The sequence below is a fragment of the Apium graveolens genome, chromosome 5 (assembly GCF_009905375.1).
Source record: "Apium graveolens cultivar Ventura chromosome 5, ASM990537v1, whole genome shotgun sequence".
Classification (NCBI taxonomy): Eukaryota; Viridiplantae; Streptophyta; class Magnoliopsida; order Apiales; family Apiaceae; genus Apium; species Apium graveolens.
The window spans coordinates 302,240,897-302,312,985 of NC_133651.1; the positions used below are offsets into that span (position 1 = coordinate 302,240,897).

General features: G+C 38.8%; 2 protein-coding genes and 1 non-coding gene across 3 annotated transcripts; all 3 read right to left on the bottom strand.

Moving 5' to 3' along the window:
* Nucleotides 1–14,070: 14,070 nt before the first annotated feature.
* LOC141661119 (uncharacterized) lies at nucleotides 14,071–15,693 on the bottom strand. The gene is made up of 2 exons (XM_074468103.1): nucleotides 15,438–15,693; nucleotides 14,071–15,254 (listed from the first exon to the last, which is right to left on the bottom strand). Exons 1-2 carry the CDS (start codon nucleotides 15,691–15,693, stop codon nucleotides 14,071–14,073), a joined length of 1,440 nt encoding a protein of 479 aa, XP_074324204.1.
* Nucleotides 15,694–30,323: 14,630 nt separating this feature from the next.
* On the bottom strand, nucleotides 30,324–33,628 carry LOC141659271 (calcium-transporting ATPase 12, plasma membrane-type-like). The gene has a single exon (XM_074466068.1). It carries the CDS (start codon nucleotides 33,515–33,517, stop codon nucleotides 30,452–30,454), a length of 3,066 nt encoding a protein of 1,021 aa, XP_074322169.1. The 5' UTR covers nucleotides 33,518–33,628; the 3' UTR covers nucleotides 30,324–30,451.
* Nucleotides 33,629–60,068: 26,440 nt separating this feature from the next.
* LOC141662320 (small nucleolar RNA R71) lies at nucleotides 60,069–60,175 on the bottom strand. The gene has a single exon (XR_012550441.1). It is a non-coding gene; the product is annotated as a small nucleolar RNA R71 (small nucleolar RNA).
* Between the last annotated feature and the right edge of the window lie 11,914 nt (nucleotides 60,176–72,089).

Consider the following 72,089-nt stretch of genomic DNA (forward strand, 5'->3'; position numbering starts at 1 on the left):
ACGAACACGAAAAAAACGAATTCTTAACGGTTCGGGTTTGGGTTAGACATTCATGACATGAAACACGAAAGTACACCAAACAAACGAATTGCCAGCTCCAAAACCGACTCCCAATAAAATTTTCACTGTTTTTACTTTAATATAATAATATATAACTAATTGTCGGAACATGGGTGATTGTGTCGGTCTTCGAGGGTATTTTGTTTAATTTTTATCAAGATTTTATTTATATTAAACTATATATAATTGTTTTTTATTTCATATATAATACAGGCGATCAAACCGACTACCAACCAAATTTTCATTGTTTCGTCTTTAATATAATAGTAAAAATTGTTATTTTTATGCATGTTTACGAAATATAACTATTTTTAATTAAAACGATAATTTGTATCCCGGGTCAATAGTATACGATCATATTTAATTTGATTTTAATTTTATTTTATCCAGACACACTATACTATACTGACCAAATCCAACTAATTATATTTACTTTGATTTTAATTTTGGTGAAAATCGGACGAATATTATACTTTTGTTTAACTTAGATAAAAAGTATATTATTTCATTTTAACTGGTCGAATTTTATTTTGATGATTTTAATTTTGTTTTACCGTGGATCAACTCTATACTTTTTTAGCTTAAATGAATAAAATATATTATTTTTTAACCCGACGCTGTTGACGGAGGAATCTGGTAACAACAAAGTTTGAGGTTTTCTCGCCGGAATTAAGATCTATGACGGTGGTTCTTTGCCGGAAAATCAAGCGGTGTATGGTGGTTGTACGTTAATTGATGGCTGAGATTGATTAGGGCAAGTGGTGGCTCCTTTTCAGCTCTCAACTTCTTACCCCTCTCAATGTGCCTACATACCTTTTATATAGGGATCAAGCCTGATGTAGTTCTTGGGGAACAAGAAATCTAATGGGTTTAGACTTCTTATCCCTAGGTCCGATAGAAACCCATCCAAAATCCATCTTCCGCTAGCTTTAGGAATGTCCAACTATGAGGCCCAACCGCGAAGGCCCAAGGCTCGTCCGTAATCGTAGGACTTTACGAATAATGCATCTCCCTGCGCAAGGATAACACTCCGCTACAACTATCTCCCTTGATTTACAGACGCAGGTATAGACACGGTTCACCCGAAATGCCAGACACGTCCCTGTCCCCCGAATGAGGATAACCCACCAGATAACAGGATAGGTGATCCCAAGCTTTTGGGTGCAAAGTGCAAGATGACTCCAAAGTTCTCCAAACGAGGACACCCGTTGAATATAAGAACAGAGTTCCCAAAGCACACACCAAAGTTAACCCCGCATCCCCAACGAGGACACCCGTTGAATACAGGAGGAGGCCTTCAATCATCAGGTATACCCCAGGAGGCCTTCAAGCTTTTCACGGACATCCCCCTCCTTGACCGTCTCAAGGAGGGAATTCTTCCAAGATTACCTACAACAAATATGTTAGTAAAAAACAACCTATATTCTCCTTTCCATGATTGCCTTGTCCTCTAGATATCCCTGTTTATCTTGTCCTAAACGAGGACATCTCCAACCATCCAAAAGAAAGCATCCCCACGGGCAGGACGCGTCCTCTATGTGTGGAATGCACACAATTCCCTTGCATTGCAACCTTAACATGTGGATAACCCATTTTGTCCATTTTACTCAAACAAGACGCGCCCTGGACCTTAAACACGTCCTAGTTCCCTTGTCAGGGCAACCTTGACTTTAATCAATTCATCTCACATAATTTACTAGAAGTTGGACGCGTCCTATATGATGAGGGCGCGTCCTCTATTAGTACATTGCAGTCCATAACCTTATTCTCCATCCTTTTGCTCCAATTCAGTTCCAGTTGACCCGTTCTTTACCCGAAATGATCCATGACCAAATTTTGGGTATAACAACTACCCCCCAAATTCCATACGCAGTTGAAAACAAAGTTGGAATTTCAACCCTTACAAATGCTAACGAAATTTGGTTTTCAATATTTCAAACTTCAGGACGCGTCAAAGGGTGAGGACGTGCCAATCATCACACAAACGTTACTAAACCTCAATTGTTTTATAGCCGTTGCGTAACAGCTGTTGCTTACGTCATCAATATTCCTTCTCTATAAATACCCCCTAATAATTAGCAACCATTTTTTCTTTCCTCTCTCTCCTGAAAACCTCCATCCCTACCGCTGCAAGAAGTTTTGCTCAAAAATTCTGGCAATTTAACCGGCCATTCTATGATTTCTTACATTAATCAAACCCTCAAGTCCCAAGGTAAGTAAATGTTCTTATATCTCTTCATTTCATTTGGTAAATCGATCATAATAAGTAAAAGACTATTCTCCTTCTTCATTTTTTTTTCTCATGTTCTTCATTGTCAGTTGTATATATATGTGTATATATCTGCAAATATGCTATATTTTTCCTCCTTTAATCTTCAATTACATTTTTTTGGGGTTTAAACAAATTTTCCACAAATTAACCACAAACGATTAAAATTTCCAGATGCTTTGATAGTTCAGGACGCGTCTAGCATGTAGGGCGCGTCCTACTGCCCGTTTATTACATAGAGTAGCCGTCATAGGTTAATTTAAAAAAGGACACACAATAACATTAGGACGCCTCACATATTTTAGTTAACTTCTCGTGGTAGACATTCATAACGCATCTTTACATAAAATTCCATCCTTTCGCTTTCTTTCTTCTTTTCGTTACCATTTTGTTTCCTTTAAGTCATAGACGTGTCCCCAACATCATTTTCTTTTCTTTTTTCAGCTGGAGGATGCGTCTTCATCTTCTCCCTTCCATCCTTTCAAGGTCCTCAACAAACGTCTTGAGATTTATTCCCCACCTTCCATTTCTTTCAATCCCGAACCTCCTGAACATCATAGGACATAATCTTTCCTTGAAGCTGAATCCTGTGTATTTGAATCTCTAAAATTAAAAAATTCAATAATGGCAAGCTCAAGCTCTGAATCCATGGACAACGTTCCCCTTAGTGCAAGACCTTGAAAGAAAAATCTAAAATGCAAGATAACTTCCCAAACTGCACGCAGCTTGGCGATTGAAGATTGGACGGATGATGAGATCATCCTTTCTTCTAGTAAATCTCAACACAAAACCGCCTCTGATAAAGGCGCGTCACCTTCCGCTGAGGACGCGTCTCCACCTCATGACACGTCTCCTCGTCTAGACGCATCTCCTCACAGTGAGAGTGAGTTCGAGAAGAGGGTTCCTGACCCTGCAAAATATCCCGTCTCTCCACAAAAATCTGATCCCCCCTCGAACATTGGGAGCCATCTGATGCTGAATTGGATTTTGACCGGAAAGAACTGGATCACCTCCCTGAAGCAGAGAAAAATGTTTGGAGAAAGAAAGAAAATAAGTTAGCCTGTGTTGGTCTTAATTCCATTGCAACAGTCTTGGAAATAGGGTGGAACATGAAATAGTATGAAATAGGAATTCTTTGGTTTCCTATGTTGAAGATATGGTTCATGTTCATACTATGTTGAAAATAAGTTAGCCTGTGTTGGTCTTAATTCCATTGCAACAGTCTTGGAAATAGGGTGGAACATGAAATAGTATGACATGGAGGGCGTTTGGGCACGCCCTCTGCGCAAAATGAGGCCACATATCTTCAACATAGGAAACCAAAGAATTCCCAGGATGGTGCTTACTCCCAAGCTTGTTTCTCTAGTGTGGGTGCGTCCTTGCATCCTTATATCAAGAAGATCTTGAGGTGGTATGATGTAGCCCCAGTCCAACTATCTCCAAATTCGTACAAACTTGCATGGGCCCTGTACATCATATACCATGACCTCGAGCTGGGCGCACCCTTTATGAAGGAATTCAGTTATTTTTTCAGCATCAGGAAATCCATCCCAGGATATCACTTCTTTGTTGTCAATAAATGGTTGAATAACAAAGGTTTCAATGAAGGCAAAATCAGCCATGAACGGGATTGAAAAGAACCTTTCTTTTATCTCTATAATGTGAAGAGAGCCTGCGTGCATTTTAACTTGGAACCGAGTAAGTAGAAATATTAAGGCGCTATCTTTGTTTCTCTTTTTAGATAAAAGAACTCAACGAGAGTTAACTGGAAAGAAAAAGAAGAAGGCAAATAAGGTGTTGAAATATGCTGAAAAGCATTTCAACCTCAAAGAAATGATCACATAATACAACCTCAAAAGGGTTGGTGCACTGTCTACAAGAGTGGGTTCTCTTTGCAAGTATCGTAATTTTCACAATGGTAAACCCATCCTTACAGCTTCCGAAAAAGCTAGGGGACTCAATGCCACAGAACTGGTCCAACTTGACATTAGCAGACAAGTGGACTTAGAACAGGGTAAGAATTATCATACATTGGACGTGTCATATATTTTTACATGCATAGTCCTTAGCCCAATGCATATATGTTTTCATTACCCATATACTTGCTATTGACGTGTCTTAATGTTAGGACACGTTTTATTATCCTTTATGCAGTTTTGATGTTTACGTAAGGCTGTTATATTCCATAGTTCACACATGATGCGTCATATCACACAGGGCGCGTCCAGTCTCATAATTCTTTTCAGTGTTTACAAAATCATTATATGCACACTTGTCATTTTAATATTGCTATGTCATATCATACAGGGCGCGTCCTGATATCTGGGCGCGCCCATGTCTAATGTTTTCCATGTTATGTCACAGATATGACCTCTCTTCCCAAAGGGTTTACTATTGGGGACACCAGAAAGATGAAAGCCAGGACCAAGCACACCCCTGTGAAACCTGATCCAAAAACCAAGGATCCTTCGCCTGCTGTGGCTCCTTCCCCACACCAAAAATCATCGATACCAATGTGGTGAACATCTCAGATAAGGAGGACGCGGCCTCAAAGCGTCAGAAGATAGTGCCTGGTGACCAATCTTTTGTCCTCAGATATCTGGGCGCGTCCTCATCTGGTACTTTTACTGAGGAAGAGGTTCGAGGCTGGACTTTTAGGACGGAGGAGCAGACTGAGCAGACCATGGTGAGGGCTGCAGCTGAACTCCATTTGCATGCAAGGCAGAGTGCTAACATGGCTGCTAGGCTGAGGGCGCGTCTTGCTACCACTGACACTGTAAAAAGCCAAGCTGAGAATAAAATCAAAGCTCTAGAGAAGAAAATCATCCAACTTGCCCAGTCAAAAGATGCAGAAATTCTTGAATTACAATTGGAGAAGGCGCGCCTTCATGGCCATATTACTTCCATGGAGAAAGCTGTTAATGAGGTTACTTCTATAAACTCCAAAATGCAACTGGACTTGGACCTCCTAAATGATGACAGGGTTCATGGTTGGAAGGAGGAGAAGAAGTCAGTGTACCAGAATATGTTTGTAGCTGGCTTTGAGGAATGGTGTTCTGGGTTCATAAAAAATGACCCTGAATACACCTTTTCCATATTTGATGAAGATACCAAAAAATGGGTGGCTGATTTCAAGGTTAGATCTGCAGATTCCATTAAGGACAAAAGGATCATCTTAGGCTTGGAAAAGGACGACGCGTCCCCTGCACCTTCTCCACTTCAAGCCCAGCTTCCATCTTCTTCTCCAATCAACGAGGACAAAACTCAAGACGCGCCTCCTGCTTAGGACGCGTCTTCCTTTTGATGAACTTTTTCTGAACTATTCCAAGGGTGCAGGTCCCTTTAAGCCTTGCAATTTGTAATCTTATGAAATGTTATTCCTGGATTTTATTTGCTAGTACCTTGAATTATTTTCATGTATATTTTGCTTTTCTGGTCATCTTATTTTCATAGGGTTTTTTAGCAAGTCATATAATGGGTGCGTCTTTAATCAAGACGCGTCTTCTTTTGCTTAAGATCACCTTTATGACATCCTCCCTAATGAGGACGTGTCCTCATTTATCTTGCATCTGATTTTTTTATTAATTTCCCTTACATAAATAAATCACGTTACTGTTATCCCCTTAATATTGTAGACCAGGGATTACATTGTGAGGGCGCATCCTGATTCCAGGTGGTATCTGCCTTACTAATTTATCCTGCGTTTTTGTTTAATATTTTTTCTTTCATTATCTTTTCAACAAGTCATGATAAGGGCGCGCCTTTGCATCAAGACGCATCTTCTTTACAATCGTGTCCAACTTCTTCTTAGTTTTTCCTTGTACACAAATCTTTCTTACTATTAAATCTTTAACATTGTAAGCTAAAAGATATACTGCAAGGGCACGTCCTTATATTAGGAGGCGTCTACCTCATTACTAATTTGATTCAAGCGCCATAGACTATCAACATCATGTGGGCGTGTCATGGTATTTTTCTTGCAAGCTGTCACCATATAATTCTTTGTAGGGCACGTCCTGCCTTGAGGACGCGTCAAGATATGTTATATTAGTCTTTGTATAATAGGATCAACTAACAACAATCATCAAGTCTTGAAATAAATTTTCAAGTTTTTATTAATAATGCGCTTCAGTGTCCAAAGTGCACCGGGCCCATGGCTACTATGCTCTGTGGGGAATTTATTTGAAAATACGATCCTTCAACTAGTTCTAAGATAGATAGTACATGCACTACCCCCCTGGGCTAGGAGGAATTTTATTGCTTCTAGTCTATGATTCGGGCATAGCCCTACGTATATAACTGCAAATGTAAACATAATATGTAAGGGGCCAAAGCTGCACCTTACTGATAATACTTTCGGAGATGCTCCGCATTCCATGCTCACGTAATCAACTTCCCTTCCAAGTATTCAAGGTGATAAGTCCCCTTTCACAAGATCACTTTTATCTTGTATGATCCTTCCCAATTAGCTCCAAATACTCCGTGATGGGGTTCCTTGTGTTTGGCATCACCTTCCTGAGCATCAGATCCCCTAACTTCAGCAGCTGTCCCTTTATTTTCTTGTTGTAGTATCTTGCAGCACGCTGTTGGTATGTCGCGAGCCTTAGCTGGGAGTTTTCCCTTGTTTCTTTCAAAAGGTCCAAGTGAAGCCTTTGGTTAACTTCTGCATCTTCCTCCGTGTAGCGATCTCTACGAAGCGATCTTGAGCCGACTCCCACATGAACCATAGCTTCGTACCCGTAAGTCAGCATAAACAGAGATTCTTCCATAGTAGATCTTGGAGTAGTATTGTAGGACCACAACACTTTTGGGAGTTCTTCAGGCCAATTCCCTTTGCGCTCCTCCAGTTTGGTCTTGAGGGTGTGCTTTATTATTTTATTGACAACCTCTGTTTGTCCATTACTCTGAGGATGATAAACCGCTGTAAATTCTTTTTTAATCTTCAAATCCTCACACAACTTTCGCAACTCCTTGCTAACAAACTGTTTTCCGTTGTCAGAAACAAGTTTGTAAGGGATTCCAAATCTGCACACAATGGAGTTGAAGACAAAGTCTTTGATTTTCTTTGCGGTGATAGTCGCCAGCGGCATGGCTTCTGCCCACTTAGTAAAGTAATCATTCACAACCACTGCATACTTGACATCTCCTTTAGCCTTAGATAATTCTCCAATAAGATCAATCCCCCACATGGCAAATGGCCATGGGCTCACCATAGGCGTCAAGAGCGTCGCTGGAATAGATGAGTAATTCGCAAAGCGTTGGCAGCGATCGCATGCTCTAACGAAATTCGCGGCATCCTCCTTCATCGTAGGCCAATAATAACCTTGGCGTAAAACTTTCATCGCCAACGAGTTACCCCCGAGTGATTACCACAAATTCTTTCATGTACCTCCCTTATGATGTAATTTCCCTTTTCTTCATCGACACATCTGAGTAGCGGTTGATTGAAGCCCCTTTTATACAAAACCTTATCATATACCACATACCTTGCAGCCTGGTAGCGGAGTCTCCGAGTCTTGAACTTATCCCCAGAAAGTGCTCCCTTGTGAATATAAGCAAGAATGGGCGTCATTCATGTTTCCTTGGGAGCCTCATCTACTTGCATCACCTCTACCTCTGGGATACTAGGAATCTCCTGGATTTCTAAGGGTATAGATCCCAACAACACAGCCTCCTGCTGGGACCCCACTTTTGCTAGAGCATCCACATTGCTGTTCTTTTCCCGCTGTACACATTCCAGCCTAACCTCTTTGAACTTTCCAATCAGGCGATGCGTGCACCTCAAGTACAATTCCGTTCGCGGTCCTCTAGCTTGAAACCTCCCATTTACCTGGTTTACCACCATCTCTGAGTCACTCTTTGCAATTAGGTTCCGCACTCCCATTTCTAAAGCAATCTTTAGGCCATTAATCAGTGCTTCATACTCCGCATCATTTTTCGTAGCGTAAAACTTAAAGTGAATTGCGCTCATCAGATGATGGCCTTCCGGAGACACAAGCACTATGCCTGCGCTTGCTCCCCCATTGTTAACAGCTCCGTCAACATGCAAAACCCACCATGGATGCGGAAACTGCTCTAAAACTTCTTCAGGAGTGGGCGGATGCACCGCCACCAAAGCTTTACCATCAATTTCAGAATCAAATTCTAGTACGAAATCAGCTAGGGATTGTCCTTTGATTGCTTTGCGAGGCATGTATTCCAAGTCAAACTGTCCCAGTTCCACAGCCCACTTCAACATCCTTCCCAATGACTCCAGTTTGTGAAGGATTTATCGCAGAGGATATGCCGTGCGGACTTCAATTCTATGAGCCTGGAAGTATAGGCGTAACTTCCTTGATGCAAGGATTAAAGCATACACCAACTTTTCCATGCCGGTGTAACGAGTCTCAGCATCGTGCAACCGCTTGCTTACATAGTATACTGGTGATTGTTGCGCTTCCTCTTCTCTCACCAGTACCGCGCTGATTGAATATTCTGAAATTGCCAAGTATTGAATCAGAGACTCTCCATCCAAAGGTTTTGACAACATGGGAGGGTTCCCCAGTTCTTCCTTGATCCTTTTGAAAGCTTCTTCACATTCTGACGTCCATACAAAGTCTTTTCCTGCCTCTTTGATCGCCTTAAAGAATTCCTTGCATCTGTCAGACGATTTTGACATAAACCGATTCAATGCAGAGATTCTTCCGGTCAAGCTTTGTACTTGCTTTATACTTGTAGGAGACTTCATTTTCAGTAGTGCCTTGATCTTGGCGGGGTTAGCTTCAATCCCCCTATAATTGATAATGAATCCAAGAAATTTGCCTGACTCAACGCCGAATACACACTTCTGTGGGTTTAATTTCATTCGAAACCTCCGAAGAATGTTAAATATCTCCATTAGGTGTTTGACATGGTCGTTTGCTTCCTTTGATTTGACCAGCATATCTTCAACATATACCTCCATTGTTCCCCAATCTGATTTTTGAACATCATATTTACCAACCACTGGTAAGTTGCACCTGCATTTATCTATCTAAACGGCATCCCTATGTAGCAGTATAACCCCCTATCAGTGATGAAGGACGTATGCATCTGATCAGGGCCGTACATGGGAATTTGATTATAACCAGAGTATGCATCCATAAAGCTTAACAAGGCATGCCCTGCCATTGCGTCGACCAACTGATCAATTCGTGGGAGTGGAAAACTGTCCTTTGGGCAAGCTTTGTTGAGATCTGTGAAATCTACACACGTCCTCCACTTCCCATTCGGTTTTTTACTAGCACCAGATTTACAAGCCACTCGGGGTAGAAAGATTCTTTAATCAAACCAACTTCCAACAGTCGATCTACTTCCTCCTTTAATGTTATCTCCATTTCTCCGCTCACCGGGCGACGCTTTTATCGTACGCCCGTGCAATTAGGGAAGATGTTCAATCGATGACACATTACCCTGGGTCGATTCCAACCATGTCTGAATGACTCCATGCAAACACGTCAAGATTTTTAATCAAAAAATGGGTGAGCCTTTCTCTCATCTCATAACTTAACTGAGATCCCACCTTCAAAATCTTTCTTGGGTCATCTTTATCGATTGGAACAGATATTGTGTCCTCAGCCGGCCTCGTTTTCTCAGCAGGCATAGGGATCCTAGGATCCAGATCAAAATCAAAGTCCCGGGGGTCTTCGACTTCCATTCTTGCATTTGAGGCTGCGTCCCTACATACGGGAGCATCCACCTCAGGACAAGGCATTGTTTAATATATTGCAGGTGCTGAAGACACGTCCTCAATTGAAGGAGCATTATTTTCTGCAAACACGGAGGGCGCGTCCTTCTTTCGAGGAGCATCAACCTCATGTTGATTTTTACTTTCCAGGGGCGCGTCCTGTCTTTGAGGAGCATCCACCTTGGGGTTACTTTTCAGGCTCTTTAAAATCTCACTCCTTCCTTCCAACTTTTCTCTATTAACTTCCTTCTGTACAATATCTTCTTCATGATTCACCATGACTTCCTCCACACTGCGAATCTTCGAGACATTCCCCAGTGTCAAAACAGGAGTCTTGGTTATATGAGTTTCTTCTTCCTCTGGATCTTCCACAAAATAATGGGCATGAACCTCACCATTCGGTTTCACCTGAATGTCCGCCGCGTCTTCAAAGGGAAGACCTTTTCCTTCATACCATCTCCTGCGAAATTCTTTAACAACCTTGTGATAGCAGTCGTGTAATATCCGAGATATATCGTGTAATTATTTTTGCTATTAAATAATTATTATATGTGTTCAGTATCTATTCTGTGAATTAATTGTTAAGTGTTATCTGTGTTTGTATATTTAAAAAATAATATTAATTGAGTATTTTAATTTTTATATGTCCAAAATAAAATATAGATAATTGTCATATCTTTCTAATTATTTTTATGTTGATTTATGAATTTATAGGAATCATATGGATTTTATAAAATCTTTTTCCGGGTATTTAAAATCTATTTTATAAAAACGGGAACCAACCGACGTCATCCGTTTTTACGTTTTTAGAACCCGAAACTCTTCCGAGAACTCCTTCCTAACCTAATTGCAATATTCCGAGCATTTTCCATGTTTTGACTTTTTCGATCCGGCGTACAGTTTGTCCTGCGCGGGTCCCGGCGCAACATTTTCGATACAATATTCGTTTCGGTAAATCAATAAAACTCGTATTTTCGGTAAACGAGAGCTTTTTATTAAACTATCACAATTATCACCTCGTAATACGTGTAACCAGGCGCTGAGACCAAGACCGCAGTACAAATTGTACTAATTTGGATAATTATCCCGAAAACCGATACCGTTTGGATCAGTTTTTACAAATAAACGTACTGTTTTATATCCGGAATGATCCAAAGGGATACTAATTTTCCGTAATTATAAATAGTCTTTTACCGTATTTTATTTTGTATCAAAATCATTTGTAGTCAGCTAAATACATAATTTTACAGAGAAAAACCTTATATTCATATAATCTTCCGAAAATCAAACCACAAATCGAAGGTGTTATTGATCTCTGTTTTCAAAGCTTGAGTAACCAAAACGAAGGATTTGAGGAGTACTATTAGATTCTGAGCTTCGTTTTACTGCAGAAATCAAGGTTATTTTTCTATATTTTTATTTAATTTCGAATTATTTTTATTAAAAATATGAATTTCTGTTCGGATGATTGTTTGTATGATTTGATGATTGCATGTTGTAGAGCTTGTTTTCCTGATGATTTTCATATGTCATACGTCTGATTTGGAGTCCAATAACATGCTCAAAAGTGTGCTTAATTCTCAAATTTTGAAATTAGGGTTTATAACCCGTATGAATGTTTTCAATTGAAATTTGGGGCTTTTTGATTTAGGAGTTATTAGCTGTTGATTTATAGTGGATTATGTTCCTGATGAAATTTGCAATCGATTGGTATATAGCTCGTTAACAGAGGATGTCTGAATCGAAGGGAGTTGTGTTTTGAAGATTTACGATGTTCGCCGGAAACCAGCGATGTTCTTGGCCAATTTCCGGCCAAGTCTGGGGTTATTGATGTGTTTTGATTGCATGTATAGATTCCTGGTGATATGTAGTTTAATTCTGGAGCTTGTGGTGGTGTGACTGTACCTGGATCGCCTTCTCCGGCGAGACAGGGTATTTTCCGGCGAAGTTCGATGGTGAACTTTGCAAAATTGCATTTCAGTCCCTGAGGTTTTGAAAACGAAACAGTTAGGTCCCTGAGGTTTCCAGAACTTGCAAATTTTGGATTCCTGTTTTAAAAATATTCAAAAATCATATTCCCTATTTATTTTTATTATAAAAATTCGATTTTAATTTCTGAAAATTCCAAAAATTATTATTTTAATTCCAAAAAATATTTTTAATTCAAAAATAAATCTGAATTAATTAGTTAATTAATTTCAGTTAAATTTTAATTGATTAATTGGTCAATTAATTCGAAAATTAATTGATTTAATTAATTATTAATTAATTTTAATTAATTATTTAATTAGATTTAATTACTTAAAAATGATTTAAAAATTTTGAAAAATAGTTTCGATCTTTAAAATATTATTTTAAATTGTTTTCAAGGCTCGATAATTATTATAAAATTGTTTTGAAGCCAGAATTGGCCAGCCGAACCCTGTTTATTACTCCAAAAAATTGATCCAACGACCTGTTTTAATTCCGAAAAATATTTTAAAAATCATTTCAAATACCCGAAAGCTTGTTTATGACCCGAGACTTCCTTATAAATGTTATATCATTGATTATGTGATGTGTTATGTGCTATATGTGACTTGTTGGTTAACTGTCGGTATATATTCGATGTTTACTTGTTTATTGCGTAAATTTCAATCCGTTAATCGGATTTGGGTGAAACGAAGGGTAGATAGAAGTATGTGTCGAATAGAATCGTATAAGTTGAATATTGATAGATGCTTATGATATGTTAGCAGAAGAGGCAAGGCGTAGGAAAGGGAAACAGGTAGTCGAGGAGTAAGACAGTCGTGACTAAAAGCGAGTGCAGTATAATAAGCTAGTACTAGGCAAGTGTTCTAAACTTTCTCGAGATATTGTAGTGATTGATATTCCTGTTTTATATTGCAAGTGCTTTGAAGCACTGAACCCTAAACCTTGATTCCAGTTATTGATCTTGAGCCGTAAACCTGATTATTTCTAGACCATTGATTGTTGTATACCCAAATACGAACCTCAAATATACGATACTACTCCACAAATACATACAAACTAAATATCAAACACTGAGCCAGATTGCTTACACACTTAAACCATTGTATCTTATGCTTTGAAAGGCCAAATCCTTGAAACCTTGAAATATTGTTTCCTTTGCTATCCAATTATTTCACTACTTAGCATCCATGCTTTGAAAATGCCATATTGATCCTTATACAGATTGAGACCATTTTCATTATTGAACGTCCAATGTTGTTAATGATTCTGTTTATTACTTATTACTGTTTATTCTGTTATTATGTTAGAATTGGATTGTTTTTATAAAATTTTGGACCAGATTCGTGGTCAGACCATATAATGGTCAAGTTAGGCCAATGTGTGCTTTGGATATAGTAGTTAGAGCAGTGCTGTGTGCTTTGCTCGGGGTTAGTGCGTGACTGATCAGCAGCCTAACCTTGGTTTTTAAAATAAAAATATAATATCCAATTCTAAATCATAATCTATTGTTCACTTGATATCATAACCATATTCACCTGATGATCATTATTCTCAGTTTTGTCATTGTGACTTGCTGAGCTAGTTAGCTCATTTGTGCGATATTGTTTATGTTCTTTTCCAGTTAAGATGGAACCGGTTGGTACCGAGGATCCCCAGTCCAGCGCGAGAGCTAGGGGTTCAGGTTGATTGAGTTGAGCTAATAGGCTTCTTTTGGAATAATTTAAGTTTGTAAAAGTTTGTAATAATGTTTAATACTCAGTTCTGAGTTGGAATAGTTGGGATTCGAATGTTTGTAATATAAGTAAGTATGTTTGGCTTGTGTGCATACTTTAACCTATTGCGGTCCGTGGTAGTTGGTAAGTAGGGTCACTGCATATTATTATTATTATCTTTGTTATTGTTATAAGCAGGTTATAAATAGTGTGTGTGTGTGTGTGGATCCCAAACTTCTGACCCAGGTTTGGAGGGCGCCACAAGTCGCGTGATTCGTATTACAACCCCCTCAGACTTCCCACTCCGTTAGGCGTTGGAAACTTTATCATTAGATGATGTATCGAGGTTATTACCCTGAATGCCCGCAACCAAGGCCTGCCCACAGCACATTGTGAACGGAATCCTGATCCAGCACTTTGAAGTCTATTATCTGGGTAACAGATAGAACTCCTTCCCCAAGTATGACGGGAAGTCTAATCAAACCCATAACCCTTACTGCTTCTCCAGTAAATCCGTAGACATGTGCATCTTCAAAATTCATGTCACTATCCGGGAACCCCAACTTCTTGTACGTGCTGTAATACAAGATGTTCGCAGAGCTTCCGTTGTCCAAAAAGATCCGATGCACGTTCATCATCCCGATAAGCATAGTTATTACCAATGCGTCATTATGAGGATGATGTACCCACCTTGACTCTCTTTCTCTGAACGTAATATCATCGGATTCCCCTTTGAATATTTTCGGCGGTCTATCCTCCAAGCTATGAATGTTGGTGAACGGTAGGTATCGTGCCTCTCTAGCATTTCTTTCCAGCGCCTGATTGTTATCTCCAACAAATGGATGTCCTCCGAAGATTGCCCTGATACTCCCAGCTCTTTGGAACTTAACCTCCGCTAGCTTCCCATCAACCTCTGCTTGTGGGAGATGCCTCTCATCTTTCTTGTTGTCTTCACCTCTGCGTCTCTTCACTTTATCAATCCACTCTCCCAGATATCTAGCCTTGATCAATTCTTCAATCTCATCTTTTAAATGACGACATTCGTGGGTATCGTGACCAGTGGACTCATGGTACTCACAATATTTTTTCTTGTCTCTACTCTGCCACGAGGTCAGGCGTTCTGGTTTCTTGAAGATTCCTCTGTCCTTGTTTACTTCAAAGATGTGATCAATGGACGCTGCCAGGGGAGTATAATTACTCACTCTCTTTTCATAATTCGATGGCGGACTCCACTCTCTCCGCACATTCACGACATTCACCCTATTAGGACTTCGAGCATTTTGCCGATATTTTGGACTTGCAGACCTATCTCTCCTCTTAGCTCGCCCCTTTGAGTTATGGGAATTATCATTCTTCTTTATCTCAGCAAGCGATTGCTCAATCGCCTTGAAGGACTCAGCCTGTACAAGTACATCAGCTAACGACACAGGGTCTTTTCCTTGAAAATATTTCCAGAAATCCGTTCCCACGCGCAGGCCAGCTATAAGAAGTATTTTCAGTGTTTCGTCAGTTGCGCCTCTCACCAAGGTAGATTCTGCATTCAACCTTTTGAAATATGAAGTCAAGCTTTCCCCTTCCTTTTATTTCACATTGGCCAGTGTGGTAACGGACGATGTATACTTCACCACAGCTTGGAACTGAGTAAAAAACAAGCTTTTCATTTGTTCCCAAGATGTGATAACTCCTGGGCCAAGTTTTTGAAACCACTGCTGAGCACCTTTTCTAAAGGTAGCCGTCAAAAGACGGCACCGTGTTAAATCAGATACCTGATATACATCCATCTTAATATTAAAATATCCCAAGAATTCTACGGGTTCGGAGTTTCCATGAAAGCGCAAGTCATTGGTTGTGTTCTTGTATCCCGTAGGTAGCTGCGCTTCCCTTACAACAGCAGAGAAAGGGGATGGAGCTTGCGCAGTTGCTGTTACCCTACCTCCTTCAAGATGGTTGAGAAACCTCTTAAGATCACTCATATTAAACGTTCCTACTCCAGGAATGGTTTGAACGTTGAGTTGTTGGGGTTGCTCCACAACTTGTTGCTGTTCCCCTTGGTTACCCCCCGGGTGTATCGGTGGATCTCGCCTCCCCTCGCCCTGAGGCTGCGGCTGTGGTATATTGCCATCTTAATTTTGAATATTCTCCTGTGCACGAGGTTCCTCCTGGACGCGTCTCGGTATCTCATTGTTATTTTGCAACCTTTCTTGAATTCGTATGTCATCCCGGTCATGAGGACGCATCCTAGATCCATTGCTCGTAGCACTGTGAGAATCAACTGGAACAATGGCATGGGCTTCTTCAGTTGAGGGCGAGCCCTCTCGTCTCCCGTTATATGGTGCTCTCCCATGCTGATATCCCATCCTTCCCCGTCCATTCCTTTGATAGCCTCTAACATAATTTCCAAACCTTCGTCGTGGAGGGGCACGCTCGTGCTCGCAGTATCGCACCATATCATCCCTTGGATATGTAGGGGGCACACGCGTGGTATCATGGGGCCTCGATTCTCCACCGTTTCCTTCCTTTTGCCATTCTAGTAGCAACATTCTCAAATCGTCGTCTTCCAACCTTATGCTGAGCCTCCTCTTTAGAGTTGAAAAATCTCTTCTTTCCTCATCTTGATTCTGAATATTTTTCGCACGACGACGCTCGTCCATCGTACGCCCAGACCTATATGGATGTGGTACAACCTGATTGCCCAAACAAGGTCTCTCCCTTCCATCAGTATCCTAATCGATAAGCTTCACAATAGGCTCTACATCATCAGAATATTTCAAGCACAGTGGGGTGATTCGCAGGTTTCCCCAGCTGGCCTGGCCACGGGCATCTTGGGCATCTCCCTCAACCACGGGCGCTTTCCCCACGGCGGGGTAAACGACGACCCCTCCTTGTTTTTCGACGCTCCACCGTGCTCAGCCTCGAGTGAAAGTTGTTTAGAGTATCCCCCATATGGTACAGCTCATCCAGGATATCATCATTGCTGATAAGGACTAGGGGTGTTCATCCCACATCTGGAGCTCTTGGAGGATCCATTATGTTTCTGGGCACGTAAGGTTCATGACGAATGTAGCCTCCCTTGCCCTCTCCTTCAGATCTGCTATCACTTCCATCATAAGAACTCCCATCATAATTATAAGACATCTTTTCCGCATAAGATTATGATCTTAAATCAGCACCCCTCCTTCTAGCGCCAATTTATTGATGGAGGAAACTGATAACAACAAAGTTTGAGGTTTTCTCGCCGGAATTAAGATCTATGACGGTGGTTCTTTGCCGGAAAATCAAGCGGTGTATGGTGGTTGTATGTTAATTGGTGGCTGAGATTGATTAGGGCAAGTGGCGGCTCCTTTTCAGCTCTCAACTTCTTACCCCTCTCAATATGCCTATGTACCCTTTATATAGGGATCAAGCCTGACATAGTTCTTGGGGAACAAGAAATCTAATGGGCTTAGACTTCTTATCCCAAGGCCCGGTAGAAACCCATCCAGAATCCATCTTTCGCTAGCTTTAGGAATGTCCAACTATGAGGCCCAAACGCGAAGGCCCAAGGCTCGTCTGTAATCGTAGGACTTAACGGATAATGCATGTCCCTGCACAAGGATAACACTCCGCTACAGCTATCTCCCTTGATTTACGGACGCAGGTATAGCCACGGTTCACCCCAAATGTCAGACACGTCCCTGTCCCCCGAATGAGGATAACCCACCAGATAACAGGACATGTGATCCCAAGCTTTTGGGTACAAAGTACAGGATGACTCCAAAGTTCTCAAACGAGGACACCCGTTGAATACAAGAACAGAGTTCCCAAAGCACACACCAAAGTTAACCCTGCATCCCCAACGAGGACACCCGTTGAATACAGGAGGAGGCCTTCAATCATCAGGTATACCCCTAGAGGCCTTCAAGCTTTTCACGGACATTCCCCTCCTTGACCGTCTCAAGGAGGGAATTCTTCCAAGAGTACCTGCAACAAATATGTTAGTAAAAAACAACCTCTATTCTCCTTTCCATGATTGCCTTGTCCTCCAGATATCCCTGCTTGTCTTGTCCTAAATGTGGACAGGCCCAATCATCCAAAAACATGCATCCCCCATAGGCATGATGCGTCCTCTATGTGTGGAATGCACACAATTCCCTTACATTACAACTCACCTCTCCTGTACCATCATGCGATGTTCGATGATTTGGAACGATGATTGAAGGGTTTTTGGGCATTTTTTCAAAATTTCTTCAAAAAGTAAGTCATGTGTAGACTTGTCGATTCCCGCTGTCAGGAAATTGACGGCCATTTGTTCTATGAGATCTGGGATTTCTGCAATTTCCTCTCTGAATCGAGTTAAAAAACTTTGGAGGCTCTCGTTTGATCGTTGGTGCATGGTCATTAGGGATGCTGTGACCTTTATGCCTTTGTAATTGCTGGAGAAGCGGGCTTGGAATTTGCTTTTCAAGGTAGACCAAGAGTCAATGGATTGGGGAGGTAGATTGTTGTTCCAACGGAGTGTCGTTCCTTGTAAACACGAGGAGAAAAATTGGCATCGAGCAATTTCGGAGTGTCCGAAGAATGCCATTCGACCGTCAAAAGTGTTTAGAAATTCTAGGGGGTCGCTTGAACCGTCGAAGTGGTTGAGGGAAGGAGTTTTCAACGTTTTATCGATGCGCAACTTCTCAAGCATTAGGGAAAGGGGGCTTTCTGCTTCGGTCTCGAACCCCGATTGATTGCGTATTATGTTTCGCATTTGAGCTATTTCCTCTTGCATCTTGGCAAACTCCTCGTGGGAGATAGTTTTTGTGGATTCAGTTTTTGTGAAGCGTCGACGGACGACACTGTGCACTGCCGGCGTTCGCGAGGCTGCGAGTATGTCGACTCAGCGGACGACTCATATTCATACTCTGCGTCATCCTTATCATCGTAAAATTGATCTCCCGAGGCTTGATTTGCTATTGTTGTTTGTTTGAGCTCTCGTCGCAGATGATGTATATCACGTTGTCGCTCTAGCTTAGCTTGAAGAAGGCGAGTCTCTCTCTCCAGATAGTCGAGCTCTTCATCAGAGTACAGTGGTTCCTCAAGCTCTTCCGTCTCCTGCGACGTGTTCAACTTTCTTCAGATGTAAGCGCATGTCGCTGGAGAGCACTTGTTTGCCTTTTGATGTTTGAATTCTCCGGCGTTGATCTGGTTTGTACTTGCATTTTCTTGCTGGCGGCTCTGTGACAGTTGGATCCAGCGATTGGCCGTGAGTAGCTTTCTCCGGCGGGGGGAAACAAACATCTCGGCTGCAACACCGGCTATTTTGACGGTCCTTAATCATCGTGATGCTTTGGAAAAGTGGGGATCTCAGCCGTGGCCTCTACTGGTAGGACTGGCTCAGCTTCTTGCGGATTGATCTCCTCCACAATCATGGTTTGGTTGGATCTCAAAAATAAAGCTCCTTCTAGCGCCAAATGATGTACCCGAATATTTAACAAATATATACGAGAGTAATATTTAAGGAAGTCTTTCTTTATTCAATTGTTCAACCCTTACAAAAGAGCCTTAGCTCCCTTTTTATAGGATAGCTCTAAAATGCTTTTTTTAGTACAATTGGGCCAAATGGGTCTTAAACAAAATACTATCTATTTATTACGATAAAATCATCTTGGGCCTCTTGGTTTGAGTCCATGGTAGAACATAATCAACGCGTAAATGTATTCAAGTTTTCTCCTCCTTATCGATGTTAAGATATGCAAATTCTTAAACATTACTTATTCGTTATTCATTCTACTAGGTTGCGGAGCTAGTATCAGGCAGTTATTGCTTAGTTTTTAATTTCCAAAGTATTTATCAGATTTGTTAGAGAATTCTTGGTTTATACCATAATGATGACCCTATATTTGAGTCGTATTTAAGTGAGGAACAACACTATTTTATTGATATTAATTTTCCAACCTTTCACAAGTAGGGCAAATATGCTCTATTTATAGGGATTCCCAATTGGGCCTTTTTCCCTTACAAATGGGCCCTTATTGGACTATTTATTTAGTCCTATCTAATATCTTTCCTTCTTTTCTTATTATAAGGCCCAACATTTATCCCCCGCGAATATTGTTGTAATATCTTTAGATTTGCTGTTGCGATGCCTATTTATGACCTGCAAAAAATAGGAAGTAAATAAAAAAGAATAACAGGTTAAATTTTACTTATTATTATATTTATTTTATTATTTGTCACGTTTTTACTTGGCATGTGTGTGTGTTTTTATTTATTCTCCCTTCTTTCATTTTTATTACTATTCTTGCATAACTATGCATGTGGGTAAGAAAGGAATGTGATGATTTAAATATGAGAAAACTCTTCATCTTCCTTCTCTTTTATCAAGCGGATGCTACAGTGCTATTTTAAAAGGCCATATCCTCTCTCCGGGCTTTGCCACCTCCTCTGTAAGTTTTCTCTGATCTTAACTATTTTATTTTAATTAGATTCTTAACGTCGTTGGTTCAGATCTCTAAATTGCATTCTTCATCTCTAAATCTTGATTGTCTGAGTGTGTTCTTGACTGTCTCCTTCCGAATCCATGGCTGATCCCGGTTCTTCCTCTTCTAATTTTTTTCGAAACCCTGAGAAACGTCCTCTAGACGAAAGAGATGAAGAATCTGTTATAAATTTAGATAATCTAGAAATTCCTAACTTAAACTCATGTAAATCTTTCGACTTTATGAATGAAGCCGAACTTTTCTCTGGCGTCGAGGTAGCGTCTAAGGTATCTCCGCCACTCAGTCCTCGTACCTTAGAGTTCAGAGAGAGAGTTCTTCGTGAGATTTTGGAAATTGGTCGCCTTGAGTTTCCCCGGGGTAGTAGTCTTGACTATATAAGTCACTTTTCTAATCATAGGTTAAATATGGCAAAATTAGAGTCTTGGGTTGATTTAAAGAATGGGTATAAGTTACGTGTTCCGACCCCCGACGAGCGTATGTGGGTGATGCCCGAATTTGGTATGCACGGTATCCCTTTAATTATGTTTGAATATGGTCTTCGACTTCCGATGCACCCTTTCCACTTAGCGATGTACGAGGTTATTGGGTGTGGGGTTGCTCAGTTGTCACCTAACTCTGTAGCTCAGATTACTGGTTTTATCGCTTTGTGTAGTGAGAAAGATAGGATTACTTCAGTAAAACTGTTTTTTTCAATTTATTGTATTCGATATCATAACGGACAGGTTTATTTCGATACCTAGAGTAAGCGACCCAAGATTGTTAGTGTTAAATCTTCTAATTCGGGGTATCATCCCAAGTGGGTTTATATCGGGGGTAAGGACTTAGAATTTGTAAGGCCTTGTCGGAAGGTGACGCAGTCGACCGTCGAGTATTTAAATGGTCTCGATAAATATGACGCTGAGTATCTTAATGTGTTTCAGGGGTCGAGACCCGTTTTTACACATAATGATTTGAAGGACTTTAAGTTCTTTGAAGAGCATAACCGTAAGACCTTATAATTTATCTTTTAAAGTCATCCTTTTTTTCTTTATCCATACTAGTTTTATATCTACATATATAATTTTTGTTGATGTAACTTTCTATGTGTTGTTGGTTTTTTTTTAGTTGCTGGGAGTTCGCTGAAAAAGCTTTTAGACAGCGGAGTGCTGGTGGAAATGGAAAAGGCAATGATGATGTTGGTGAAGAAATCGAAGGCTGGGGCTGTCGACGCTCCGAGGATTGAAGAGAGTACCTCGTCAAAAACTATTTCCATCGAGCTTTTGGATGAAGCTGGAAATAAAGTTATTGGAGGCTCTGAACGTGTTACTTGTGAGGAAGCCGGGAATCCTTCTCGGAAAAGGTCTAGGAATGCGGCTATTGAGGCCCCGGAGGTCGCTGGTAAGAAGCTTTGTGAGGATATTGGTGCTAGTGGTGTAAACAGGACTATAACCTTTATTGGAAATCGAGTATTTATGCAGCCTACTGTCGACCCTGAGGAAAGTAAGGAGATCATTCGGGTTGAGATTCGGCCTACGGAGAGATGGGTTGGTGGCTCGACGGCTCCGGCTCCCGTTCGGGCTTTTCGTGTCTTTAATCTTCCTCAGGACTCTAGCGCTTATGCTAAGAGATCCCGGTCGGAACTCGTTGATCGATGCTTGGGGAGGGCTGGCAGGGTATGCATGACTTTCCATAGATGTTCATTTTATTTACATTTTATGTTCTATATTTATAAGTTTCCTTCTTCACTATACTCGACATAATACCTTTCATTTTCGTGTTTTGACAGTATTTATCCGATGTAATGCATCTTCTTGAGGAATATAGGGCTGATGAAGGTAAGAGTTCACCTTCGAGGATTGAAGAGGAAAGGGACATCCTGAGAGATGAAAAGAAAAAGCTTGAGAATGATTTGGCTGAAGCCAGGGGTCGAATTACCGAGATATCAAAGGCAAATTCAATTTTCCGGTCCAAGGTGCATTATAGCTTCCCTTTCACATTTATTCGATGTTCTCAGTTTCACACCTGTGTTAAAATTATTGGTTTTATTATACGCAGATAAGTGAATTAGAGTTGGCCAATGATAACCTGAAAAATGAATCGGAGGGTGCCAGCTCTCGGTTAGAAAATTGTTGAAGTCTCACTTTCTGAGGAGACAAAGAAACACGAGGTGGAGACCGAGGTCACGACCCTTCGTGAGAAGAGTGAGACTCTAGAGACAGATAACTTGAACTTGAAGCTGGAGAAGGGTATCGAGGATATAGCTGGAGCCCTTGGTGATGGGTATGGGCGTTGCCTCACTAGGATGAAGAAGGCCGACTTTGATGTTAGTGGCCATGGCTTCGAAGATTATATTCGGGATTACGCCCAGGAGCATAAGGAAGCAGATCTCGACTCCTGAAGACGAGGAATGCCTCGTTATCTGATGTAATGTTTGGATGATGTTTTAATTTGACCAAGTACATTTTTGTTGGATTATTTGTGCGAGTCTTCCCTTCTGGGGATGATTATCTTCATTTTACTATAAGCTCTTATTTTGGTGAATATTGTTTTTTTTTGTATTTCAATATTTAAGTTTTGCATAACACATTATCTCTCATATTCGTCTCCTTTGATTTCGCGCTTTTTTATTCTATGTTGGTGTAGTGTTTACTATTATTATTAATTACTTTTATACTTTGTGTTATCTTCGGTAATCACCGCCTTTTGTGTAAGTGTTATAGGGTTGACACCCTTGTTAAGCCTTATTTTCACTTCTTTCTCTATATTGTTATTTGATTTGAAGTTAATGTAAAGTTTTGATTTTCGGATTTCCACTATGTTAATGTGAATTTTAACATAAAGTTTTTTATTTTAGTTATCACATCTTAATAACCTTAATCTACTGAAAATATTTTTCAAGTGAATAACGTTTCGGATATTCTTGATTGGTGTTTTCTTAAGTCTCGATATACTATTGCTTTCTGGTGCATCGAACCCTGTTACTTAGTAAGGTTTTTCGAATCTCGTGGGCCTAGATTTCCTCTCGGGAACTGCTTACTTTTTGTTTTTATACATGTATTTTCTAGAGAGCCCTGATTTGATGGGGTAAAGTTAATTAATGTAACAAAAATTTATGTTTACGAATTATAAGACGTCTGAGAGTAATAAATTGCATTGATAATTTAAGGTGATTGTCTTAACGGGGATCTCATATCAACCCCTTTTTGTTAAGACTAATTTTTTATAATAAAAGATAGTTTTGATTCATGCATTCCAATCAATTTAACTACTGATAAAATTTCTTCAAGTGAATGGCATTCCAAGCATTCTTGAGAGGAGTTCCGTCGAGGGTCGAAAGACGATAGGTCCCCGATGCAACGACCCCTGTCACCTGATATGGTCCTTCCCACGGGGCCTTGAATTTACCTGTTATAGCCGGTTGGGATGTTGCCGACTCTCGAAGGACTAAGTCCCCAACCAAGAACTTTTTAACCTTCACTTTCTTGTTAAAGTAGGCTGCTGTGCGTGCTTGTTGTTAGAGAACGCTTCTTGACGCTTCATCTCTGACTTCTTCTATAAGGACATTGTGGAGTTAAATTCCTTCTCGCGACGCTTCAGCGTCAAAGTATTCGACCCTTAGGGAATTAAGGGAGATTTTGACAGGCGAGACTGCTTCCAAACCAAAGGCCATTTTAAAAGGGGATATACCCGTTGAACTCCTATGGGTCGTTCTATAAGACCAGAGAACATTCGGCAATTCGTCGACCCACGGCCTTGGTAGTTCGTCAACCCTTTTCTTGAGACCTTGTAAGATGATCCGATTAGAAACTTCAACCTGTCCGTTAGCCTAGGGGTAAGGTACCGAGGACTTGATGTGTTTTATCTTGAGCTGCGAAAGTGTTTCTGTAAACTTATCTCCCACAAATTGAGTTCCGTTGTCAGTTACAACGACTCTCGGCACTCCGAACCTAAACACAATGTATTCCATCAAAAATTCTACCATCTTCTTCTCGCGAATCTTAGCCAAAGGTCGGGCTTCGACCCATTTTATTGCGTAGTCAACAGCCACAATAATGTATTGGGCTTGATTCTTAGACTTTGGGAAAGGGCCCATGATGTCTATACCCCACTGAAAGAAAGGGAATGGGTTGATGACTGGAATCATTTCTACCGAGGGTTGATGGGAAACAGTCCCGTATAGCTGACATGACTTACACTTTCGCACAAAATTTTCACAGTCACTTCGTATTGTAGGCCAAAAAAGACCTCGCCTCATTATCTTAAGGGACAGGTTCTTGCCTCCTAAATGATCTCCACAGATGCCAGTGTGGAGTTCCACCATCGATAGGTGAACATCTTCTGGACCTAAGCATCGAAGTAGAGGCTCTACAAGTCCCCGACGGTATAGCTTGTTTTCTAGCACACAATAATTTTTTGCCTTGTATGATATGGATCTAGCTTCATTCTTATCTTGTGGCAGCTTGCTCTGCAAGATATATTCCAAAAAAGGTTGGCACCAATCTGCCATAGAAGATATCTCATTGATCTTCAGCATGTTGGGGAATGGAGGGCTTAAGTCAATGAAGGGAACCTTTCTTTCCTCGACATAAATTACCTCAGATGTTGTCACAACGGATGAGGCCAATTTAGACAGTGCATCGGCCCATTGGTTATCTTCCCTGCAAATATTCTTGATTGTCCATGAATGGACTTTCTCCAACAAAGACATGGCCAGTTTCAAATATGTTGACATTCGAGCGTCTTGCGCTTTGAACTCACCCTGTAACTATTTTACTACAAGCTGTGAATCCCCAAATATCTCTAAAATCTTTACCTCTAGCTCAATTGCTAGGCGCAGACCTGCTAACAAAGCCTCATACTCAGCTACATTATTTGTTACTGGAAATGAAAATTTTAAGGCATGTTGTATTTTGAATCCCTCTGGACTGATTAAAATGACCCCTGCACCCCCTGATGATGATGTTGATGAGCCATCGACGTAAAGAACCCATGCCTTTTGTGGAAATGATGTTTCTTCGAGTATAGGACTGTCAAATTTGTATTCTACAACAAAGTCTGACAAGACTTGACACTTTACTGCATTCCGTGGTAGATATTCGATGTGGAATTGGCTGAGCTCGACCGTCCAAGCGGCGAGACGCCCTTTCATATCGGGCTTGTGCAAGATACGCTTCAGGGGTTGGTCAGTCATGACTTTTATCAGACGGCCTTGAAAATAGTGACGGAGCTTTCTGCTTGCTACCACGAGAGCATAAACTAATTTTTCCACATGTGGGTAACGAGTTTCAGCGTCTTTCAGAGTGTGACTGACGTAGTAGACTGGAGCTTCTCGCCCCTCGACATCTTTGACCAACACAGAGGCTACTGGCCCATCAGAGGCCGAGATGTACACTTTCAAAGTCTCACGAGGCAACGCTCTTGCTAAAACTGGGGGACTTGTCAAAAATGCTTTTATAGCTTCAAAGCTTTCTTTACATTGATCATTCCATATCAACTTTTTGTTCCTTGATGCTTCTTTGATGACCTTGAAGAATGGACTACATTTTTTGGAGGTTTGTGGTATGAAGCGCCGAAGGGCCGCTATGCAACCAGTAAGACGTTGAACCTCTTTAATGGTCAACGGGTCTTTCATTTCAGATATGGCTTTTATTTGTGAGGGGTCGGCCTCAATCCCTCGTTGGGAAATAAGAAATTCTAGGAATTTCCCAGATGTTAAGCCAAAAGAGCACTTTAATGGGTTCAATCTTATGTTATTACGCCTGACGTTCTCAAAAGTCTCTCGAAGGTCGCTGCAATGATTATTTGAAGATTTGGATTTGGTTATCATATCATCAACATACACCTCGAGGTTCCGACCCAATTGCTTCTTAAATATTTCATCCATCATGCGCTGAAATGTTACACCAGCATTGATTAACCCGAAAGGCATGTTTCGATATGCAAAGACCCCACGATGTGTGATAAACGCTGTTTGCTCCCAATCTTGATCATCCATCCTGATTTGATTATATCCTGAAAATGCGTCCATGCAAGACAACAGTCAATGACCGGCCGTAGCGTCAATAAGTTGATCTATATTCGGCAAAGGATAATAATCCTTCGGACATGCTCTGTTAAGGTCTGAATAATCAACACACATTCGCCATTTCCCATTACTTTTCTTTACAAGAATGACATTAGCAATCCATGTCGGAAATTTCACCGGCTCGATGAAATGGGCAAGTAAGAGTCGATCAAGCTCCTCTTCTATAGCTCGTCATTTTTCTTCTGAGAACGTGCGCCTCTTTTGCTTGACTGGGTTTTTCTGGCGGTCGACATGTAGAGAGTGTCTCGCTACATCGACGGGTATTCCTGGCATGTCAGAAGGCGACCATGCGAATATGTCTGAAAATTCCTGAAGCAACCTTGTTAATTCATCTTTTACTCGGATGTTTAGATCTTTTCCCACTTTAACTGTTTTATTTGGAGAGTTTTCAACAATTGACACCTCGACAGTTTCACCGACAGGGGAGAACGAGTGATCCCTCGATATATCGATGATATAATCGGGGTCTATCTGAACAACCTCGTTGACAGTTTGAGAATCACAATCTTGTTTTTTGGGTACGACGGTAGTAAAGTAGCATTGTCTTGAGAACGCTTGGTCACCGCACATCTCCCCCACTCCAAACTCAGTTGGGAATTTCATCTTCAAATGGGGTATCGACGTGATGGCTTCCAGTGCCGAAGTAGTCATTCGACCTAGAATGGCATTGTGGCTTGAGTTTGCACTAATTACATGAAATTTAACTATCTTCCATACTTGGCAAGGCATTGTACCGAAAAGAACCGGTAGATCAATTGTTCCCACAACTTTTACCTCATTACCCGTGAAGCCATAAAGAGGCGAATGGGTATTTTCTAGTTTTCTTTCCCCTGTTTCCATTCGCGCTAAGGCGTGATGATATAGAATATCGACGGAACTACCATTATCGACAAGGATCTTTTTTACTGTATTGGTGCCGATTTTGGCAGTGATAACCAGCGCATCTTGATGTCCTCTTATGATGTTTGGAGAGTAATCTTCATCTGAGAAAGATATGACAAGAGATGGAGATGGCTTGCTTTTCTTGGGACACGAAGGGTTAACACTACACACCTCTCGGGCGTAGGACTTACGAGAATTATTTGACATACCTCCAGCGGCGTAACCGCCGAAGATTACATCGACTGTTCTGTCGTCTTGTCTTTGTTGATTTTGGTCGTGTCCTTCGATGTAATGGACGAAATGGCCTCTTTTGATTTTGGATTCGATGAGATTGCTTAACTGATATCATTATTCTGTAGTGTGCCCCGTATCTTCGTGATAGTCACAATATCGAGAGCTTGGAGGACGACCTGGCTTCATAGGCCTCGGGGGTCGAAAATCAGGTTCTGTTTTCAGAATTGCCAAGATTGTTGCTTTGTCGACTGTAAGCTTGGTAAACTCTTTGTCTTTTCTGTCACGGGGCTGCCATTTTCTATCTGATACAGGTTATCGCTGATATTCTCGACCTCTCGGGCTTTGAAATTTCTCCTTTCCAGTAACCCTTCTTGGCGATGAACGTCGAGGAGATTTGGAGTCATACCTTCGAGACCTCGGGGTCCGGGGGCTATGAGTTCTTGTCCTGTCATACTTGTAGTTAGAGCGTCTGGGAGATCTTATGCTTCTCACCGCCTCTTGAAGCGTCATCCGATGTTCGACTATCTGGAAAACCGCATGAAGATGTTGGGGATGTTTTTCTATGAGCTCTTCTAGCAGAATGCCATGTCGGCCTCCATCAATCCCTGCTGCTAAATAGTTTACTGCCAAAGGTTCCTCTAGGTCTGTTATTTCAGATATAGCTTGACGAAAGTGACCTAAATAGCTTCTCAAGGATTCGCTAGGCCGTTGACGCATCATAATCAAAGATGCTGTGATCTTGCCCCCTTTGTAGTTGCTTGAAAACCTCGTCTGAAATTTAGTTTTCAATGTAGTCCAGGAGTCGATCGACCTAGATGGGAGATTGTTATACCAACGTAACGCTGTTCCCTGTAAACATGTAGAGAATAATTGGAAACGGGCGACTTCTGAGTGTCTGTAGAATGCCATTCGACCATCGAAAGTATTGAGGAAACCTGATGGGTCGGTCGATCCATCAAATTGGTCGAGCGCCGGGGTTTTCAAAGTCCTGTCTATCTTAGCTTTTTCGATACTTCAAGATAGGGGGCTTTCAACCGGGGCTTCAAATCTCGATTGCGTTTTATCTAAATCACGCAGTTGAGTCATATCATCCTGCATCTTAAGAAACTCCTCTTGCAATATCGAGTCTGTTGACATCGAGCCTTGCGGGGTACCCCCTGAAGAAACTGTTCTGGGGCGTCGAGGCCTGGAATATATAGAGTCGGTGGATACTTCCTCCTCATCATAGTAGTAATTTTCATCGTCCTCTGACAGCTCAACATACCCCAGCTCTTCGTCACCTCCTTCCTTAATTGACGCCTGCTTCAACTCCTGTTGTAAATGATGGATTTCTCTTATTTTCTCTAGCTTTGCTTCCAGTTTTTTAGTTTCGGCTTCTAACAACTTAAGTTCTTCATCTGAACCTTCTATGCCCTCTACTTCTTGCTCCCGTAAAAGTTTTTTCTGTCTCAATTTTTGCAAATGCAACCTAGCATCACTGGAGAGAACCTGCTTTCCTTTTTCTGTTAGAACACGAGAGCGGGTGTCCTTAGTGATTCTCCTTTTACGCTTAACAGGCGGTTTCTGCATCTGAGAGCCTTCCAGTGGGGGATTGTCCTCCACTGGAAACAGCCGCCTTGGCTTGAGGGTCGATGGCTCTTTTTCTTTTCCTGCTGGATTAATTTGCTCTGATTTCTGGACAGTTTGGATCTCTGTCGTGTTTCCGCATTTCTCTGGTTCTTCTTCTTCAATTATCATGTTGGAGTATCAAATTTCAGAGCTCCTTCTAGCGTCAAATGATGACCCTATATTGGAGTCGTATTTAAGTGAGGAACAACGCACTTTTATTGATACTAATTTTCCAACCTTTCACAAGTAGGGCAAATATGCTCTATTTATAGGTATTCCCAATTGGGCCTTTTTCCCTTACAAATAGGCCCTTATTGGACTATTTATTTAGTTCTATCTAATATCTTTCCATCTTTTCCTATTACGAGGCCCAACACATGCCAATGTGTAGGATTGATTAAACTGAATAAGTGCACTTGTAGGAGTTGTTATTGTTGATTCATTTGTAGGATTGATTTGAGCCATGGATATTATCTTTGTAAAAGGAAAGTAGAATTTTCAGAAAGAGAGAAAAAGATGATAATTGAATAGGTTTGCGTGAGATCTTAAAAAAAAAGTAAATCGAGTTCGTTAAAACGTAGGTGGCTCTGATACCATAATAAAACACATGGGATCAAGTTAATGTTTCTATTTCTGCGGCTATTATTTTACATCAACTGTTAGGTTATATATACTATCCGGTATTTAACTGATAAGGACTATACTAAACAAACAACTATTATCCTTAATTAGCTACAGGTGCGGAGAGATTTATTAGCTCCAAGCTTCTAACAGTTTCCATGGGCAATGCAAGTGGTAACTCCTACCAATAAAATTAACCACCATGCTTAATATGTTACTGATTCGAACGATGGAACTTTGTTATGATTTTCTCATGTCATGGACCCATGGACGAAATAAATCTCGATTGAAAGCTACATCAGTTCATTCGAGGACTCAGGTTGCATTGGCTCTACTTTGACAGAGAGGACTTCACTGTTGACATGTGCAGATATGGTGCTGCAGAGCTCCACTTTTTTGGCTTACTGAATCAGAAGAAGTTATTAAGGTCTGTCTTCTCCTTCAAACGTAGTTATGTTTCTTATTAGAGAGTAGAAACTTAGCTATACGATTAGTTCAGTATCTTAATCAACGCGTAAATGCATTCAAGCCTTCTCCTTATCAATGTTAAGATATGCAAATTCTTAAACATTACTTATTCGTTATTCATTTACTTAATTTCGAAAGTATTTATCAGAATTGTTAGAGAATTCTTGGTTCATACCATGCCAATGTGTATTCTTATCTTACACAGAACCGCTCATTAGTTCCTGCAGAATTTCGTATGTTGTCTAAAGTAAAGCAGTAGAGATGTTATATAAATGTTATATAAGATTGGAAATTGTGACGAACACTTCTTTACAAATGCGAATAAACAGAACTAGAGTAGAAGACTTGGAGAATCTTAAAAATATATAAAAGTAGCACCCTGTAATAAGTCTAAGTTGCTGATTTGTTATCAATGAAGATGTTCTTTAAGTTCTGCCACTTCAGAAAGCTGAACAATGGCTTCTCTGGAACAGTTATGTACTTCACCAGGAAGGCGATAGGCCAAGACAGAACAGCAATACCGATACATGTTCCCCATTGTCCCCAGTTCAATCTCTCCGTATCTGCAAACTTCTTTAAGAATTCCACCATCACAACTTGAAGAACTATTGTAATCCCAATAATTCCGAGAAACAGCTTGTTCTTATGTATCCCTTCAAACACATTTTTCTTTTCTAGCTTCCTCGCGTTGAACTCGTTGAAAATCTGGCAAAGGACAAAGGTATTGAATATCAATGTATCCTTTACCTTCTCGTTGACATTGAAGATCGCTTCTCCTCCAAATTGTAATGTCAAGAGAACTACAATCTGATACAATGCTTGAGCTATCAAGTTCCTCCACATGATATTTGATATAAGTGGCTCTGTACGCCCCACAGGCCGTTTGTCCATTAGTTCCTTGGTTGGCTGTTCTGTTGCAAGCGCGAGAGCGCCCAGTGTGTCCATGATGAGATTTACCCAAAGTAACTGAACTGCAGTTAACGGTACTTCTCCAGCTGATACAGCTGCCACAAAATTGATTACAAGAGCTGCCACATTCACCGTCAGCTGAAACTGAATAAATTTCTGGATGTTGTTGTAAACACATCTTCCCCATTTCAAGACAGTTGCAACAGATGCAAAATTGTCGTCTAATATAACTATGTCTGAGCTCTCTTTTGCAACTTCAGTGCCCTGGATCCCCATTGAAAGACCAATATCGGCTTCCTTTAGTGCAGGTGCATCATTTGTCCCATCACCAGTCACTGCAACAACATGTCCTTTCTGTTTGAGGCATTGTACCATTAGAAGCTTGTCGAAAGGCGAGGATCTTGCCATCACACAGATTTTGTCAACTTTCTCCAGTCGCTCCGCTGGGGTGTAATTACGAAATTCCACACCCTCAACCACAGCTCCATCCATGTCCTGGTCAATCCTTAAAATCCCACACTCTGTGGCTATCGCTTTTGCAGTGAATACATTATCTCCAGTGATCATCTTTACATTCACTCCAGCATATTGACAATCTTGGACAGCTTTTCTCACACCAGGTCGGCATGGATCCTTTATGCCAACTAGACCCAATAGTGTCAAGTTGTTGTCTTGTACTTTTGCCTTCCCATCATCATATTCCTGTTCAGATACCTGTTTATGTGCAAATGCAATGCACCTGAGACTACTTGCAGCCATACCTTGAACGAGTCGATTTAGTTTCTCCCTTTCAGTATCATCCAAAGCATTCATGTTTCCCAGTGAGTCATAATAATGAGAGCACATTGCTATTATCATCTCTGCAGCTCCTTTCCAGTGAACATGCATACTATTGTCTCCATTTTTCTTCATTAGAATACCACTTCTCTTTTTCTCTGAATTGAATGCTTCGACACTTAGAAGTTTAGAACTCCTTTTGAGTTCATCCATTTCCATATGTAAATCCAAGACAGCCCAAGAAAGAATTGCCTTTTCAGTAGGACTGCCTGAGAATTCCAACTCGGATCCTGAATCAGACTTGTAAACGCTGCCAGTCGTGTTTAAGCCAACTCCTTGGTGGAAGAGTTCGATAATACTAGAAGCTATAGAAGTAATATTTCTTTCTTCCACAGATTCATGTCCAAGACAAAACTTTGTCACCTTCATCTTATTCATCGTGAGAGTACCTGTTTTATCCGTACAAATAGTTGTGGCAGAGCCCATAGTCTCGCAAGCAGATAGCTTTCTCACCATGGCCTGATCTGCCATCATTCTTTTCATTGAGTAAGCAAGTGTAAGGGTGACTGCTAAGGGCAAACCTTCAGGAATTGCTACAACTACAATGGTTACTGCAGCTGCAATAATCCCTACAACGCCATTGATCACATCGTCAACCTTAGTCTTGCTTCCAGTGTACTCAACATTTCCATCCTCATCCTTAGTATTTCCTGTGAAAAACCTAACCAACAGGACTACAAGTACTAGAAATGCCACTGCGAGACCAATCTTACCTATTGACGACGTGAGTTTGTTGAGACGGACTTGGAGAGGGGTTTCTTCACTGGAATCTTGACTGATAGAGCTCATCATCTCGCCCCATGTTGTGTTCATACCAACAGAAGTGACCAGAAACTTGGCATATCCATCCGCGACTTTGGTACCAGAAACCAAAAATGGATTTTTCTCAGTGTCAATTTCCACATGATCACTTTCACCAGTCATACTTGATTCATCAATTTGTAGTGAATGACCCTCTAGGAACAATCCATCAGCAGGCACTTGATCACCAATCTTCAAGCAAACAACATCTCCAACAACAATCTCAAAAACTGAAATATGTTGGCGCTTTCTATCTCTCACAACCTCCACCTGAATATTGTTACTAACCTTGGACAGTTTATCAAATTGCCTACCTTGCCTGAAATTACTAATTGCTGAAACAGAAATCACAAGAAAGACCGCGACAAATATGCTTCCACCATCATACCATCCTTCTTTCGGTCCATCTTCCTTCATCCCGAAACCAAGAGAAAGGCCAGCACAAACAAGCAGAATGAGAATGGTTGGATCTTTCAATGCCTCCACTACAAAGCTAAAGAAGCCCTTTGTAGGCGGCCTACGATAAGTATTCATCCCAAAGGCTTCCTGGCGTCGCAAAACATCATTTTCATCTGCATGTATCCCATGCTCAACATCTGTTTTAAGAGCCGACACTAAACCTTCCACACCACCAAGTGTCACAAGGTTGTCCAGACTTTTATCCTTAACGAGACGCGTAAGGCTCGACTGTTCAACGTCTGGAAAAGAATTCTGAACAACATCGATAATGCAGTTGTCAGGCACAATTTTCTTGTAGGAAGTCGATGATTTGTCGAAATGAGAGAATGCACGGGAAGAATAAATGGCTGCAAAAGCCAAGTGCCATCTTTTTCTACAGAGCCTACCGATGGAGTTCAACTCTGTTAGTGACTCCATGCACTGAAGACTCAAATCAAATATTGCAGACATGCTATCAACCTGTACAGAACTTTGTTTTTTTTTTAAATTTCAAGAACACAGCAGAATCAGAGTATTGACAGAAGAGTATATAAAATATTAAAAGAAGAAAGAATTTTATGTTATGTTACATATAAATGAACCAACCATTTATATAGTGAGAAAGTTGTGATGGTTCATAGAAATGTCCTCTGGCGAGTAAACTTGTTAGGAAAGAAATTAATCATTTACGCGAAGAAAGAAACCAGTGTTATTACTTGGTGCTATTATATTAAGAAAACGAATTTTAAGTTTTTAATACGCGTTCTGTTGCAGCATCTGATTCATTATACAGAGATGCTAATAGTTGTTTATAGACCATAGTGTTTCTGGTATGCGCTTACCGACCTGCCACATATTATTATGCGGGCTTTTTGGGCCGATCCAACTGTTTCTCACCTGCAATTTCACTAGTAATATTTACACACACTTATTAGATATTATTATGCCAGCAAGTTTCCTTATTCACACACACTTATTAGATATGTATCATTAAATATACAAATTTAGAAAAAATGTATAGAGAAAATTTTAATCGTGCATATACTTTTTATATATTTACATTACATATGCTATAACTTTTTTTAATATAATGTATATATATATGTGCATTTTAGCATGTAAATTCCTGACTACAATTGTTAAAAAGTGTAATAATGCAAACATAGAAGTTGGTCAGATTCTGAATTTTGTGTATATGCCTTGGTCAGAAATACGAATATCATGCACTTTCTGATAAATTGATGGGAAAGTTTATTGTTGCTTCCCATTGTAATTTTTTAATGTTACATTCTAGTCAATGAAGTTAGATGTGATTTTTGAATTTTCTCGAGGAGTAATTCTAGGTAATTCATATGTTTTTTCTAAAATTTTCACCTAGATGATGTTGTGTCAATATATAAATATTAACTTTTTTCAATGATTATGCGTGTATAAATACGCGTCACGAATTAAAATTTGACGCATATTATGTCATATTAATTCGGAAAATATTTGAGAAATCTAATAATACTGTTTCTCAAATTTAAGAATTTAAAACTTAAAGGTTTTGTTTTCTAATTTTTTTCAATGATTATGCATGTATAAATATGCGTCACAAATTAAAATTTGACGCATATTATGTCACATTAATTCGGAAAATATTTGAGAAATCTAATAATACTGTTTCTCAAATTTAAGAATTTAAAACTTAATGCTGATTTTGTTTTTCTTTTTTGATTTTTTTATCGTAGAGAATTCGCAGCCACTACCTTTCGGGTACGCACTATGTAAACCACACGGGTTCATGTAATAGTCTGCAAACCACGTGAATCAAGATAAACCGCATTTAAGCGATATGCTCTGATTCAGGAGGCATAATCATAAATTCTCCTCCCAAATTCGAACATGTGATCAAGAAGATAATTATCCTATTTTTTAACCAACTGAGTCAACACTTAGATAATGATATGGTTATGGAAATGAATCGCATTGAAGCCAAACAATTTACACAACATAAATTTCGTTCTTTATTATACTTAAATCTTCCCAAGAATTTGAACATAATTCGATAGGGGCATAACCTCTAATGACATGCTTTTATATATTTTTTCCAATATTATGTTATGAAATTGCCATAAATAAAGTTATTCAAAATAAAATACATAAACTAAAACACTACAAGATTTGCGCTTAAATTTGACGGAACAATTTCCGTTGAATTTAACAAGTTCCGTCATTTTAAAACTCTTTTATGTTGAATTTAATGTAAATATGACGGACAATCTTCCGTCAAATTAGAAGACTGTCACAATTAATTCCTTCATCAAATATAATAGTTAAATACAACAGAACATACCCGTCAAATATATGTTTTCATAAATATGACGCTCGTTCCGTTGAATTTATATCACCCAAATTTTTCACTCAAAATTTAGAAAAATTTGAATTCCCTCTTAATTATTAAATGTGACGAACTACTCCGTCAAATTTACATGCTGACCAATTATTTTTAGAGAATTTAATATTTGATTTTCCCGTACATCACATTAGTAGTTGAATCATTTAGAGGGGTGTATTCAATCAAAATTTTAAAGGATTTTTTTGGATTCTTGAAATCAAAATGTATTCAATTTGGATCAAAAAAAATCTTTTGAAATATGATGGTATTCAATAAATATTAGAAAAAATCTTTTAAAATCCTAGTTGTTGATGGATGAATTTGGTAACAACAAAATTTGAGGTTCATCGTCGGAATCAAGATCTATGATGGTGGTTCTTCGCCTGAAAAGTGAGCGGAGTGTGGTGGTTGTGATGAATTGGGGGCTGAGATTGCTTAGGGTTGGTGGTGACTCCTTAATGCTCTCGCTTCCGACCCTTTGCAATTTGCATATGTATCCCTATTTATAGAGAATCAAGCCAACGTAGTTCTTGGGGAAGGCTTAGATCTCTTGTCCTGAGGCCCAGCAGGAAACCTAGTGGAACCTTTTTTTACTAGATTTAGAAATGTCCGCCGATGAGGCCCAACCACAAAGGCCCAAAGCTTGTCAACGGCTTCGAGACTTCACGGATAAGGCATCTCCCTGGCCAAGGATAACCCTCCGCTACCAGCTGTTTCTCTAGTCCGTGGATGCAGGTATAGTCGTGGTTCACTCCAAATATTGGACGCATCCTTGTCCCCCAGGTAAGGAGCCCCCACCAGATTGCAAAATAAGTGATCCCAAGCTTTTGGGTACAAAGTGCAGGATACTCCTAAGTCTCCCAACGAGGACACACGTTGACCACAGAGACAGATCTCCCAAAGCACACACCCGAGTTTACCCCACATCCCTAATGAGGACACCCATTGACTACAGGAGGAGGTTTTCCATCCAGACATACCCCTGGAAGTCTCTGACCACGGACACCGCCTTCCTGTGGTTGCATTACAGGAAGGAGTTCTTCAATAGAGTACCTGCAGCAAATAGATTAGTAATAATAATCTCGTTCTTCCTTGAATCATCCAAAGAATTCGTCCAAGTAACCATGCTGAAATCCCATCCAAGCTATCTGTTAGGTCACACAACACTGTAGAAGGGGGTTGAATACAGTGTTTTCACAATCAAATCGATTTAATACAAGTATGTAACAAAGATCAAGTATATTGAATAAACTCTGTTACAATAAGAACTGTTGTTCTCTCTCAGTAATGAATAAATATCACTAAGAGCTGCTAGGTTACAATGTATAATCTTCTCGATAATGATAACACATATAGTGTAAACCCTAAGTCTGTGTTTATATATCAATCAGATATCTTCTACAAGTCTTCCAGTCTTCTAACTCTTTCCATGCATACCTTCTTTTGTTTTAGTCTCGATCTTCTACTGTAAATCAACTTCCTTCCTTATATGAAAGTCTTCCCACACTTAAGTTCTGATATGACCTTAAGTTCTGATATTAAGTTCTGACTTCCAGTAAGTCCTAATATGTCATGTTTGTTAAAATCTGAAAACTAAACATGAATCATATTAGACATGACATCTCAAATATATCTAACAATCTCCCCCAACTTGTAAATTATGCAAAATATACAAGTTAATAGATTTGATGATGTCAAAAAAATTTAAGTACAAATGCAAATAAGAGTTTAACTAGATAACTAAATACAACTTACAGTCCTTGTAGCTTTTACCAATCTCACTGAGCCAATCTGAATCCATAATGATTCTTGACAAAGCTTGATATCAACTTTTCTTCTTTAATCCTCAGGAATGAGAGAGTGTAGTCTTGACTTGCTTCATCTCTTCATTCTGACTTCCAATCTGATAGATTGCAATCCTTAAAGCAGAGATATGGTTTCTTTCTAAACCATCATTCAGTCTTATTACCCTAGGATGAGAAGAATCTTCATTATAGCACATACATTTCTCATTCAGTAACACTTCAAACTTAGCAGAATTCTTCTTCATTGGAGTTTCACTTCCATCATCTTCAACAATATTATGAATGAATTCTGTAACTCTTGAACCAGAAATTCTTGCTTTATCTCTGATGGTCTTCAATATGAAGTTTGACCATCTTCTGGTAATATCAGACTTTACCTCTAAAAGGTAATGAAAGAATTGAAGTTATTTCAATGATTTGTTCAGCACATCTGATTCTGACATCTGATATGTCCTTCCATCTTCAAGAAATAGAATCAGATTTTCCTTGACATTGTGCTTGTCATGAGCATCCAGTACCACTTGAATAGAGATAACCTTATCAAGGTGTTTCTGTGTAACATCTTCAAGAGGTCTGTCAGTCAATAAAAATGGATCTCTAGTAGCAACTTCAACTCCTGTCTTAATTTTTGCTTTATCAGAACCTAGTCCAGCCCTGTCTCTTGGTTCTCTAGCATTTAACCCAATAGTCATGAAAGTAGACAACAATTGGCTTTTCTTTGTATATGATGGTTTGACATTTTTCCACAAAAGTTTCTTTTTATCAGCTACTTCCATCTTGTCTAAATCAACTTGAGCACTGTCAGAGGTTGATATCTTGATAATTTTACCAGAACTTGCTGTTTCTGTTATAGCTTGTTGTTCTTGACTCTAAACAACTTGAGCCTTGTCAGAGATTGTCTTTGATTCTTCAGAAATCTTCTTTCTTTTCAGAGTTTGAACATCTTTATCTTCAGCAAGAATGTCATCAGTAACTTGAACCATTTTGCACACTGGCTTTATCAGGATTTGAGGAATTTTCATCTCCAGTGGCTTGGTTGGTTCATCAACTTTTCCCTTTCCTTTGTCTTTGGGATCAATCTCAGATTGTGATCTAGTCTTGGCTTTAGATGCCTCAGAAATTGACTTCTCCTTGATCACAATGCCTTTCTCCTTAGGCCTTGGAGGTTTCTTTACAACATAAACTTTTGGCTTTAGATTTTTCTTTTAAGCTTTAAATCTAGCTTCTTCCTCCTTGAGATTTTCTAAATCCATTCCTGGATTATGCTTCAGAAATAATCTTCTAGCAATTTCCTCATCAAGTATCTGAATCTTGGGATCTTTGTAGTAGACAATAGTCTGTTTTCCCTTGAGCTTCAGAGTTTGCATGAACTTTTGAGAGTCTTGACTTCCACCTTGTATCAGAACATCAGGCTTTGTCATCAGACTTTGCTCATCAGAACTTGATATCAGATTTTGAGTATCAGTACCTGCTATCAGATTTTGAGTTTGAGCAGCTTCATAACTTGTCTTCTTTTGAGTAGAAGATTTGTTTGCTTCAGTAATTAGTTTCCTTGAAGAAACCTTATTGCTCTGCCCTTTACTTTGAACTTGACCTATACCCTTTCTAGGGTTTCCCTGGTCATCAGCTTCATCATCTTTCTTCTTCAGTATTTGATCATTAGAGCATTTGGACTTAACCATCTTCTCCCCCTTTTTGGCATCATCTGATAGTAGGAGTGAGAGAAGAAGTTCCACTAAAGATTGAATATCATTCAATTGAGCTTGTTGAGAAGCTTGATTAGCCAGGACCTCAGAGATTTGGGCCTGTTGCTTCTCTTGAGCTTTCTCAATTGCTTCTACTTTCTCAAGTGTAGGTCTGATAATCCTTGTCTTGTCAAGCTTGATCTGCATATCTAGCTTATTAGCTGATTCTTGTAGTTTATCAACCTTTGCTTGAGTTTCAGAATGTAGACCTTGAAGGCTTTTGGTAGTTAGAGCTGTGATTTTAAGTTGAGTCTTGAAATCAGTACTAGTCAGCAGCTCATCAGCCTTAGCAATGTGCTATGTCAGAACTTTAGAGCTTGGAATGAAATCAGAATCATTCCACTTCTTGGTACACTCTACTCCTCTATGAGTTTCATCCCAAGGTACAGGAACATCCTGTTCAACAAATTTCTTGACCAATGCTTCCTTTCCAAGTACAGGAGCTGGAGTATGAACATAAACACTGTCTTCAGAACTTGAAGAAAACTCAGTATGTTCTGACAGCACTAGAGTGTGTGAAGCAACTGGAGATTCAGGAATGACTTCATCTGGATTCTGAGCATCAGAATTTATCTCCAGAATAGGTGTTGTTGGAGTAGATGGTATCTCAGCATCAACATTTAAAATTGGAGAATGAGTTGGAGATGTATGAGCTGCTGTAGGAGCTTCCAAATACATAATAGTAGGAGTGTGCAGCGTGTTACTGTCAATATCAAGACTTAAGCCTGAATCTTCAACTGTAACATCTTCATGAAAAGGAGAGATTGGAGGTGTGACCACTGTATCATTAGCAGTGTCTTTGGCTTTAGCTGGAGGTGGCAGAGATTCAATCACAATTGGATTTGAGATCATAGATTCCTGATCCCTTTTCTCAGCTTCTTCAGTATTCTCTAGATGGAGGCTTAGCCAAATTCCTCTTAGCCTCATTTTCTTTAATCTCCTTGTAAATGAAGGAGTTTCTTTATCATTAGAGTTTACAGTTCTCTTTCTCTGTAAGGTATCAGAACCTTCAGGTGCAGTTGCTTTATGAGAATCCACAGTTTCAGCTTCAACTGTCACATGTTCTGATGCATAAACATGTGCTTCCTCCTCATCATCAGACTCATCTCTTAGAATCATCCTTCTTCTCTTAATTGGAGATTGAGGAACAAATTGAGCCCTTTTTGGCCTGGAAGATGAAGGTCAGATGGTATGTGCTGATGGTTGAGGTTGAGAAGTTTAAGGTGTTTGTGTAGTGGTGGTAGGTGCTGATGGAGGTTGGGTTGGTTGAACATCAGTATATATGGAGGTGTATGTGGCTGGATCAGAGTTTACTAAAAACTACTTGATCGAAATTGGAATTTGGAGGGGTCTCAAAAGAGTTTTCTTATTATCAATGGATAATAAGTCAGTGAAAGCTCTCTTAGCTAGCTTAAATGGTGAGATCAACTCACTGGCAAGTTGTGGTGCATCAGAGCAACAAAAACTGTATAATAGCTGACAGAATCTAGCAAAATAGATCGTGTTTCTGTCTTCTGTCATTCTATCACCAATAAAACCTAGTACTAAACTAGCATAGTCAAAATGAGATTGAGTAATTAGAGCCTCAATTTGCTGACTGAGGATAGGAATGACATCAAAATTTGAACACTTGTTTGCAAAGGTTCTTGTGATGTAGTCGAAGAAAAAACTCCATTCCCTCTTTATGTTGGGTCTCTTCAACTGTCCCAGCTTTGCCTGAGTTTTCTCATAGCCCAGATTGGCCATTAGCTGTTGAAGAGCTGGCTCTTCAACTGTTGAATATATGCAGTTTTCTGGAAGATGGAGTGCTTGTCGAACTGTGGCCAAAGTCATCACATGGGCATCCTCCGCTGTTGTAAATACAATACTTGGAGACCCATTGGCACCACCATCATCATAAACTCCTGACCTCCAGAACTCCAGCACTTGAGTCCCTAAGATTGTGTCTGATTGAGTCAGTGCATAACCTATTTCACTTCGAGACAAAAAGTCTTGGATGAAGTGAAGTTCTGATGGAGCTTCATCCTTAGAGAGAATAGCTGAGTAGTTGTTAGGAACAAACTTAGCTCCATTGAAAATAACATCTTTTGGTGCCATTTTTGTTAAAAATCAAGTGAGAAAAAGAGTGTTTGCAAGGTATTTGATAAAATGCCTGTATGAAAAGAATGTTCAGTGAATATTAGTGGGTGAGAGAAAATAAGGGAGATAAGAGAATGAGAGAAGTAGGTAAAAGATTGTAAAATCTTTTAACTTTCTTATTTATACAACCTATGTAAAGTATGGAAGACAGTTTACACCTGACAACATGTGAACAGTCAATAGTTAAAGCAGGAGTTAGTGGGCACGGGAAATAAGTAATAATTACTGTGCACATGCAGTTTTTGCAAGACAAACACGTTTACCACTAACCCAAATGATTATGACTGTTTTTATCTCACCTAATTATATTCTGATTTAAATATGACTGTTACAGTATTTACCACAAATATGTCAAGTAAAAAAATAATGCCACATAAGCATCAGAGTTTCTATCAGGATTTAATATCAGAACTTGACTATTATCAGATTTTAACAGTCATCAGAACATGGCTTCTGTACTCAAAAACTGAATGTTTATATATGTGATTCTTCATACAAATACTGACTTGTTTCTTCAGAGTTTAATCATTAGAACTTTCATCATAACTTGTCCTCAGAATTTATGCATATGACACTTAACTGTTTATCTGAAACAACTTGATCACCACAATAATTTTCATCATTCATATGGAGTGATAGTGTGTGCATTAGCAAATTTCAGATAAAGATTAAAGTCTGATATACTTCAGTACATCTTAGAAATAAGGCATAACTAAGAAAAGTGCTTAAAATCTATCATTAATAATAAAGTCTACTATAGGATAAATTTGTGCATGAGTCCACCTCAACTGTTTGTGCTCATTTTATGCATCTTTTAGAATTCTTTTTTACAGTGGCTTCTCAGTGTAAATGAGTCACAACTGCTATCAGAATTTATGCTATTATCAGAGTATTTCTCCAGTAATCAGAGAATGTGAAAAGTCACCAAGAAAGATTTATTTACTTTTCTAATGCATATTACTTATTACCAGCAATGCACTTGGGTCTTCCCTTCCACATATTTACTCTAGATCTCAAAGGAGTACCTGACTTTAATTTTCTTTTCTTTTCTTTTCTTCAGATAAGTGAGGCTTATCAGCATTTAGGTTTTCCTTAAGATTTACAGACATCAGAATTTGACAGATAAGAAGCAAGAATCTAGTTTGTGACTTAGTAATAAGATACACAAAGTAAATTTGACTAAGCTCAAAATCAGAATTTGCTTGTGTTAATGAATTTTCACATAAACAACTAATTCATACAAGGGATTTCTAGTATGTTAAAGATTACTAGGTCAGCATCTTGTACAGTAATCCCCATTGGATTGAATAGTCACAAAACATTCAAATCACTATCAGAGTATATAGATCCACATCAGATAAAAATCAGTATTTAATGTATTTCAATTTAAGCACAGATTACATAAAAAGACAATCTGTAAATAGTGATCATAAAGTTTGATGCATGAGAATAAAAACTAAGCAGATTTAGAGAAAGAACCTGAAACCATTCCAAGTTCATTTACCAGTCTTGTAAAAGTAGCTTCACATAATGGTTTTGTGAAGATATCTGCTAGTTGTTGATTAGTTGGAACAAAATGCAATTCCACTGTACTTTCCATCACATGTTCCCTTATGAAATGGTACGTAATGCTGATGTTCTTTGTCATTGAGTGTTGAACTGGATTACCTGTCATAGCAATAACACTTTGATTATCACAGTAAATAGGTATTTTAGAAAATTCTAACCCATAATCCAGTAACTGATTCTTCATCCAAAGAATCTGTGCACAACATCTTACTGCAACAATATATTCTGCTTCTGCAGTTGATGTGGAAAATGATTCCTGTTTCTTGCTAAACCAAGAAACTAATCTGCCTCCAAGAAATTGGCAGCTTCCACTAGTGCTTTTCCTGTCTATTTTGCATTCTGACTTCCAGTAAGTCCTGATTTCAGTAAATACTGATATGTCCTGTTTGTTAAGATCTGAAAACTAAACATGAATCATATTAGATAAGACATCTCAAATATATCTAACACTATCTCTTCTACTTAGGGCGCGCCCTAAGACCTTCCACAGATGAGGAACTAACTTAGAGAATTACTCAAATTCCCTTCTTCATGTAACACCAGGGTGCGCCTCCTTCACTAATGAGGGCACGCCTTGATTATCTAAAGTGTTTTAGCACTAATCTTCCTGTAAGCATAAGGGCGCGCCTCCCCATATTTGTAGGGCGCACTTTCTTCCTTCATGATAAAAATAGATGTCTTATCTTTTCCTTAATTTTAGACAACAATATCCCAATTCTGACCAATTGACCCGGTTTTGACCCGAACAATGTTTATACCAAATTTTGGGCATAACATTATTGTATTCAATTTAGATTTTAAAAAGTCTACTGAAATCTGACTATATTCAATTTGGATTTTTAAAAGTCCATCAAAATCTGATGGTATTCAAAAATCCGTGGACTTTTTTTTATTTGAAAAAATTGTGAATTTTAATGGATTTGCTAATTTTTTTTGCTAGTTCATTTTTAATCTTTTGAAATCTCTTTAAAATACGTGAGATTTTGAAGGATTTGTGGAAAATTTCACCGAATCAACAAGACTCTGCAAGATTTTCCATCAATTTCGTCAAAATCTACGAACAATTAAATTTAACGAAATTCTTCCAAAATTAATGAATTATTAAATCCTTTAAAATCTGAAATGAATATACCCCATTTAATATATTTCTGTCATATTAATATGACCATATATGCTTATAAATATCATATAATATCGACAAACATAATTTACATTCTATTTTATATAATAAAGTTTATAAAAAATAAAAAGTTTGTCTATTACAAAAATAACAAAATAAATAATAATGTATAACTAGAATAAAGTTTTCGACAAATATTTCGATACCACTATACATATTCTAAAATCCCACGATAATGGGAGGACGAGGTGCCTGCCTCACTTTCGTCACTTCCACCTTGAGTTTGACTGTCTCTATACTCATCCCACAACATCACAAGCACATCCTAAAAACAAATTATACACCAGGTTCAACAATTTTTAATTCAAATCTGTAAAACTATACCTTCATGCGTTGTGTCGTTGGTGTTCAGAAATCACTCTTATGGGTAGCTTCGAAAATGTATAATTAGCCCGTCCTTCTATTTCCCAAACTCGCTTCTGTTATGACATATTATAGCAATTTAAATTACATGTTTAAAAGAACCAATAAAAAAATATACTGGGACAAGAAGACAAAGGTTTATGACCCCCAATGAGACTATGTTGTGGTTGCACCTGCGACATAATGATAATAACAAACAATAGCTAAAATTATTTCAATTCAGGAAACATAAGTTATAATGTCTTTCTATGGGAGAAATACTTTCTGCAGCTAGTATATGTGACTAGAAAGTATAGTTAATGTCTTTTGATGGGAGAAATACTTTCTGCAGCTAGTATATGTGACTAGAAAGTATAGTCACAAAGCAGCTAGTAGAAGAATGTTGTGCAAGACATTCCTGTATCATAACAAGACTAAATCAAATTGACAACCCTACGAATTATTTGTATGATAATCTAAATTTTTATTTTGTATTATATTACTTGAGTGTGTAAAAATGTAAAAGATTAGACTGGAGTATTTTTCTGTAAATAGTCTCAAGTCTAAGAATAAACTCTAGAAGAAGATCAAGAAGATCATGCCTCAGAGAAATTGTGAAGAAGCTTGGACTTGAATAAATCTGTTTTAGGAAAAATATTCTAAGTCAAGATACCTACAAGTCACATATCAAGTCATATAGAGAAGTCATTCGAGAACTCCAGAATAACTTATCGAGAAGTCTAAAACAGTTTATAGAGAAGTCTCAAAGATATCGACAAGGCAAATGAAGACATGAAGATTGGAGATATCAACAAGTCAAATTATAATTAGAGATCTCAGAGATATCAACAAGTCAAAATACTTATAGAGATCTCAAAGAAATCGAAAAGTCATTTCTGCATTAGAGAACTCAGAGATATCGATAAGTCAAAATGAAGATATGAAGATTGGAGATATCGACAAGTCAACTCTCTCATTAGAGATTTCAGAGATATCGACAAGTTAAAGAGATATCGACAAGTCATTTCCACATGCAGAAGTTTGGAGACCTCGACAAGCCAAGTTCACTTATAGAGAACTCAGAGACCTCGACAAGTAAAAACACTTGTAGAAAACTAAGAGATCCGGATAAGCCATTATAATTATCGAGATGTCAGTTCTCTATAGAACAAACTGGAGATCTCGATATGAAGCTCAAAGTACAGAATGCAAACAAGTTAAATATTCAAGATTATCAATCAACAAATGATTAATCAGTTAGATTGAAAAGTCTACAAAAGCAGCTTAAAGAGTGCAAGATCAAAGGCCAAGATTAACTGACAAAGGAAAGTCACAGATTCAGAGGATTTGCAAAGATACACTAAGACAGAAATGGAAAGCTTTAGAGATAACTTAAATTAAGGTTTAGTACATTCTATTGCATGTTGTGTAAACCTGTGTTTACTAATATATAAAGTAAACACTGGTCCTTTGCTTTTAAATAGTATCAAACAGATCTAGAATTTCTTGTCTCTCAAGGAAGAAGCTGAGTTCTTTACTTACAAAGAACCCAGGATTTGTAGCAAGACACTAGCTTAATTTTAATATAAAATTAAGTGAGTTTTGAAATATTGTGTGCACTGTTTTATTTCAGTTAACACAGTATGGCTGCATTTCTAATCTGCTTTGTTAACCAAGCAACTAACATTAAATTTTTTAAAATATATCCAAAATACATTCACCCCCCTCTGTGTTGTATTCATTACCTAACAAGTGGTATCAGAGCAAAATCTGAAAGCAAACAGATTAAAGATCTTGAAAGAATGAATATAGAAGATTAGCAGTATAAAGATACCAGCCTTTGATAAGACTAACTACACATTATGGAAAAAGAAGATGATGTTATTTCTAAAAATGGCCAACCCATTATATGTTCAGATTCTCAAGAATGGTCCTTTCATTCCCATGGAAAGAGTTGATGAATATATAGAAGGAGACATGGTCATTCCAGCTCATTATGCCCCTAAAGATCCTTCAATATACACAGACATTGAAAAGGAAAATATTTCTCTTGATAGTGGTCTGCAATTAATTTTGATAGAGTCAATTGACAATGTCATATACAATAACATTGTCAATTGTGACATAACCAAACATATTTGGGAGAAAATAGAGATTCTGTGTGAAGGTACAGAGGAAGTTAGATCCAACCAAAGAAAAATACTGGTGTCTCAGTATGAGGGCTTCATGGCTAAACCTAAAGAAAGTATAACTGATATCTTTAAAAGATTCAGCAAGCTGATTAATGACTTGCAGCTTCATGAAAAATACTATGAAGCTGAGGAAGTTAACTTGAATTTTTTTCTCACCCTTCCTGACCATCTAGAATAAAAGATTTTAGCTATCAGAAAAGGGAGAGACTTGAGCAGAATGACACTGGAGGTTTTATATGGCATTCTGAAGACCTATAAACTGGAAATGATTCAAAGAAAATCTTTAAGAGCTGGTCAAGGGCACATTGTTGATGGAGCAAGTGCACTAGTTGTTAATGATAGCCAGTCATCTGATGATGAACTAGAAGTCCAGACTCTAGTTGCTTCAAGTAATGATCAAAAAAACAAGGAACCACAGAAGCAAGTTATTCTTGAACTTGAAGAGGATGAATTATATACCTTGGATGAACTGGATGAGTTAGATCAGTCCATGGCTTACTTAGAAAGGAAATTCTCTAACATTAGAGTAAAGAAGCCAAAGATCTTCAAAAACAAGTGACATACATTCAACAAGGACATCAACTAAAACACAAAGACACAATACAATTCTGGCAACAAAAATGGCTACAAAACAGGATCTGTTGACAGGTCAAAGATCAGGTGCTTCAATTGTGATGAATTGGGCCATTTTGCTACAGAATGCAGGAAGCCAAAGAAAGTGAAAAAAGGACAAGGCCTATCTTGAACTGGAAGCAAAGTATGAGACTCTTCTAAGAAAGCAACAGGGTAAAGTTTATATTGCAGAAGGAAAGAGTTATGATGATTCAGACAATGATGATGATGAGGAAGTAGAAAACTATGCACTCTTGGCCTTAGAGCAAGGAGAGTCATCCTCATAAAAAACAAAGGTACCAACTCTTACCACCATTAATTTAAATGAAAGTCAATATAAGGAAATTGTTGAGAAGATGAGCATATAAATGTTCCACATCCATACTAGCATGGTAGCAGCTACTGAGGAGGTCAATAGGTTATCAAAAGCTAATGAGAAACTTAAGAGTGAGAAATAAAAGTTTGATCTACTGCTTGTGGAGCTTGAGATAATCAAGCAAGAAAATGAATATCTAAAGAACAAGCTCAAGTGTGCTAGTGAAACTGAAGCTGTGTTAATAGAAAAGATAGAGAAGAATGAGGTGAAACTGAAGCCATTCAGGAATGCATCTCAGCTAGTTGGTCAGTATCATGAGAAGAACAAGTCATGTGCTAACATAGCTATTGGCTTGGATTATGATGCATTGAACATCAACAAAAAGGTTATAGGTGATAGGGGCAAAATAATTATAAATGAAGATGTCCCAGTTATGCTGAGAAAAGTGGATGCACCTTTGTTCAAAGCATGTGAAATAAATTTTAGTGAAGTTGAGTTGGTGATAAAGCAAGAACTTGCTGATGAAGATAATGAGAAGAAATGCACAGAAACAACTCCAACTCCTAAAGCTGAGAAGAAGCCCATGGTGAATTAAACTCCCAAGAAACCAATCAAGGAAGTTAAAACTGAGAATGCAGGAAAGAAAAAGAAATACAAAAATGGGAAGGTTGGAATAAACAAAAGCAACAACTTTGCATTTGTTGCAGATGCTCTTAGGAAACAATGTCAAAAATATGGCTCTACAAATCACCTAACTCACCTTTGTAAAAAGACTGTTAGTGAGCCAAGATTGGGAGCATGCAAGTACAATGAAGCAAAAGCTAATGACCCTTATTCATTCTGTGACAAGTTTGATTGCATACCTTGTAACATGAAAGTAATGACAAGTTGCCACAAGCTGAGAGTAGATCTTAAGGAAGTTAATATTGAGTCCTTATCTATTGAGTCCACATTAGTCAATGAACTCCATTCTTTCTGAATCATCAAACTCTACTTCTATCAAATCTGTTAACAAGAAGAAAGAACCCAACACTGCTTGGGTTTCTAAACACACTTAATCCTCATTGTGTGCTGGGAAAAGTGAAGAAAGTCATATGGATCATAGACAGTGGATGCTCAAGACATATGACAGGTGATATGGCCTTGCTATCACAATTTGAGGAGATGGCAGGCCCATTGGTGACTTTTAGAGACAACAACAAATGTTTCACAATGGGATATGGCAAAATAATTTTTGGAAATATTGTCATTAAAGATGTAGTACTGGTAGTTGGTCTTGAGGTGAATCTCCTGAGTGTCATCCAATTTACTGATAGAGGATTCAATGTTTTATTTGACAAAAGGAGAATGCCTAATTATCAGCAAAAAGATTGGTGAAACTTCTTTTAAAGGAGCAAGGAAAGGAAGCTTATTTGTTGTAGATATGGACTCAGCAAATGTGGATGGAATTTGTCTTCTACACCAAGGCATCTGAAGAACAAAGTAAGATGTGGCATAAAAAGCTCTCTCACTTGAATTACAAAGCAATCAACACTCTAGTAAAAAAGGAGTTAGTGAGAGACATGTCAAATCTGGAGTTTGCTCAAAATGAGGTCTGTGAGGCTTGTCAAAAATGAAAAATGAAGAAATCAAGTTACAAGAATAAAACTGTTAGTTCCATAAGTGCACCTTTGCAACTTATTCACATGAACTTATTTGGACCAGTTAATGTCTTATCAATTTCAAGAAAGAAATATGTACTTGTGATGGTGGATGACTACTCAAGATACATATGGGTAGAATTTATGCACTCTAAATATGAAATTCCATACATCATAATTGAAAATATCAAGAAGATTGAGAAACAGGCTGAAGATCAGAACTGTGTGAAAAGATTAAGGAGTGAAAATGACACATAATTCAGAAATACAACTTTAATTCTTAGAAGCTAGGACACCTCAACATAATGGTGTTGTTGAAAGGAAAAATAGAATATTAGTGGAGGCTGCTGAAACAATACTGCAAGATGCCAAATTTCCAACAATTTTTTCGGAAGCAGTTGTCAATATTGTATGATACACTCAAAACATATATCTCATCAACAAAAATCTTGGAAAATTACCTTACTCAATATTATCTAAAAGAAAGCCTACTGTGAAGTATCTTCATGTATTTGGAAGCAAGTGTTATGTTTTGAAAGACAACTCTGGATATGTGGAAAAATTTGACTCTAAAGTTTTTGAAGCAATTTTTCTGGGATATTCATTGGAGAGAACTGCCTACAAAGTCTATGTGCTTGAACAAAAGAAAATTATGGAAATCACAGATATAACTTTTGATGATGACAACTGTTCAGGCTTGGAATGCCTTGATGAAAATGAAGCTGAGACTCTGAAATTTGAAAATCTCAACATTGATAGTGATTTTGAGGATGAAGCTGAAGTCAACACAAATCACAGAATGAATGAAGAGTCAACTGAACAAGTGAACCATGAAAATGGAAGCTCATCTCAAACACTTGAACTTGATAGCACAAACTCAGGGGGAGAAAGAGGAGAAAGTTTTGCAAGTCATGCCAATGGTGAAGAAAATGCAGAAAATTCAAGTCAACAAACTCACACCAGAAAATGGGATAAAAGTCACACAAGAGAAGAAATTATTGGTGATCCAACTGTTGGAGTGAGGACTAGAAGTGTAACTGCGAATGAATGTCTTCATGCATGTTTTCTTTCATAAGTTGAGCCCAAAAAAACTGAGGAAGCTTTACTTGATCCTGATTGGAAATCTGCTATGCAAGAGGAGATAAATCAGTTTGAAAGAAACAAAGTTTGGGAGTTAGTTCATGCATCAAATAATAGAAGTGTGATTGGAACAAAGTGGGTGTATAGGAACAAAATGGATGAAAATTGAATTGTCACCAGAAACAAAGCAAGGTTTGTTGCAAAAGGCTACTCACTGTAGGAAGGAATTGACTATGATGGAAATTATGCTCTAGTTGCAAGACTTGAAGCAATAAGGATCTTTCTTGCATTTGATGCACACTCAAATTTCAAGGTGTATCAAATGGATATAAAGAGTGCAATCCTTAATGGTGAGTTGGAAGAAGAAGTTTATGTGCAACAGCCACCTGGCTTTGAGGATCCAGAATTTCCAGATTTTATGTATAAGCTACTCAAGGCTCTCTATGAACTAAAATAAGCACCTAGAGCTTGGTATGTCACACTGTCCAAATTTTTGCTTAAACATGGATTCACTAGAGGTACAATTGACAAGACTCTCTTCTACAAGCAGCATGGTGATGATAGGATCCTAGTTCAGATATATGTGGATGATATCATCTTTGGTTCTGCTAATGAAAAGCTATGTCAAAGATTCTCTAAGCTTATGTAGAGTGAATATGAAATGAGTATGATGGGAGAACTAAGTTACTATTTTGGACTTCAAGTCAGTCAAAGATGTGATGGGATCTTCATTAGCCAAACTAAGTATGTCAAGGATTTATTGAAGATGTTTGGCATGGTTGATTGTTCACCTGCATCTACACCTATGTCTACAGCTACTAAGTTGGATGAAGATAAGAAAGGAAAAAGTGTAGATATTTCAGGTTATAGAGGAATGATTGGATCTTTGCTGTATTTAACTGCTAATAGACCAGATATTATGTTTGCAACATGTCTGTGTGCAAGATTTTAATCCAATCCAAAGGAATCACATTTGATGGATGTGAAGAGAATTTTCAAATACTTGAAGGGGACTCTCAACTTGGGATTATGGTATCCTAAGGGAACATATTTTAAAGCTGTTTGATACACAAATACAGATTTTGCTGGATGCAGGATTGACAACAAGAGCACTAGTAGAAGCTGTCAGTTTCTTGGACAAAGACTTGTATCCTGGTATAGCAAGAAATAACAATCTGTGTCAACTTCCATAACTGAGGCTGAATACATAGCTGTTGTAAGTTATTGTGCTCAAGTGCTTTGGATTAGAAATCAGCTAATGGATTATGGCCTAGTGTTACACAAAATTCTAGTTAGAGAACATTGATATAAGGTACCATTTTATTAGAGAACATGCTTCAAATAGTACCATTGAGCTCATTTTTGTTCCAACAGAAAAACAGTTAGCTGTCATTTTTACTAAACCTTTGGATGAAACAACTTTCACTAGACTTGTAGGTGAAATTAGAATATTAAATTCATCATCCTAAAGGCAAGAACTCAGCTAAAGTGTTGCTGCTGATTGATTTCTAATAAATCAAAATTAATTTAATTTAATTAGAAATTAACTGAAATTTGAGTTATAAATATTTCAGAAATCTTTGTATATTTATTTTTTAAAATTCAAAATTTAGCTTGGAATTTTTCAATTTTAAGAAAACGGTCTAAATGTTAATTTACATTTTCAATATGTAAAATTAGCACAAGGCAGAATCAAATAAATCAAAAGTATATAGAGAATTGAGTTCTCGATAAGTTTGATTGACTTCTCGACAAGTCATTTTGAGACTTCTCGAGTGAGTCCTCGATAAGTCATTTTTCTGACTTATCGAAGGACTTCTCGACAAGCCTTATTAAGACTTCTCGATAAGTCATTGTAGAGATCTCGATTAGTGTTAACTCATAAAGTTCTCTACAAGTATAAATTTTAGACTTATCAATAACTCAGAACTGAGATTATTTAATTTAATAAATTATTTTGTGAAATACTTTTGACAAAATCAGTCTGATTTTATTTTAATTTATTCAAATAAAAATTGGAAACAATTCATTCTATTCAGGACAAATTTGGTATTTATTTGACATCTCGACAAGTCAATGTATAGTTCTCGATAAGAGTCAGGAAAATGACATATCGATATGTATCTATTCTCTCAATGCGACTTCTCGATAAGCAAATTCCAAACGTCCATTTTTAGTTCTCGATAAGTCATTTACCTTTTACTTTAAATACCCAGACATCTCGACATACACCTCTTTACGCTTTTGAAATCTCTAAGTGACTTAATTTTTCCAGTTCTCAACCCCTCTCTCTCGTTTTAAACTCTTTCTCTCTAATTTTTCTTACGCACTCAAATTTACTCCTCTAAAATGGCACTAAACAATGTTAGAGCTGTAATCCCCAAGAATGGAACCAACTATCTCGCTTTTACATATGCTAATCAAGCTCCTGACAGTTTCAAGGGGTTTGTTAAGTTTTTGTCTGAATCTTATCTTGTAGGAGTTCTAAATGCCAATCCCATCCTTTACATGGATGTTTTGCATGAATTTATGGATAACAGCTGTAGTGAGAATAGTTGTGCATGATAAATTTTTGTATCTATTATGGTGAACTGCTCTATTGGAGGCCAACATATGGAGTTTAATGAACAAGATGTGAATCAAGCTTTGGGCATTCCAACTGAACAAATGGTGGAGGTTCCAACATAGGATGAGCTAGCTGAGTTCATGGACTTCATCAACTATGGTGGAAGAATCAACCTAGCAAGTCTGAACAGGAAGAACATAAGAAAGGAATGTTATTTCTTGTTTGATTCTATTTTGAGGGCCTTCACTTGCAGAAAGACAGGATATGACAACATATCAAGTGTGGTCCAGAAGCTGGTGTTCTCCATAGCTCACAACAGACACTTGAATGTTGTTGTATTGATCCTAGAGGGGGTTAGCACCAGGATCACAATGCCCCTATCTACAAGAGGTAAGTAAATATTTTTCCCTAGGTTTATCAATCTAGTTTAACTCATAAAGTTCCAAACATTCATTTACTTAATGGTATAGATAGGACAAAGATAGGCAATTGTAAGCAAGTGTCCAAAATTTTATTTGGATCACTTACTACAAAGAAAAAGGTAACTGTAAGTCTCAAAATCACTCTATTTATGTTGGAGAGATTTAGGACTTACCCTTACTCCATTGCCTGATATGAGATCTAATATTGAACCTAGTACAGTAATGGCTCCTATACCTATGGAAGTACAAACACAGGAACACCAACAGGGGCCTTCCCAAGCCAAGACCCTTCCTTCTATACCACTAGAAGCTAGGGAACCAACCACTTCATTCTCTCAAAAGGTTGAAGTGAGTAAAAAGAAGAGAAAGCAGGCACCCTTAGCTGTAATAAATGAGAGTGGTGAGGACCAAACTGAACAAGAGTCACCCTTGGTCAAGAAAATAAAGAAGGTAAAACAAACTGAGCTGACCACTCAAACCACCTCTGTATCCTCCCAAAATGATGTAGTTGTAAAACAGGGACTTAAACAGACTCTAGAGGCATCCTCTCGACAAGGTGTCTGTAATATCCCGTAATTTTTAGAATTAGATTATTAATTGAATAATAGAATAAAAAAGATTAAAATTAGATAAGGACTAGGATTTAAAATTGAATTAGACTAAAGGGCCTAAAATTTGGATCCAATTCTAATATGGATAACTTGTAGGTTAAGATATGGGGTTTTGTATCGTTATAAATACACCATATTCGTCTTTCTCGTTTTTTATATAAGAATTCGTAGGGCTCTTCTCAGCAAAAATCAGCAGTCTTGTAAAATTCGTAGAAAATTCATAGTAAGTCAGAATTCAGTGATTTTGGACTTTTCAGAGAGGTCTTTTCGTTATCTTCAACTTTCGTGTTTCGTGTTTTTCAAGATAACGTCGTTTAGAGGGTCAAAAAAGCTATATTCAGATCTGGTCAGGCTTTGGGGTAAGTATTTTTTTGACTTGCTTTTATATTCGGAAAAGTTTTGATACTCTGATTTTCGAATTTCGTATAAGATAAAAGAATTCTGTTTCGAACTGTATAAGAAATAAGATACGAGAATCTTTTGAAACCCAGTCTCTACGTTTTCGAACCCGTTCGTAATTTACGCTATAGTTCCGGAACTAGTCTTAGATACCCTTAGTAGGCGCACGCGTGTGCAACTTTAGATACCTATTAAGGGCGCGTAATTATTGAACTTTAGATGCCGACCACTGGCAAAGTGTGGTATAAAGAATAAGAATAAGAATTAGATGCCGGCTACTGGCAAAGTGTGGCCGTAGATCAAGACTGTGGTATTTATAAGAATTATCGTTTCGTTCTGTTTTATTCTGCTCAGATCTGTTATAAAATCTGTACTGTTATAAATTCTGCTCTGTTCTGTTTTAAATTCTGAATTTTAAAATATAAAACTTTGGGTTGGATTTATTTTAGAATTTGTTTTTACAAAATTATTATCGTTTTGAGAAAATTTGTTTTATTAAAAACACCCATTGTTTTCCGGTTAAATAGTTAGTCAATTTGTACTTGCTGGGCTTTGTAGCTCACCCCTTTTATATTTCAGGTTTCGTATAAGATTCGAGTTGGAAATCATTGGAGTTAGAGGACTTAGAATTGGAGTAGATTGACCTTTGGGCTTCCGCTTTTAGCTGCGCTTTTGTAATAGTGACCTCTGTAATAGACTTTTTAATCAAGAAATTGTATTTGCTTTTAGTTTCGATTTAGAATTTAATAGTCCGGAAGTGCGGGTTGTTACAGTTGGTATCCAGAGCAGGCTGTCTTTCGGAGTGTATTAGGTATGAGACTAGTACATTCCCTAGGATTCGATCTTGTAGACCATAGTTTGACCTTTGGTAGATCATGGGGTAGATGGGGTAGATGTGTCTCGAACTTTAGGATTGTTGGGAATTTGGGGACCAAATTCTTTTTAAGGAGGGTAGTATGTAATATCCCGTAATTTTTAGAATTAGATTATTAATTGAATAATAGAATAAAAAAGATTAAAATTAGATAAGGACTAGGATTTAAAATTGAATTAGACTAAAGGGCCTAAAATTTGGATCCAATTCTAATATGGATAACTTGTAGGTTAAGATATGGGGTTTTGTATCGTTATAAATACACCATATTCGTCTTTCTCATTTTTTATATAAGAATTCGTAGGGCTCTTCTCAGCAAAAATCAGCAGTCTTGTAAAATTCGTAGAAAATTCATAGTAAGTCAGAATTCAGTGATTTTGGACTTTTCAGAGAGGTCTTTTCGTTATCTTCAACTTTCGTGTTTCGTGTTTTTCAAGATAACGTCGTTTAGAGGGTCAAAAAAGCTATATTCAGATCTAGTCAGGCTTTGGGGTAAGTATTTTTTGACTTGCTTTTATATTCGGAAAAGTTTTGATACTCTGATTTTCGAATTTCGTATAAGATAAAAGAATTCTGTTTCGAACTGTATAAGAAATAAGATACGAGAATCTTTTGAAACCCAGTCTCTACGTTTTCGAACCCGTTCGTAATTTACGCTATAGTTCCGGAACTAGTCTTAGATACCCTTAGTAGGCGCACGCGTGTGCAACTTTAGATACCTATTAAGGGCGCGTAATTATTGAACTTTAGATGCCGACCACTGGCAAAGTGTGGTATAAAGAATAAGAATAAGAATTAGATGCCGGCTACTGGCAAAGTGTGGCCGTAGATCAAGACTGTGGTATTTATAAGAATTATCGTTTCGTTCTGTTTTATTCTGCTCAAATCTGTTATAAAATCTGTACTGTTATAAATTCTGCTCTGTTCTGTTTTAAATTCTGAATTTTAAAATATAAAACTTTGGGTTGGATTTATTTTAGAATTTGTTTTTACAAAATTATTATCGTTTTGAGAAAATTTGTTTTATTAAAAACACCCATTGTTTTCCGGTTAAATAGTTAGTCAATTTGTACTTGCTGGGCTTTGTAGCTCACCCCTTTTATATTTCAGGTTTCGTATAAGATTCGAGTTGGAAATCATTGGAGTTAGAGGACTTAAAATTGGAGTAGATTGACCTTTGGGCTTCCGCTTTTAGCTGCGCTTTTGTAATAGTGACCTCTGTAATAGACTTTTTAATCAAGAAATTGTATTTGCTTTTAGTTTCGATTTAGAATTTAATAGTCCGGAAGTGCGGGTTGTTACAGTGTCTCTATTGAACAAAGCATCCACCCAAATGCACCTTGTAAAGAGTCTGCACAAACACTTGAACAAATTCAAGTGTATGAAAAGAAAAATAAGGATGGCACACACAAAGAGAGAACATCTTTTTAAGCTCCCTCATTCATTCAGGGGGAGCTGCCAACACTCAACTCTGAAATTCAAACTCTAATCTCTCAAATTTCTTCTTCATACAATAAAGCACTTGAACCTGATTCTCAAGTGTTGCCAACTTCATGTGACGGTTCACGAAACTGTGCTCACCACCCAGGAACCAAATTTAGTTGGTGAGAGGCTACATGTTGGGGTAGACCTTGATGACACAAACACAAACACATGGGTTTTATTAGTTTTTACTGAAGACCCTATGGTAGTTTCCAATGCACCTTCATGTGCAAATCAACCTTCACAGGTTGTAAGGTTTGAGGGTAGTACTCCTGTGGGGAATCTATCTAAATACTCTCCAATTCAATTGGAGGTTCCTGTTGGAGGAACAACTCCCCTCAAAACCCTAGTTGAGATCACAGTCACAATTGAAGCTAGGAGTTGAATTGACAATGATCCTGCTACGGGGGAGGAAAGTACATCACTTTACAGTATTTTAAAAGAAACATAAGGGTTTGAGACTAGGTACATGACAGTAACCTAGTTAACTTCCCTCCAATTCTAATGGAGGTTCCCACCACAAGTGAAGAACAACAAACTGCCAGAACCACAGTTCAACCTGTGAGTCAAACTGTGACATCTGTCACATGTGGTTCTATTGAAGATCAACCTTCCACCTCACAACCTCCAGCTATTCCTTCAACATCCAACCCTTCACACCAACCATCTCACCCAATCCAACAGTGGTTATAAAATGCTTAATCCCAACCAACCATATTAGATGACCTTCTAGTTGATCAACTTTCAGGCCTTGCAAACATCACACAACATCTACTCACTACAAATATGACAAATCAGGACTATCAGACAATTCTGCTCACTTATAATGAATATGTTAACAAGCAAAAGCAGAAGATAGTGAATGAAGCTGAGCAGGATGGCAATGTGGATGCTTGGATTTCTAAAGACTTTACATTGGAGATGGATCAGGTCTTGGAAAGATTCAGAGAGGAATATGTCACAATGTTGGGGAGTAATGCCAAGGTCCTCACTCCACAAGAAGTGTATGATGCAGTCAATGAAGTCTACAAGGCTCAAATCAAAGCTTTTCACCTCTTTGGTAAAGCACTACAAATGACTTTGACTGGTCATCAAGATAAGATCAGAAAGATGGTGAGGGAGAAGATGGATGAGATTATCCCTTCACTAGTTCAGATCAAATCAAAATTCCAGAATTTTGCAGAACATATGGTAAGATTTGATCTCACTTTAGTAGATACAAATGTCAAAAATCTAAGGCAATCTTTTGTTGCTTTGCATGAGGTGGTTCAACAAAGTACTGTAAATTCAAATGATACCAAATTCAAGTTGAATCAACTTCATCAAAGTAGATATAAGCCTTCAACACTTTTGATGAAAGGCATAAAGGAAGCTGTGCAAGCCACTTTTGGCACCTCTCTCACTTCAGGCTCTTAACAACCCGTCTCTACATCAACCAACTTGCAGATCCAAGCTCTCCAAACTCAAGTCTCTACTATGTAATTAGCTAATGAGTCTTTGACAAATCAAGTATCACAAATCACAACAATGGTGGCAAGTCAACAGGATGATATCCAAATCTTGGTGGTGTTAAATGGCATTTATATCCACTTAGAATGCTCTATAAGGCTTGGATTGATGCTTTGTACTCAAGTTATTTTTGTTTTTGATGCATTTTGTAGTGTTTTTGCATTTCAGGCATATAACATGGATAAAGGAGATCTAGCATTATTTTGGTGCTAAATTGGTGTTAGGAATGTGTCCAGGAAGTAAACTCGTGGATCGCCATCTCAAACCAGCAAGAAAAACAGAAATTAGAACTTTTTCTAGAAGGTCAACGCACCCGCGCTGTGATAGCGTGCGCCCGCGCCGGGTGAACAAAATGTCGGCGCCCGCGCTAGTGAAGCGCGTAGCCACGCCAATTCAGGTTTCAAGAATCATATTTTGAATAGAAGATTATTTTATGGACTTCACTACTGATTAGGGCTGCTATATAATGATAACTTAAGATCGTTTTTCAAAACAAGACGTACTAGAGCTTAAGGAGAAGACGTAAGAAGACCGTATAACACATTTCAACCAAGGCGAAGAGGATCTAGTTTATTCTAGTGATTCTTTATTTTAAGTTATAATATTGGATGCTAGTTTTCTTATTTGTTGAACCTAATACTCTTGTTTAACATACTTGGTTTATTATCGTATTTATAAAGACTTAGTTTATTATACCATGCTTTCATCGGAACCCACGATTTGATGAGTTCGGTTATGGGCTAATCGTTATCGTGGGGTCTAGCAGATTTACTTATGGATTTCTTTAGTTAATTTGTTTCGATACCTTAGTGTGTGGTGATTGTATGATATCCTAGTATTTGTTGTGCTTATTCGTCTTATGAGCATCGCGAACTTGTAAGATAGCATGTTAATCTCTTATGAAGTGACTGTGAATTTAGAGGTTTAGAACTTGCCATGCTAGCATAGGTTCATGTATTCGATATACATGATTCGTAGGTAATTTTAACCATTTTACTTGCCCTATGTAATCATGATAGATAACTTGCACATTAAACCATTATATTGTCAAATTCTATAGACAAATAGGGTGTCAATATAATTGGTGTCTATTCAGCTTTGATCTTTTCTGTGTATGTCTAGTAGTAGGGTATTCGTACAACGAAAGTTGGCGTTTACTAGTTTCGTGTTATCTGATTAGTATCATCACCATTTCATGCTAAGGTTAAGAACAAAAAGGCTATTGAATGAAGTAGTAATGAAGTTAGAATCCCATGTTTGTGTTATATAAGTAAATCAACCTTTTAATTCTCATAGTTAATTGCATGTTAGTTAATAATCTTAGTTATAAACAATCTCAATTTATTATTCGTCTTAGCATTGAATAATAACCATACCATTGTTGCATAAGTGCATTAATTGAAATTAACCTAAACCAATCTATGTGGAAACGAACTAGAATTTATTCTATATTACTTGCAATCGCGTATACTTGCTTGAATATTAGCGCGTGTTTTCATCCTCATAAGTTTTTGGCGCCGCTGCCGGGGACTCGGTGTTAATTTTTAGTTTATGTTTTTATCATCGGTGGTCGTTAAAGTTCATTGACTCGGACATTGTTACTTACTTATTTTCTTGTCATATTTTAGGTACTCTAGCGAGCGTGTATGCATACGCATTCTCGGTCTCGTAAGAAAACACTGGATCAAGCTGAGGAAGAAGTTGTAGTAGCTAAGGAAGTTTTTGAAGAAGTTCTTGTCGAGGAGAAAGTTGAAGAAGAAGCTCTTATTGCAATGGGAGAACCAGAAGCGAATACGAAGGCTTTGATGGATTACTCTCAGCCGAAGATTAATGATATTCAGTCTAGATTTGTCTGACCAGCCATTGCGGCTAACAACTTTGAGATCAAGTCGAGTACGATTCTGATGATACATAACACATTTCAGTTTGGGGGTTTCCCGACAGAAGACCCCAACATGCACATCAGAGATTTCATCGAGATCTGTGACACTTTTAAGTTCAATGGAGTTTCTGAAGATGCTATTAAAATGAGATTTTTCCCATTCTCTCTGCGGGATAAAGCTAAGTGTTGGTTACATTCTCTACCACCAGCGTCTATCACCAAATGGGAGGATCTTGCTCAAAAGTTCCTAAATAAATTCTTTTCTATGGTGAAGACTGCTGCAATCAGAAACACACTTACTCAATGTGCTCAGCAATCTGGAGAATCTTTATGTGAGGCTTGGGATCGCTACAAAGAGATGCTTAGAAAGTGTCCTCACCATGGGATGCCTAACTGGATGATCATTAACTGCTTTTATAATGGATTGGGTGCTACTTCTAGACCCATGCTTGATGCAACATCAGGAGGAGCCTTATGGGCTAAAATCTATGATGAATCTTATGAATTGATTGACCTGATGGCTGCCAATGAATACCAGAATCCAACTCAGACACTACATCATGGCAAGGTAGCCGGAATTCTGGAGGTGGATGCAGCTACTGCTATAGCTGCTCAGCTTAAGGCTTTGACGATAAAGGTGGATTCTTAGGCTAATTATGGATTGAATCAAATCACTAGTATTTGTGAGCTTTGTGCTGGTGCACATGAGACGGAGCATTGTGTTATTTCTAGTGAATTAACTCAGTTCGTGAGAAACTTTTAGAGGTCGTAGCAACCAGCTCCAGCCACCTATCATCCCAACAACCGCAACCATCCTAACTTCAGCTGGAGCAATACTCAGAATGCGATGCAACAGCCTTATCAGCCGTATACTGCAAAGCAATACAACCCTCCTGGTTTTCAGCAACCGCAATATACACCAAGACAACAACTCCAACTACAAAAATCTAATGAAAAATCTGAATTGGAGGAGATGAGGCTCATGTGCAAGAGCCAAGCGGTTTCTATCAAGACCTTGGAGAATCAAGAGAAAATTTCCGATGCTTTGCTAAATCGACAACCTGGTACACTTCCTAATGACACTGAAGTGCCAGGAAAGAAGGAAGCAAAATAGAAGGTTAAGGCAATTATATTACGGTCTGGGAAAGTTGCAAATCCTGAAAAAACTCAAGTTTCGAAAGATGAAGCTGTGGTGGAGGAATAAGTGCAGAAGGAAGCAGAAGTGGAACCAAGGAAGACTACTGTGGAACACACTCCTCCTGAGGGTAATACAGGGGAGAAACAGATCTACCCTCCACCTCCTTTTCCTAAAAGGCTGCAGAAGAAAAAGCTGCATAAGCAGTTTGAGAAGTTTCTGGAGGTGTTCAAGAAACTTCATATTAATATACCTTTCGCTGAATCTCTTGAACAGATTCCTAGTTATGCGAAGTTTATGAAAGGTATTCTCTCTCGAAAAGTGAAGCTTGATGACTTAGAGACAGTTTCTCTTACGGAGAAATGCAGTGTTGTGCTGCAACAAAAGTTGCCTTCAAAGCTTAAAGATCCTGGAAGCTTCACAATTCCTTGCACTATTGGAAACTTGTCGTTTGACAAGTGTTTGTGTAATTTGGGAGCTAGCATCAATCTGATGCCCTTGTCTATCTTCAAAAAGTTGGACTTACCTAATCCAAAGCCTACTTATATGACCTTGCAGTTGGCCGATCGTTCTATTACATATTCAGGAGGCATTGTGGAGGATGTCTTGGTGAAGGTGGACAAACTCATCTTTCCTGCTGATTTTGTAATTCTTGATTTCGAGGAGGATAAGAAGATTTCCATAATCTTGGGAAGACCTTTCTTGGCCGCTGGCCGAACCTTGATAGATGTGCAGAAGGGTGAGCTCACTCTGCGAGTGTTGGATCAGGATGTGACGTTCAATGTTTTCAATGCCATGAAATTCCCTACGGATAATGAGGAGTGCTTAAAAGTGGAGTTGGTCGATTATGTGGTTACTTCAGAACTTGATCAAATGCTAAGGTCTGATGCCTTAGAGAAGGCCTTGTTGGGGAATTCAGATAGTGAAGATGATGAAGGTGATGAACAGTTGCAGTATTTGAATGCTTCTCCTTGGAAGCGAAGGCTGGATATGCCTTTTGAATCTCTTGGATTGGAGGAGGTGAACAAAGCTCCAAAGCACCTCAAGCCATCTATTGAGGAAGCTCCTACTCTCGAGCTTAAACCATTGCCTGAACACTTGAGGTATGCGTTTTTAGGTGATGCATCTACTTTGCCTGTTATTATTGCATCTAACCTTTCAGGTAGTGATGAGGAAAAGCTCTTAAGAATTATGAGAGAGTTCAACTCGGCAATTGGATGGACTATAGCAGATATCAAGGGAATCTGCCCTTCTTATTATATGCATAAAATTCTGCTAGAGTGTAACACCCCCAGATCCGGGGTCGGGGATCCGGGTCGTCACGGTCTTTCTTTCCACAATATCACTTCACTTAATTAATAAAAATAACCTTATGCTGTGACCCCACACTAACACACACCACAACCCGTTATAGTCTCAGAGATGAAATTGAAATAAGTACAAGTCTTTGAATCCACAATTTAAAAGTTATTACAACCCAAAACGATTACTTGATAAATTTACAGTTAATTGCCATTATCTGCCACAAGTTATAATTATACATAATTGATTCTCAAAAGTAGATGGTCTGATCTACAAATAGATCTACCTCTGCAGCTATAGCAGCTATAACATCATCGGGAAGATGCGGGACGCTTCCCACGCACTTGCGCTGGGTCTGCTGGAGTCTGGCCATCTTTCCTAACTATTGTTGTGTGATGAAGAAATAAAGCAAGAGTGAGCCTTACAGCTCGCAAGATAATATATAGTGATAACAATAATATAAGTATCTAAATGGATACTTACTAGAATCTTTTATCAAGTGTAAGATAATTACTTACTAGATATAAGTAAAAACAAGGGATGAAGTTACCAAATACTTCCCTACACTTATATCATTTATAAAGCTACTTGAACTACCACTGTTCAAAGTATTAAGAGTTTTCAACAGTTCATCACATAGATGAGACTACAAGACAAGATTTGAATAGATTAAATCTTTGAAATATTATTAAAGGAAATGAAGTCATGATATACTTCATTAAGTTCTGATATATATATATCCACATATACATCTTCTTTATACAATTTCCTGAAAACCTCTGTCATGTAAAGTATGAACAGAGTTTGAAATATCCAATAAATTTGGAAAGGAAAAGAATTTTGGCATAAATCAGATATCTTGCTGATCAGGCAAAGATACCCATAAGTAACCTTTTCTACTAGTAGATGGACGAATTCCCCACTGGTCATCACCCTGGTCTCAATAGGACCTTATGCTGGACTGCCACTCAGCCAGTTATGCATTTGATGGACTCCCACTGAGCCACTTACACTATTATGGACGCCCACTGAGCCCATGTTGCTTATGCCGACTCAATAGATGGACTTACTTCCCGAACGTTGGGTAAGTAATCAAGTCATTTACCAAAACTGCAACCGTGTTGCGAATATAAAATACACCACAGAGCCGGATCCCTCAGGTTTTGAGCGAGTATTTAAATCCCCTTAAAAAGGAAGATCTTAAATATAAAAATGAGTTTTGGGATCCACTCTAACTTTTAAAAATCATTTTGAAGACTCGAAAACACTTTATAGAGTGTTTGGAGTAAAGCTGATTTAATGAAGTAAATCAGTCCCCAGAATATTTAGAAAATGACTGAATATTATTATTTAAATAATATTCCCATAAAGAATAATCTTTATAAAAATAATTGAAGTAGAAGTTTTAAAACTTATACTTGAAACGAGTATTAAATAACCAATAATATACTTATATGAAAGTACTATCTTTATTTGAATAATCGAAAATAAGTTTGATTATTTACACCTTATTCTTTAATAAAATAAAGAACAAATCTCAGCAAATAATCGGAGTCATAGATCCTCAAATGAATATTCAAAAATATTCATTAAATAATATAAACTGAGTCATAAGCCCTCGAATGAATATTCAAATAATATTCAGATAATAAAATAAAAGGAGTCATAAGTCCTCGAATGAATATTCAAAATAATATTCATTAATAAAATAAAGTTAAAGTTATCGAATAAACCTTATTCGATTAATAGTTTTGAAAACTATGACCATATATATATATAAGTATATATATATATATATATTTATATCCATATATACAAAATCTACTCGGGATCCTCGACTCCCGGTTTTAGAAAATATTTTCACCTTTGGGTCCCTGTACTAAGGGTATATGCAAATTACCGCTATCCTCTAGCATATGTATTATCAACTGAATCAACAGATATATATGGAAAGAATACGAAACAGGCATGCATATATATATATACCATAGCAGCATACTTCAATATATTGCAACATTTGCTAATTAACCAACATGCATCTATCGCAAGATAATGCAAATATATATATACATCACAAAAACAGTTATAACTGGTAGAAAACTTGCCTAAGCGACTTGGGGTGATAAAAGGCTCGGGACGAGTCTGGTAACCTATAAACAACAAGTAAGTTGGAATTAAACCAAAGTCACTTGTAAATCTATACTTTAACTAACTTAGACTCTAACGCTTGTTTTGCGCTTACTGACTCGCTTAAGTCACTCGGGTACCCTCGGCTCCACCATTTTTAATAATTTAACCTTTACGAGTTTTAAGTCGATTCCTTCGCGAGTGTCTTACCAACTGCCTAACACACTTACCATAAATGTTTCATGCATTAATTAACCCTTTTTGGTCTTTAACTTTTGTTTCAAAGTAAGGCGAGGGGAAAAGTTTTGTTCGCGAAACGTCGTTACTTGAAACGGTCGTTTCTCCTAAACCGTGCATCGGAATCGAACGAACCACATATCAAAACGAAGCTCGTAACATGAGCTATCTAAACAAGGCAATGGTCATAATCTAACAGGGGGTTCTAGGGTCCTAATGTTATGCACAAAAACAGTCTAAAGAAAATCAGACGTTACGACGGCTATGTTTACGCGATTTCCCAATTTAAAACCATTCAAAACCAACCCAATTCAACCTCAAATCCAACATACAACCAACATCCATCCTTATCACATCATAACAACCCCAAACAATTCAAGTTTAACATTCATACTTATGCCTAAGCTTAACTTTAACCATACTTAAGTTCTTTTAATCAAAACAACAACATTTACCATTCCATTTCAATACCAATTCAATTCCAAACTCTAAATCACCAACATTAAGCTACAATATCACCCTACTAATCAAAATCATCTTATAATACATAGGAATCTAGGGTTTGGAGATGATATACCTTACTTGAAGTGGTGGGAGGAGCTAGGAAGCCTTAAGAAGCTTTGAGAAGTCTTAGGAATGCTTGGATCTTCAAGGAAAACAAGAAAAATTTCAAGTTAAAAACTTGAAAACACTATTCATAGTCTTCTTCTTTGATTAAATGAAGAAGATGGAGAAGGAATTGATGGCTTAAACTCATGATATAGCCCTAACTAAGCATGAAGATGATTAGGGAATTAACTCACCAATTTAGGAAGCTTGGATCTTGAATTTTTGAAATTTCTTGCCTTTTGAATAGTAAAAAGCCGAAAGCTCTCAAGAACAAGCCTTGGTTTCTTTTTGATTTTGATGAAAAATGATTTTGCTTGGCTTGGTTGATTTGTTTTTGTGTTTGATTTAGTCAATTACCTTGTTGCCCTTGAATTTGTGTGGTTCTCATTCAACCATACCTCCTTCCTTCCCATGTCATGCTTGTGTCATCCTCATGATGTCATCCTCCCCTCCTTGTCCCCTTCTCATTGGTTGGGTGACATCATCCTCTCTAATCCCTTTGATTAACTTCCTAATTGTTTGCCTAATGACCGCTGATCTGTTATACGGTTCGCTTAACTTTCGTTTTCGTTTATCGTTTGAAGGATCATACACGGGATCTTATTACTTAGGTTCCCTTAACCTTTCTCAATACATTATATTTCTTTTTATGATCCTCTATCATAATCCTTTAATTTAAATCCTTTTTATCCTGTTACCTTATACTCAATTCTCTCCGTATCTAGTGGATTTCCGGGAAAAACCAAAGTGTTCGGAATTGGATTCTGACGATCTTTACATACACTTATATACTACATAGAGTACTAATAATATCCCAGAATATCCATAACAGAACCCTTACATAGTGTGGCGTGAAAAGTTTTCTCATTCAGCTAAAACACTATTCACAAGGGTTACAAAAAGTTGAAAATTTTGGGGGTTATTACAGTCTCCCCTCCTTAAAAGGATTCCGTCCCGGAATCAAACAGAAAACAAATGGGGGTACTTTTCTAGCATTGTGCTCTCTAGTTCCCAAGTTGATTCTTCCACATTATGATTCTGTCATAGTACTCTGACTAGCTTAATCACTTTGTTCCGAAGCACCTGCTCCTTCTTATCTATAATCCTTACTGGTTTCTCCACGTAAGTTAGATCTGGCTGCATATCCACCTGCTCGTACTCCACTATGTGTCTGGCATCCCGATGATACTTCCTTAGCATTGACACATGGAACACATTATGAACTTGTTGCAAATTAGGGGGTAGGGCTAGCTCGTAAGCTAACTTTCCAATCCGTCTTAATATCTCAAAAGGTCCAATGTATCTTGGGCTTAGTTTTTCTTTCCTTCCGAACCTCATTAATCCCTTCCAAGGGGATACCTTTAGCAGTACTAAGTCCCCGACTTCATATTCCTTGTCCTTTCGGGCTAGGTCTGCATATTTCTTCTGTCTGTCTTGGGCTGCTACAAGCCGTCCTCTGATGAGATCCACTATATCTTTGGTCCTTTGGACCACTTCGGGTCCGAGCATCTTCCGCTCTCCTACTTCATCCCAGTATAAGGGAGATCGACACCTTCTTCTGTACAGGGCCTCATAAGGCGGCATTCCGATGCTAGCATGAAAGCTATTGTTATAAGAAAACTCGATCAACGGTAAGTGATCATCCCAACTCCCTTTAAAGTCTATTGCACAGACTCTCAACATATCCTCTAGTGTCTGGATGGTCCTTTCACTCTGCCCATCCGTCTGGGGATGGTACGCGGTACTCATATTTAACTTGGTCCCCGCACATTCCTGAAAGCTCCTCCAAAATCTGGAGTTGAACCTGGGGTCTCGGTCTGAGACAATGGACGCTGGGACTCCATGTCGCGTCACTATTTCCTTAAGGTAAATGTCCACCAGTCTATCGACTGTGTATCTCTCATTGATAGGAATGAAATGAGCTGACTTTGTCAGTCGGTCTATAATTACCCAAATGGCGTCGTGATTGGCTTTCGTCCTTGGCAATCCTACAACAAAATCCATCGCTATCTGTTCCCATTTCCATTCGGGAATCTCCAGGGGTCGTAAGAGTCCACTGGGTCTCTGGTGCTCTGCCTTTACCCTTTGGCAAGTCAAACATTTGCTTACCCATTCTGCTACGTCCCTCTTCATGTTGGGCCACCAGTAATATTCCTTCAAATCCCTATACATCTTAGTACTTCCGGGGTGAATGGAATACCTTGAACTATGGCTTTCATCCAATATCTCATCTTTAAGCTCTTGAACATTCGGAACCCAAATCCGGTAGGAGTACCTCATTATCCCTTTATCATCTTTCTCAGTATGGATCTCCTCTCCAGTCATTGACTCTCTGCCTTCATTCATTATTTTCTCCTGGCACAATCTGATCTTTTCCAATAACTCTGGCTGCATTGAGATCTTAAAAAGCTTTTCAGTTCCGGTTCCGGTTACCTTTACTTCTATTTCCATTCTCTCAAAATCCCTTATCAATTCTTCCGAAGTCGTTATCATTCTGAGTCTTTCCTTTCTACTAAGGGCATCAGCCACCACATTGGCTTTCCCTGGATGATAGAGAATCTCACAATCATAGTCCTTGATTAGTTCTAACCATCTCCTCTGGCGCATGTTGAGCTCTTTCTGCGTAAATATGTACTTGAGGCTCTTATGGTCTGTGAAAATCTCGCACTTCTCTCCATACAAGTAGTGCCTCCAAATTTTTAAGGCAAATACTATTGCCGCGAGCTCAAGGTCATGAGTAGGATATCTAACCTTGTATTCCTTCAATTGTCTCGACGCATACGCAATCACCTTACCGTGCTGCATAAGCACGCATCCTAATCCTTTGTGTGACGCGTCACTATATATCACAAAATCTCCTTTTCCGTCCGGCAATGCCAACACCGGAGCCGTTATCAACCTTTTCTTTAATTCCTGAAAACTGTTCTCGCATTTCTCCGTCCATTCAAACTTCTCTGTCTTACGAGTAAGTCGTGTCAAAGGGGCTGCGATCTTCGCAAAGTCCTGTACAAATCTACGATAGTAGCCGGCCAATCCTATAAAACTCCTTACCTCTGTGGGTGTGGTTGGCCTTTCCCAATTTGAGACCGCCTCTATCTTGGAGGGGTCGACCAATACTCCTTCTTTATTGATCACATGTCCTAAAAACTGTACTTCATTCCGCCAGAATTCACACTTCGAGAATTTGGCATATAACTGTTCCTCTCTGAGTATTCCTAGAGCTATCCTCAAATGCTCTGCATGTTCTGTCTCAGTCCTTGAGTAGATAAAAATATCATCGATAAAAACTATCACACATTTGTCCAAGTACTTCTTAAATACTCTATTCATTAAATCCATGAAAGCCGCTGGGGCGTTGGTTAATCCAAAGGACATTACCAAGAACTCATAATGCCCATACCTGGTACGGAATGCTGTCTTGGAAATATCTTCGGGTTTAATCTTTAGTTGGTGATATCCAGTTCTCAGGTCGATCTTGGAAAAATAAACAGCATCCTTTAGCTGGTCGAACAGATCGTCTATTCTAGGTAATGGGTACCTGTTCTTTATGGTTAGCTTGTTCAACTCTCGATAGTCTATGCACAGCCTCATGCTCCCATCTTTCTTCTTAACAAATAAAACTGGTGCTCCCCATGGAGACACACTGGGTCTTATCATGCCCTTATCCAAGAGTTCCTGCAATTGGATAGCTAATTCCTTCATTTCTAACGGGGCTAACCGGTAAGGTGCCTTTGAAACTGGCGCCGTCCCTGGGGCCAACTCAATAGCAAATTCAATCACTCTATCGGGTGGTAATCCCGGAAGGTCTTGTGGGAATACATCTTCAAATTCGTTGACTACTGGAATATCTTGTAAGTTGGGCACCTCCTTCTGCGTGTCCACCACATAGGCTAGGTAGGCCTCATTTCCTTTTCGTAGCATCCTTCTGGCCTGGGCCATAGTCAAAAATTTCTGCGTCTGCCTCTTTCCTCTAAATATAACTTCCTTCTTCCCTGGGATATTTAGCTTAACTTTCTTCCCTTTACAGTCTATCTGAGTGTCATTGCTAGATAGCCAGTCCATTCCCAAAATTACATCAAACTCCCCTAATTTAAAAGGAATCAAATCAACACTAAAAGATTGCTCCCCTATGCCTATCTCACAGGCGGGGTGAATCTGGTTAACAGGAATAATTTCATGATTGGCTATTTCTACTTGTAGGGGTTCTATCAAGGGTTCAGCCTTAAGTCTTAACTTACGCGCAAGGTCCTTTGATATAAAAGATTTAGTTGCTCCCGAATCAAATAAAACATTTGCACTGACTGAATTTAGAGAAAGGGTACCTGCTATCACATCTGAATCTTTCATAGCATCCTGGACTGTCATGTTGAAAGTCCTCGCAATAGGTGGCTTATTAGAAGCAGCCCTGCTTGCTCCCGAAGCTGCTGGTTTGTTCATTGGGCATTCCCTCTTCCAATGACCCGGGCGTCCATACTGATGACAAGTGGTGGTTGGAATGACGGCAGGGGTTGATGATGGGCACTTAGTTGAATAGTGGCCTTCCCAACCGCACTTAAAGCAGATTACTGGCTTTCCTTTACACTCCCCAGTGTGATTCCTTCCACATATGTTACAGGCTGGTAATGGGGGTCGAGACTGGTTGGAATAGGACATTCTTGATTTCTGGCCGCCCTGGCTCACACTCACACTCATTGGCCGCTTAAACCCAATGTTCCTTCCTGGTAGGGACACTGCTCCTCGATTAAATCTAGTTGGGAAGCTCCATCCTGCAGAACCTCCACCCATGCTCATACTTTTCCTCTTTATTCCTTTCTTCTCTCTTTCCTTCTGCATCTGTTCACTTCCAACTTCTACAATCGTTGCCTTTTGCACCAGAGTGGCATAGTCCGTAAGCTCAAGGATTGCCACCCTATTCTGAATCCACGGTTTCAGTCCCTGCTGAAACCTCCTAGCTTTCTTTTCCTCGGTGCTCACAAACTCCGGCACAAACCTTGATAACTCAGTAAATTTTGCTTCGTACTCTGCTACAGACAAGTTATTCTGCTTTAGCTCCAAGAACTTGAGCTCCATCTGGTTTTCCATAAACCTCGGGAAATACTTTCCCAGAAACAACTGACTAAATCTCTCCCAGGTTATAATAGCATCTGTCTCCATATTTTTCTTGGCCTCCCACCAGTAGTTAGCTTCTCCTTTTAGAAGGTAGGTAGCAAATACAGTCTTCTGTGCCTCATCGGTACTCAAAATCTCAAAAGATTTCTCCATTTCCTTTAACCATGCCCTTGCCTCAATTGGGTCGGCTGATCCGTGGAACTCAGGGGGCTTAAGGGACTTAAAAGCCCTGAAAGAGTTTGCCACAGTATTGTTATTTCCTTGAGGGGGTGGGTTGGGTTGACGTTCCAAATTCTGCCTTAGGAGTTGCATGAACTGGCCCATGGGATCCATGCCTGGGTTTGGTACTGGTTGCTCAACCTCGGTTTCTCCTTCTTCAGCCTCTATCTCAAATCCCTCAACATCATATGTTTCCTCTTCCTCTTCATACAGGGAGTCATCCTGTTCCACATAATCCTCATCTTCCTCTTCACTGTGTTCCTGGTTCCTATCATCCTGGTTATGGCTTCCCTGGTCCTCAGATCCAGGATTCGCCCTAGTTCCAATCTTTCTTGGCGGCATGATTCTGATAATAAAAAAAATTATTGGGAAAATTCAACGTTAGGTCACAATCATATACAACATTGTACCCTGCACAGCTCTTATAATGGGGAGAACGTATATCGCAATTCTATTATTTTATGACAGTTCTAATACGAAGTGCAGTAATAATATTGATAAAAACAGTGATCCCGTCACTAATGAACTGAACCAAAGGAAACAAATATTTACATAATGTGAGAAATACATAGTTTGATCTGGTTAAAAGTACAACAGTGCTACAGTCATCTGTCCCAAAAGTGATACACAAGAGTCTATCTGTCTAGTCAGAAAAAGGGATGCTATATACAAGTCAACTATCCCGGAAAATTGGCTCTTACTAAGGCCTCGGCTAACTAGACAACTAGACTATTCCATCATCAATCCTGAATCACACACCGGAGCGGGTCAGCTCCCATACCCTTTCCATCGCACGATGGAAGATATAGTCGGCCTGCCGCCTGGAGATCCTACCATGCCTGTCCCCCTGGAGCGATCTGAGCCTCGCTCGGGATGTGAGCTCTATCCCCGTAAGCTCCCTCCTCAAGGATCGGGGTATAGAAGCCCTAGTCTCATAAGCTCGGATACGCCTACCCGCCCTCTCTGCATCCAACTCCCTCCTGGCCTCATCCAGTCGGGCCTCGGCAACAGCCACTCGGGTCCTCAGAACATCTTGAACATATCCATGAGCTAACGAAGACTGCCTGTGGGCAGGGTCAAGAGGTGGTGAATCCGGAGCCGCTGAGGGTGCCTCCTCGGTCTGCCTAGGCTCGGAAGTATGGGTCTCTGAGCTGTCATCATCAGGAATCCAAGATAGTGGTGGAGGGGTAGGGGCTCTGACCACCGGAAGTGTGGGTAATGGGGTACCAGCATACACTACCATAGGTCCAACATGCTCCTCAGCTACTGGGACCTCATCCGGGTCCTCCTCATCTGGAATAGCAATAACCTCTGTCTCTGACTCCTCTGAGGGGTCCTCCTCATCTGAAATAGCAATGACCTCCGTCTCTGACTCCTCTGAGGGGTCCTCCTCATCCTCCTCCATCTCAGGCTCCTCCTGATTCTCAACATCTAGCAGTGCCTCATCATGTTCACGCTCGAACATCTCAGGGTCCTCTATCTCAGGCGCCTACAGATTAAACGAGCTAAGTTACTATCATGATACTTATAAGGGTTCCCGTAAGGGTTTTAACTGTCAGCACT

Excerpts from the sequence above, each read along its gene's own strand:
- LOC141661119 (XM_074468103.1), bottom strand. The coding sequence starts at position 15,693 with ATGAGTGATCTTAAGAGGTTTCTCAACCATCTTGAAGGAGGTAGGGTA. Across the intron at positions 15,255-15,437 it reads GACGGCTACCTTTAGAAAAG|AATCTACCTTGGTGAGAGGC; the intron begins GTGCTCAGCAGT and ends GGTTGAATGCAG.
- LOC141659271 (XM_074466068.1), bottom strand. The coding sequence starts at position 33,517 with ATGTCTGCAATATTTGATTTGAGTCTTCAGTGCATGGAGTCACTAACA.